Here is a 71,448-nt window from a genome sequence, read left to right on the forward strand (position 1 = left end):
ATGTTAGCTGAAGAAAAAAATGAAAAAAAATGAAAAAATGGTTACAGAATAACTTGAGTAAGATGAAGAAAATACCAACCAAATATAAAGAAATAGACTTTGATGATTTTCATTGACATGGAATACACGTATATATAGAATGTAATGTACATCCAGGAAATATAAAGTAATAAATGTAAATAATTGTAAATAATTACAAATAATGATATGAGATATTGTGGTACTAATTGTGAGGTGTATTGCTTAATGAGTAAAGTGAGTAATACGAGATAATCAATGTGAGAAAGAAATGCTAGTGATGAAACGCCAACTCATCGTGAGTATGAATAGTCAAGAATGTTGTTAGTGAAGATGAGATATATGAGAATTAATTGCCAAAATCACATGAGAAGATAATTGTTTTCACAATGCAATGTACAGTTTCTTTGAAAAAAAAGTCCCAAATAATATAAAAAATAGATTTTCTTTTATTTAAAATAGAAATAATTTATACAAAATTATTATATTTTATAAATCATACTTTCTATTATACGAAAATAAATTTAGAAACTTGACATAGAAATAATATATATACGAATTTGTTTTTATAAAATTCATTATTTATATTGTGTTTTTAATTTAAAACTTGTAGTTCAATTTTATCATTTATAAAAAAATAAAAATCAAATAACTACGTTGATGTTGTGTGACTATTAAAATACTATATGGAAGCTGTAACCAAAAAAAAATACTATATGGAAGCCATTCAGACTTTATCTTGAATCAAGCATAAGAGTGATAATAAATCATAAAAAAAGCGATCAAAACATAAGAGTGATAAATCATTGTTAATGAGTTGATTGTTCAAATGCAACTGTACGTAAGGGTAAAAATTGCACTTTTTCCAAACTCAATTATGATAATCCACATAAAACAAACCCACTTAAGATAATGTGTTGATCAAAATATATAGTAATCACTAATTGTTGAAACAAAAAATAATCAAGTTAATGTAACAAATCTACACTTTCTTCTACAAATAAATAATATTGATCTATTACACATGATATTGATGAATAAAAAAATGTGAAACAAATTGATAAAGAGTACAATTAGATAATAGTAATACGTATCAATTTTAAAAGTCTACATATGTCATTACAAAATTATTCATCAATAATTGTTGTTTTCGATTCCGTGACACATTTCAAAGCATTCTTGAGATCAAAAAGACACATTTAAATCTTCTCTCCAAAGCTTTCTTAAAAAAATAAAGTAGAGAAAATCATTAAAAGATAAAAGAAGAACAAAATAAAGAATAAGAAGTTGGAGAAAAAATCACATAAAACGAAAACAACTAAAGAGAAAAGAGTCGAAAAACTATGAGTTGTAATGTTCACACAAAAATGATATATATAGAGAGAGAAAAAAAGGACATATGAGTAATTTTATCTTTAATATGCAATTATACCCATTAAAGACAAATATATTAATTCCATTTTTATTTTTAAAAACATGTTATTAAATAAGGTATATTTCATTCTAATATATAAGGTATAATTTTATATATATAAAATTATAACCGGCATATGAGGCACTTATATTTTTCTACGTGACCCTATAGGATTAGGAACTTATTTTAAAAACAAAAATTGTTGTGTACGAAATAAATATATAACTGGCTTTAAAAATAATTAAAATTGAAACAATAATAATATAAAAATTTAAAAGAATTAAAATTAATTGACCCTAAGACCGAGAAAATAAAGTCTGATATGAATTTGCTAAACCAAAGTCAAATGGACAATTATGGAAATTATGAAAGTGATCAAATTGCTTAAGTGAATTTATTGTGAAAAGCATAACAACATATTCAATGGTGATACCATTTTGAGTATCATACATTACTAACAAGTGGTCCCTATAATGTCATGTAATATTTATGCAACTTATGCATATTTTACTCCAATGGTGATATCATTTTTTTTATTATCATACATTAATGACAAACGATAATGTTTTGACATATATGGAAGCTATTAAATTGAATTTAGATACAAAAATAAACATAATAATAACATTAAATTGATGATACAGTACCTTATTTAAGATACCGGTATCATCAATTTTGATACCCTCTGTGTCACGTCATGGAACTCCAATGATAAAAAAGTTAAGGTATCGTATCATTAGTATGTGAAACTCTCTTAAATACCCTTGTTGGAGATGCTCTAAGAGAAGAGGAGCATTGTGTGATTGCCAAGTGTACAAATTCCTTTGATCAAAGGTCCCAAATAATATAATACTAGTATAACTTACCCGTGCATTCGCACGGGTTAATGCTCAATGAAAAATATAAGATCATTTTATTGACGCATTAAAAATATGAATTATTAAAATTTTAATTTTTTTTTATTTTTTTTAATTATTTGTAAAATTAATTTTATATTTAATGTAATAATTTATTTAAATATGATAAATGATACAAATTTTGAATATTTAAGAGAGGAATGACTGAATAGAGAGTGATAGTGATACTCGACTCTCCGTTCCCAACTCACATGTTATAACATCATAAAAAAATTAAATAATTAAATTCTATATTATTTCGTAGATGAAGGTCAACATACTTTCTTTTTTTTGTTAATATATTATTGTACATTTTATGTTTTATGTAAATCAAGATGTATTTATTATTTTGATAAATTCAATTTCTTTTAGCACATTTTACACTTATTTTGCTATACGAAAAATATAATGAACAAATATACAGATAAACACGGTGAAATGTTCGAATATACAGAAAAAGATATTCTTTGCTTAATACTTCCATGTAGGTTTTTTTTTATCAATAACCCCCACATAATGCTATTTTATTTGGTACAAATCACCATGTATATTTGAATTTGAGTTATTTCCTTTTTAATTTATTTTTAATTTTTAATAGGTGCATTAAATACGATTTATAAATAATTGAGAAATGATTGAATTTCCAAATTAGCCAAAGGTCAAGTAAAATGTAGGAAATAAATGTTGATTTGGGAAATAATAATTACAATAGATTAAGAGGATAAGATCAAAATCAACCAAAATTATGAACATCTTCTCAAATCAACATTTATTTCCTATATTTTACTTGACCATAAAATTTAACAACTCAGTCCCTGTTAATTTTATACTACCATTTCTCAAAATTTAACATTTTCCAACATTTTACTTGACCATAATAACTGAGTTGTTAATTTTATGGATATGTGTCCCTGTGAAACTCAGTCCGATATAATTCATGGTTTGAATTTAAGGAATAAAATAATTGAAATACTCTAATACCCTGTGTGATTGAATTTTAAGGAACAAATCCATACTTTTCCCTAATTGACGGCAAAATCCTATTTTTTTTCTCGTTGAAATAAATTAGAGAGCTTTTTTTTTATAGAATTAATGAATAAGAGAATTACTCTTGCCTCTACGTGTCCTCAATATATTATTAAAATGTACTCAAAATAGTGAATATTATCTTTAGGTTCAGTTCATATTAGGATTTTCCTCAATATATTATCTTTCGCTTAAAAATAGCGAATACTTATGTAGAACTAATGATCTAGCGAACTTCTTAATAGATAGCATAATAAGGAATATTATGAACCTTTTACATGATTCTGAAACCAACAAATTAAATGACTAACTCACTACAATAACAATTAAAAATAATATGAAGCAAATTACAAATTATAACGAAACTGTTCTTAATATTGATAACTTTGCAACAACTTCAGAAACACACTATCAACAAAATGGCAACGACCCAAAGAGAAAAAAAAATAGAATTTAAAGAAAACTTTTGAAAAACTCAACCGTGATTCAAAATTGGTGTGAGATGTGTGAGAATCAAGAGCACTATTTATAGCTAAAAATATAAGAGATCAAAATAATTACCCCCAAAATAATTACCCCCTTATTTTATGCATGCTGTAAACCTAAAAAAGTAATTGTGGATTAATACTCATCAATTTATACAATTGAATTTGAAATTAGAAACAAAATCACACAAATTGAAAGCCACAAATGAACAATAATGTACCATTCAATCACATATTAATTATTTTCGTTTTTTCTTATGTCCATAGGATTATGCCTTATTAATATTATGATATTATAATATTATAATATTATATTAATTATATTAATTTATTTTATTTTATTTGTTTGAAATGGATACGTTTTATGTTATTTACAACATCATTTAAATATTATTGAAAAATAAACATTATTTTTTTTATTTAAAAGTAAATTTCGAATTTTAATTTTTATGAAAAAAATCAAATGTGAATAAAAAGATTATAAAAATGGATTGGTCAAAAAAATATATAATAAGAATAATTCATAATGATTGTAAAGAGAAATTAAAGAGAATTGGTAATGTTATTAAAAAAAATTAAAATGTATTCAATTGTTTCCTTTTGAATAATTATTTTTGAATTAGCATTAAATTTTGATTGAGAAGGACACCAAAGAAAAGAACATTCCTTATATGAGTACCACACATAATTTTTATTGAAGATCTTCTCAAAAGTTGCCACATAGGAAAAGATGTTCTCACAAATTGCCACATGGATTATGATAAATGCGAGGTGGCACTCTTTTTGGCGCTAAAATTTAATTTCAAAAGTATCTGCCAGAATTAGAAGTCAACTATTTATGGTGTCATTGATTGAATATTTGATTTAATATGGTGCAGGTATTCACAATCGAAAATCATGGGAAATATTAATGAGGTCAACCATGAAGATTGAAGTGAATGGAAATAGAATGTCCATCAATTTAGGGCTTATTTGAAGTTCAATGTGTGATGGCAGAAATCAATCAACAAAAAAACGTGTATCAATCTGCACCTTGACATATGATGGCAGAATTCATCATAGAATGTCCATCAATTTACTATTAAATTAAATTAATATTATTCCACTGACAAATTATTATTACTATCAGAAGAAAAAAAACGTGTATATAAAATTATTATTATTATTATGATTACTATTTTTTTTGCTACAGAAAGTATTATTATGACTATTAATTACCAAAAAAATTATATGTTTATTGTTTCTTTCAGTGCAATAATAGTATACAATTATACAAAATAGAAATATTATTTTTTATTATATACAATTATTTAGAATAAAATTATGACCTTTATAATGTGTCTTTCATCCGAAAAACATGTATTAATTATTATGCAATTGACAACTAATTCAAAATATCATATACAATTTGTACCAAAAAATTCAAAATATCATACGATTAAATATTACTATACATTTAATTATTTTTTTGACAATAATACTATACAATTATTCAGAAAAAGAAATTTATTTTTTACCGTATACAATTATTTAGAATTATTTAGAATAAAAATCCGACATGAATGTTATATATTTATAGGTAATAGAACATTCTAATTCAAATTCTAAGTGCATTAAATGCTAATTTGTCTTGTGGAAGAATTAAATGCTAATTTGTCTTGTGAAAGAATTCATAAGAAAGAACTCTTAAGCATTTGCCACATAGGAAATGTCCAACCATAAGAGTGCCACCTATTACATAGATTAAGGAGAGGTTGCCACTTAGGAGAAAGATCATGAAAGAGAAACTTATAAATATATAAATAATAGATAGATAGATAGATAGATAGATAGATAGATAGATAGATAGATAGATAGATAGATAGATAATAGATAATAGATTCTCTACTCTGCCATTAACAGACTGGAGTATGCATCTATTGAAACCGTGTTACAAAAAGAAATATTAACACAAATAGTAGAATACTAAGACAATCATGGCAAATTTTGTTCTGCAGAGCTTTGGTAAAAACCAGATGGAGCAGAGTTATAGCTATTGATCAGCACCATAAACTTTCTTTCTATTTCAAAATCAAAATTGTAAACCTTAAAACAAAATACTAGTATTCCAAATTTCTATTGTAATACTATTCTACCACTAGCTAAACCAGAAAAATAAATACAACTAATCAGCTCTGAAAGCATTCCGTTAAGGAACAGCAGGAACAGGAACAATTCCCAGTTTTCTGCGAACATCTTCCAAATCTTCATGAAAATGCTGCTCATAATATACACACATGAGATCAGTGCACTGTGTGCCAGCGCGAACAGCCCAGGGGAAGTAGTGCTGATAAAACAATTTTCTCTGTTTTTCGCTGAATCTTGCAGTGCCCCCTACAACAGACAACAGGCACATAGGAAGATACATCTGTTCAAACTCGATTACCTTCAGAGCTGACTCCCCAATCAAGTTAGTAGGAAGGCCAAAAAGAGTATGCCAGAAGTCATGGACTTCACGAGCTCGCATAGCAACATAGGCTAGTTCATCAGTATCCATGAACCGCACAGGAGGTCGATCATCTGGGGAAAAGTTCCTGGATCCCATAAATTTAGCATAGGCAGCACCGAATGTATTTTCTGGCAGGTCCCAAGCATGTCCTACATTTGCAGATACAACGCGAGGGCGCTCCAACAGTACAGCCTATATAATTAAACAAGATTATGAAAGAAAATGCATTGGTATTGGCTGTTTAACAGAGAATGCAAATTTATTTCAGAGATACCAATGAGAATCATGTTTAGCGACAACTATTATTTATAAACCCTTTAATCTGAAGAGGCCTTTAATTAATGCAAAAATTTAAATTTGTCAAAAGTGCATTAACTGCACATTGGTTGGCATAAAATCAAGGTGTGCATACTCTGATACTCTAAAACCTAAGGACCCAAATGGCCTGATAGCAGCAGTTATCAGTAATCCAACAAATTTTGTCTATACTCTGGTACCATCTTAAAATGTTGAAATTAATTCAACCCTATAAAACCAACTTCTAAGACGAGGGATGTCTCCCACTAACAAACTCATATCTTATCTAATGTCGGACTCTTAACACATAGAACAATGCAAACAAACATGTGAATTGAAGAATAAAAAAACATGAAAATAACTAACAAAAAAAGGAAGTAGAAAATGATTACTGACCCTTCCTTCAGGGGAAGATTTCATCCTTTGAAGAACTCTTTCAAACGCAGGTTTTCCAGTTGTTTCACCAAGAGCAGCTATCAAATCAGCTCTCCGTGGATCCAAAAGTGCTCCAACTGCCGAACCCAATGCCACCGCCGCCTGCTGCCATGTCTTCAGCTTGATTATACCTCCGCCCACCATTCCAACTAATTTGACAAATCTGAATATAACATAATCATGTTAATATCATTCATTGATTCCATTCTTATTTTATTAGTAGATTAAGACAAGAAACAATTTAAGGGGAAGGGAGAGTGAGAAATTTTCGAACCAATACGGAGGGCGGGTGGTTGAGACGGAGGACGGGTGGTTGAGACGGAGAGCTTATATTTTTTTTATTTTTGAAGGAAGCTTATAGCTTATAATTATATGTCATAAGCTCTGTTCGGTAAAAAATTTTAGAAAAGAGATTATTAACTTATAGCTTATTTTTCAAAGGCTATTTTAAATAGATTATGAGCTTATAGCTTATCATATTTTCTTTCAATTTTACCTCTATCATATTACTTGAAAAAATTAAATATTAATTAAACATATTTTTTTTATGTCATTTCATTTTTATAAGCTAGTTCAACTGTTAATTTTACCGATCACTACAAATTTAATCAGCTATCTTATTTCTTATAAGCTGAAAGCTAGCTTATAAGTTATCCACTATAAGCTCATCCGCTATAAGCTTGCTTATTATCAGTTATCCGCTATTTTTTACCAAACAGAGCCCAAGTAGCTCGGTGGCAAACCATTATGGTGTGTTTGGTAGGAGAGAAAAAGAGAAGAGAGAAATAAAAACAAGGAAACCAATTTTATTTGTTTTCGTGTTTTTAGTCCAAGTACATGCATTGATTTTCGTGTTTTTATTCCTCTCTTCTCTTTTTCTCTCCTACCAAACAGTGCCTAAGTGGGATGATCCGGTTGGGATCTCCGGGGTTATTTTCTCTTATTTTTAAAAATGTGTTTTTATTAAAATTAAATAAATAAAATTCATAATTTTTATGAATATGTTCATTAATTTCTTCGTATCTTCATTTTCTTACTTAAAAACATGTAGGGTCTGTTTGGTAAAAATAAGATATAAGCTAGCTGATAGCTGAAAAGTTAGCTTATAGCAGAAAAGCTAGCTAATTGAAATTAAAGTGTTTGGTAAAATTAGTTTTTAAAGTGATAAATAAATATATATTTTTTTGTTACAAGAGAGAAAATAATAATAATAATAATAATAATAATAATAATAATAATAATAATAAATATAAAATGACATAATTGATAGTGGGTAGTTTTTTTTAGAGTGTGTAGTTATTAAATTAAAGGGTAAAAGTGGAATAAAGTGTAAGAAACTATAAGTTATAAGATCAAACGCTACTTGAAATAGCATCCGGAAAAAAACTATAAGCTAGATTTCTTAGGTTGACACATCAACATTAGTGTAAAAGATAGAAAAAAATAAAAAGGAAACGAAATATTTATCAATAAAGCACATGTGTTGCTTCGCTTTTGGGGTTCATCACATTCTCTCTCACTTCCAATTCTTTTTCTTTTTGTCTATGGATGTGAAGAAAAATAATACAAGTTTGAGGGAACTGGTATATGTTTCATTTCCTTTTTATTTTTTTACAAGCACATATATATGCTCATTTTCTTCAAATAACCTTACTACTCCTTTTCAAAATTAATTTTTTTTAACATTCCTCCTCTTTTTCTCAATTAATTTTTTTGACTAATTATTACTATTATTTATTTATTTATTTTTAAAGGTAATTATTATTATTATTATTATTATTATTATCACTACTACTATTTAAAATTTACATTTCTTTTATTTTTTATTTTGTACTAATCCTCCGATTTTCGAATAGAGACCCTAATAATTCAAAGTTATGCCGAAATGTTTTATAATTTATTTATCATTTTTTGAATTTACTCTTATCATTTTTTTCTATAAAAAATTCATTGAACTCTTGAAATCTTACAAATTTGTGGAATAACTTTGTTGAAATCCTGTATTAACAATTATTTTTGTAAAAAAGTCTTTTTAAAGCAATTTTTAAGAATATCACAAAGTCCATATTATCTTTCAAAATCTTTAAGAATTTTTTACCAAAATAGTTTCTCAAAATCCTAATTCAATATATTCCCTAAATTAACAACAAAGTAATAATTTATTCGCTAAAAAAAGAGAGTAATATACTAAGGGCACGTTTGGATTAACTTATTTTTTAGAGTATGCAAACAGCTTATGCATAAGAAATTAACTAAATAAAATTCTTAAGGATCATAAATTAATATAATTTTGTTGTAAAAAAAAATTAATATAGTTTTTCTTTTAGTAGATAGACGAAATGACAAAGTCATTATAAACTCGCACACAAATAAGAAAATTGAAATTCAAACCTCAATTATAAAGTCCGACATAATTGATTTAGAGCCTGTTTGTTATAGCTTATTTTAGAAAAAAAAATCACTTTTTTTATAAAAATAATCACTTTTAATTGTTTTGCATCTGTTTGTTATAGATTTTAAAAATAATCAGAAGCTAAAAATAATCAGAAAACAGCTAAAAATGATAAGCTACTAAGGGTGCGTTTGTTACGGATTAAAAAAAATAGTGATTTTGATCTAAAATAATTTAGAGATTAGATTTTAGAAATTTTTAGAAAAGTTGAAATTACTCTGTGTTTGTTTATTATAATAAAAATCATTTTTTTAAATAAAATAATCTTTAGTTTGCTTGGATACAACTTATAAAAGTGATTTTTTAATTACAAACAATTTTCTCCTTTTAACATTTATTTTCTCTCTCCTCTAAAAAAATCTATTATTTTATAAGCTACTCTTAGTAGCTTATCATTTTTAGTTGTTTTCTGATTATTTTTAGCTTCTGATTATTTTAAAAATCTGTAACAAACAGACGCAAAACAATTAAAAGTGATTATTTTTATAAAAAAAGTGATTTTTTTTCTAAAATAAGCTTTAACAAACGGCCTCTAAGAGTAGTTTATAAAATAATAGATTTTTTTTAGAGGAGAGAGAAAAAAAAATCTTAAAATAAAAAAGTTATTTGTAATTAAAAAAATCACTTTTATAAGTTGTATCCAAACAAACTAAAGATTATTTTATTTAAAAAAAGTGATATTTATTATAATAAACAAACACAAAGTAAATTCAACTTTTCTAAAAATTTCTAAAAACTAATCTCTAAATTATTTTACATCAAAATTACTATTTTTTTTTAATATGTAACAAACGGACCCTTAACATTTTTATTGGTATAACTAAAACGTACAGAAATAATATAAAACTTTTTTTTTGACTAAATATAAATACAGAAATAATATAATTGTTGACTCGACTTACCGTTGCTTTGCTGGTGAAATCTTTGGTAAGAGTTTTCTTAATACGCCCATCTAATAGAAATAGCCGTTGCAACCCTAATTCTCCAATTCCTCTATGCTATATATATATATAATCTCTCTCTCGCGCATATTTCTCTCGCGCATATTTCTAACATCATTCTAATCTCTCTCTCTTCTCTCTCTTTCTATCTCTCTCTCTCAAGCTATCTAGTTGCAACTCGCAATAACCGATTCAGTTTGATTTTTATTTTGTCTAATTCATTTCTTTTGCAGGGTTTCGTTTTCTTATATTCTTTATTTCAATTTCTTTCTTGTTTCATTTTCATTTGTTATTTTGTATATTGTTTGTTTCTTTTTCATCTAACAATGGATTCAGGATCTTTGAGTTCTCCCGCCGTCAAAATTGAATCACGCTATCCTCTTCGGAGAAAGACTTCCAGAGAGAATGTAAGAACTTTTTTTCCGTTTTTCAAATCTTTCATAATTAGGGTTTTAATGTGAAATTCTGGCTTTAATTCTAAAATAAAATTAGGGCTTTTCTCAGTAATTGGATAAGTAAATAATCTAATTTAATTGTGCAGATCTTTCACGATTAGGGTTTGTAAATCCAGATTTTAATAAACAAATTGGGGAGTTTTGTCAGTAATTGGATACATAGAAGAAACTGGGAATAATTAGGGTTTTAATGTGAAATTCAGGCTTTAATTCTAAAATAAATTTAGGGCTTTTGTCAGTAATTGGATAAGTAAATAACCTAATCTAATTGTGCAGATCTTTCACGATTAGGGTTTGTAAATCCAGATTTTAATAAACAAATTGGGGGGTTTTGTCAGTAATTGGATACATAAGTATTAAGAAACTGGGAATACTTTTAAAACATTTTTCGTAGATTGTTAATGGAATTTGAAATGATACACATAAACAAGATCTTTACTTTCTGAACTTGTTTATAAAAATCAAGTATTTGATTATTCCTTTATTGTTTGATTGTTTTGTCACCAGTTGGACAGATTCATACCGAATAGATCGGCAATGGACTTCGATTTTGCTCACTACATGCTGACAGAAGGAGCTAAAGGTAAGGAAAACCCAGTTGTGTGCTCCCCTTCCAGAGAGGCTTACAGGAAGCTACTTGCAGAAGCTTTAAACATGAACCGGACCAGGATTCTAGCTTTCAAGAACAAGCCGCCTACGCCAGTTGATTTGATCCCTCATGAGATTACTTTATCAATTCATCAACAAGACAGAACCGCCAAGCCCAGGCGAATTATTCCTCAGGTGCATTACATATTATATCATTATTAGTTATAGTTATTCATTTTAGTTCTTTGATTGCATGAATATACTCCAATTTGATTTGAAATTTTTGAATTTTTTTGAAGTTCAATTAGATCTGAATTGTTTTCATAATTCTTGGTTGTTTGTTTGGTGTGAAACCACAATATAATGCAATTTTGTGCTAATTGATTTGTTTGGTTTTCAGACTTCTGAGAGGACATTGGATGCTCCTGGCCTTGTGGATGATTATTACCTCAATTTATTGGATTGGGGAAGTGCCAATGTTCTTGCAATAGCACTTGGAAACACAGTGTATTTGTGGGATGCATCAAACGGTTCCACTTCAGAACTCGTTACCGTGGATGAAGAAAACGGCCCGATCACATCCGTAAGCTGGGCTCCTGATGGGCGTCATATTGCTGTTGGTTTGAACAACTCTGAAGTTCATCTGTGGGATACGGCTTCAGATAAGCAGGTATTTTTATGCTTGTCTAGTTATCCTTAAAAAAATTCAACAATATGAACTATATTGTTTACTAGTTTACTAATGTCGTTTGTTATTCTTGATATGTTTCTACAGTTGAGAACTTTAAGAGGTGGGCATAGGCAGCGTGTGGGGTCTTTGGCATGGAACAATCGCATACTAACAACTGGAGGGATGGATGGTAGAATCATCAATAATGATGTAAGAATTAGATCACCCATTGTTGAAACATACAGAGGGCATGAGCAAGAAGTTTGTGGGTTGAAATGGTCTGCTTCAGGTCAACAATTAGCCAGTGGTGGGAATGATAATCTACTTTATATCTGGGATAGAGGTACAGCATCTTCTAGTTCCCCAACACAGTGGCTCCACAGGCTTGAGGATCATACATCTGCAGTAAGGTCACTTGCTTGGTGTCCTTTCCAAAGGAATTTGCTAGCTACTGGTGGAGGTAGTGGCGATCAAAGCATCAAGTTTTGGAATACACACACAGGTGCATGCTTGAACTCAGTTGACACTGGGTCTCAGGTATGTTCCCTGTTGTGGAACAAGAATGAGAGGGAGTTGCTCAGCTCTCATGGATTTACACAGAATCAACTAACACTTTGGAAATATCCTTCAATGGTGAAGATGGGAGAGCTCAATGGTCACACTTCAAGAGTTCTTTATATGGCGCAGAGCCCGGATGGTTGCACAGTGGCAACAGCAGCCGCAGACGAAACATTGAGGTTTTGGAATGCTTTTGGCACTCCAGAAGTAGTCACCAAAGCTGCACCAAAAGCGAGAGCAGAGCCATTTTCACATATGAATCGCATTCGATAAGCCGCAATATTTGAAACAGTTTGGAAAACCAAGTTATTTTTTTCTGGTTGAATACATACATCTACTCCACAGTAGCCGCAAAAGCAAATGTTGTTCTTTAATACCAAAGCATACTGGAATATAAGCACCTCTGAGGCAATGTGTAGATATAGAGGATGGAGTTGTTTTTATGAGACTTCAATGTACATTGTATAACATATAATAGTGGAAAACAACACTTCATTTGCCCGTGGTCACACCACTTGTGATGAACCACGTATATCATCGGTCTTCTTGCTTCTTTTTTCTGCTTGCTGAGTCTGAACTATTTGTGATTGACAATTAGATCTTATGGTCATGGTAAAAATTTGGAATAAACTGTCAATTGAAACTTAAGTAAATGAAAATGATTAACAAATTAGCCCTCAAGTAAATAAAAATGATTAACAAATTAGCCCTCAAGTAAATAAAAATGATAGGTTGCTATGAAATCCATTAGATAGTAGTTAATTAAATAAACCCTATGGTCATCACCGCCTATATTATCATCTATCAGCATAATTTTATATGAAGTTTCTTGTTCTGAAATTTTTGAATAGTCAATTTATTAACAATGTTGTTGAACATGTCTCTCTCTCTCGTCTTATAATTAATATTTAATTGCATTTTTTGTCACCCTATGGTCTCTTTATTTTAAAATCAAATTTTTTTGGTCTCTATATTTTTATATTTGTTGCAATTTTCGTCACAACCCATTTTTGTACTCTAAAAATTATAATTTTCTACGTCATAAAAGGTGGTATTGTCTCTAACATTGAATCTAAAGATGTAATATCGCATTTGAGACCAAAATTCATCTTTTTTGCATGACTTTCAAGGCAATAAAAAATTATGACTTATACGATCATAATTGCAATAAATGTGAAAATAAATGTGAAAATAGGGAAACCAAAAAGTTAAGAAGCCTTCATAATTTTATGACAAAAATATCTATTTTTCTTTTGACAAATATCTACTATGCAGTGTGAATTGAACTTAAAGTTGGAAAAAAAAATTGAATTTTGATAGATTAAAATGAAGATATGGATATCAATAATGCGATATGAGCGTCTAGTAGATATTTGGATAAACACACTCTACTTTTGTATAGGCATAAATTATTACATGATATTTTTTCTTTTGGTGAAGTCGGATGAGTTCTAGAATAGGTTAGTATGTTCTTAAAGGATCACAAGCAAATAAAAAAAGATGATGATTAAGTTGATCACTTTACGAAGATGTTGGATACCTCATTCACTAACTAGTTTAATATAATTAAGTTTCTCATTTTATAATCAAGATAAGCTTGCCAATAAGAGAAATGTGCTCAAATCTGTGCTAGATTTGGATCCTGAGGATTTCGGCTTAATTGTTGAGAAGATGCCGCAGGTAGTTAGGCTCAGCAGTGTTGGATAATAAAATAATAGTCTATGTTATTGGACCTGTTAGTTTAGAGTCCATTAAGTTTTATTATATATTCTCTAGTAACCTTTTTGTAATGTTAAGTTAATGCAATGATATTCTATTGAAACTCTAGCCGTCTTTCTCTTTTCTTATTTGTGTATCTCTGATTCTAACATGGTATCGAGAATGTAACAGCTCGTGGCCCCACCAACTTAGGTGGTCCCTGCACTGCCACCTCACGATCTTCTCTACTCCTCTCACTAGTAGAGTTTTTGCCTTTCGTGAGAATCGAACCACGTACCCTGGAGTTCAAGTACGTGTTCAATCCATTCCCACTACCAATTGGGAATGATATTGTATTACATTAGAAAAGTGACTATAGTATTTGAAAGATAGAGTACATAAGGTTCTTAGTATTCTCGAATCATATTTCTTAATTATATTGTACTAATAAATGCTATCTTCCTATCTTCATCATAACAAAAATTGAGTTGTCACTAATGTTTTCAAGTTATATGGTTCTGAGGTGGACCTCCAAATTGTATATAATACTCTTAGTGCAAGTAACACATTTTGGGTTAGTTTAGTGATGTTGGCTTGAGACTGTTGTTTTTCATGTGCCTGACCACCCACAAACACTGTTCATAACTTGATGGGGGTGGAAATAAAAAAAGTAGGGGGGGGGTCACGAGAAACAGAACAAAAAATGGCAGAACTCAGTAGCAAAAACAAAGCACAATAGCAGAGGATTTGGGTAACCACAGTTGGTAAAGTGCCCCTCCATGTGGGATTAAACTGGGATCCCGGTTGGCAGCCTGAATTATTTCCACCCCCATCAAGTTATGAACAGTGTTTGTGGGTGGTCAGGCACATGAAAAACAGTCTCAAGCCAACATCACTAAACTAACCCAAAATGTGTTACCAAAGCATACTGATTGAATTAATAAAGGGAAAACACTTCTTTTGGTGTAGCCTTTTTTTAAAATACCATAAATACCTTCCCTTAGTATTTTTTGTTCACACCATAACTTCTAAAACCAACTTTTTATTTTTTAAACTTTTTTTAACTTCCAAAACCAACTCTTTTTAACTTTCAAACCATCCATTTATTCTATTCATTTTATTTACACATCTTCATTCTTCCTATTTTTCTTCAATATTATTAAAAATGATATGTCTACGTGCCCACTATTCGGAGAGGTTAGGGCGATGTTGGCAAATGATGAAAGACATATATGCACATGAAAGTTAATGCAAAGAATGGTGAAATGTTTATCATATGTATATGTATATATGTATGGCAACGACAATTGTAAATTGTGTAAACTTGATTATTAAAAAAAATTACATGAAGTATAACCACCACACCCACATTCGCTTATTCAAAAAGATAAAGGGGAAGAGGAATTGGTTATTTTGTAATGTTGTCATATCTATGAGAGAAATCTCACAATGATAGAAGAAATGTATGACTTCCAACTCTCATCATGACTAATTGCAAGGACTTTACTATTATTTTTTTCCCCACTCTCTCATTTCTTCTCTCTGTGTCTTCTTCTTTCTTTGGTTACTCCATATTTGTCTCTCATTTCATTTATTTATTTTTTGTTAATTCAATTCCTTTAAATGGCTAACAAAAGAAATATTTACTTCCACAAGGACATAGAAAATGTCATAATTGTAGACAGAAAAGATGTATGACATTATTTCTTTTTCTTTGTGATATTGTTGTTCTAATTCAATAATTTTCTTCATTAGAGTAAATTTCAAATTTAAATCTTCCACCATACTATTTCTAAACTTTCATATTTATATATGTCTATGAGTGGTGTTTATATTTATATCGGGTATACATTGGAATGGTGGGAAGAGAAATTGGAAATTATATTAAAATATAATTAGATATTTCAATTATAATGCAATCATTTCATTCATTTTTTTACTTTTAATTATAAAGAACTCATTATATTGAACTATTCATTTGTTTTTCTCAACGTTGTTATTTTGTTTTTCTTACCATAACTTTTCTTTCTTTTGCAAAAAATAAAAATCAGTAGTGTTCTTTTTATTCAAATTCTTCTCATTGAATTTTGATTTGAATCTTTATGTAAATCGTATTTGGGATGACCTTTTTGTTTTACTTTAAATGTTTTGGTGTGAACAAATTTTTTTCTCCCGAATTTAAAGTTTGAGAGTTGAGTATGTGATATCAAACATTGAAATTTATATTAGATTACTATTGGTTAAGTTTTCATTTTTAATTTTCATGTTGAATTGATTGACATGTGTATATTTTTTTCTTTAGTCAAACCTGACAGAACGTTAATTTCTTTTGATATTATAAAAGGAAAGTTTGAGACTAATGGTGCATGAAAAACAAAGGTAATTAAAGAGAAAAGTAATAATTAACTACCATAAAAGAGATGACTCAGGAGAGACAATTGAAGGATTGGAATGGAGACGACGGGTGGAGGCAACAAATACAAAGATATAGACAAAGAGCGAGAGTGGAGATAAAAAAGTAGTCTTCTATAATGATGTGAAAGATGTACATGTTTTTCTTTGTATTTTTCGATTGGTTTAATGAGTTTCTTATGTTATCTTATTGTTTGTCTTTCTTTTAGTACTACTCAATTTTTAGTTACTTTTCCTATTCAATAAAAAAAAATTTGATTTTTTTTTTGTTGAGTAAATCTAATGTTCAAAAAGTATAATATTTCTTGATTTCATAAAGTTTATCATGCATAGGAGGAATTTTTTTAGGTTGTGTACGTGAAAGTTGATTACTTGATAAAATGTTAGCCCTTTTCCTTATAAATATTTTAACAATCCACTTTGGAATAATTTATAAAATCAATACTATATGTTGTTGTTTTCTTTAAATATAAATTCAATAGGAAATCGTAGTCTCAAATCACTCACAATGAAGATGGTGAAGAAAATAATGGCGTGAACAAACAAATATTATGAGTAGCTGTGAGCATATTTTAAATTAACATGTGCATTTTTTTTATAGGGTCAAACAAGTGCATTTTCTTAGTAGTATATTATTTGTAATTTTTTGTCTTTATGGCGTGTTAAATCATTCCTTTATGTCATGGTTGGATGAAAAATATAAGATTATTCATCTCTTGAATTACCTCATGATTAAAGTTGTATATAAGAATATCAAGTCCTTACATTTTAGTGATGTTTTGTTAACTCTTGATTGAATTTATGTTCAACCTTCATGTTAAGCAGCATTGTCGATGACAAAAAAAAAGGATAAATGTGAACGTTTATTTTTGTATGATGCAATTTTCTATCCAAAGTTTCATTCAAGTATGGATAATGTGAATGTTTGTCTTCACAAATTAATGTATGATCATGGGATCAACAAACATATACGTGGAGCAATGACTTTCTATTGGAGTATTTGGGAAAAAGAATAGAATTTTTGTTTTCTTTTCTCTTTCAATTTATGCTACAATGTTTATATTTTTCAAGTGGTTTAATAGCTTCTTCTTTGGTTTCTATTGCTAACATGTTTGTTTTTTAAGTTTTTTGTATTACTTATGGTGCTGATTTTTTTTTTGTCTTATTTCTATTACAATGTGTGTATTTTTCAAATGATTTTTTTCCAACATAATAGTCAAATATATACACCTTAGCAGAATAAAAAATATGGAGCACACAAACGAGCACGGAACGTGCCCGTTTGGCCACAAGTACTCATTAAAGACAAATATATTAATTCCGTTTTTATTTTTAAAAACATGTTATTAAATAAGGTATATTTCATTCTAATATATAAGAAATAAAGAGACCTTCTTCTTTTTTTAATACAAAATAAAAAATAAAAAAAATAAAAAAGAGACCTTTTTTTTTAAGGTTACTATATATAAAATTATAACCGGCACTTATATTTTTCTACGTGACACTATAGGATTAGGAACTTACTATATTTAACTTTTAATCATTGTAATTTATATATGTGGATTATAATAATTTTAGTTGTTTAAAAAATAAAAACTTTTTTTAAAAAAAAAAAATTGTTGTGTACGAAATAAATATATAACTGGCTTTAAAAATAATTAAAATTGAAACAATAATAATAATATAAAAATTTAAAAGAATTAAAATTAATTGACCCTAAGACTGAGAAAATAAAGTCTGATATGAATTTGCTAAAACCAAAGTCAAATGGACAATTATGGAAATTATGAAAGTGATCAAATTGCTTATTGTGAAAAGCATAAGAGAAGTGATTGCCAAGTGTACAAATTCCTTTGATCAAAAGGTCCCAAATAATATAATATAATAATAGATAGAAAATTCTCTACTCTGCCATTAACAGACTGGAGTATGCATCTATTGATTGAAACCGTGTTACAAAAAGAAATATTAATGGCAAATGTTGTTCTGCAGAGCTTTGGTAAAAACCAGATGGAGCAGAGTTATAGCTATTGATCAGCACCATAAACTTTCTTTCTATTTCAAAATCAAAATTGTAAACCTTAAAACAAAATACTAGTATTCCAAATTTCTATTGTAATACTACTCTACCACTAGCTAAACCAGAAAAATAAATACAACTCATCAGCTCTGAAAGCATTCCGTTAAGGAACAGCAGGAACAGGAACAATTCCCAGTTTTCTGCGAACATCTTCCAAATCTTCATGAAAATGCTGCTCATAATATACACACATGAGATCAGTGCACTGTGTGCCAGCGCGAACAGCCCAGGGGAAGTAGTGCTGATAAAACAATTTTCTCTGTTTTTCGCTGAATCTTGCAGTGCCCCCTACAACAGACAACAGGCACATAGGAAGATACATCTGTTCAAACTCGATTACCTTCAGAGCTGACTCCCCAATCAAGTTAGTAGGAAGGCCAAAAAGAGTATGCCAGAAGTCATGGACTTCACGAGCTCGCATAGCAACATAGGCTAGTTCATCAGTATCCATGAACCGCACAGGAGGTCGATCATCTGGGGAAAAGTTCCTGGATCCCATAAATTTAGCATAGGCAGCACCGAATGTATTTTCTGGCAGGTCCCAAGCATGTCCTACATTTGCAGATACAACGCGAGGGCGCTCCAACAGTACAGCCTATATAATTAAACAAGATTATGAAAGAAAATGCATTGGTATTGGCTGTTTAACAGAGAATGCAAATTTATTTCAGAGATACCAATGAGAATCATGTTTAGCGACAACTATTATTTATAAACCCTTTAATCTGAAGAGGCCTTTAATTAATGCAAAAATTTAAATTTGTCAAAAGTGCATTAACTGCACATTGGTTGGCATAAAATCAAGGTGTGCATCCCTCCGTCCCAAAATATAAGCAAAAGTGAGTCAACAAAAGTGAATATATTTCGTCCAAATTTTGAACAAAATACATCAAGTTTGTTTGACTCACTTTTGCTTATATTTTGGGACGGAGGGAGTACATAGATAAGAAATAGAAGATGTTTATAGTCGGAAGACACTTCTTGAGCTCCATAAAAAGTTAAAACAACAGTCACTCAATATCAATTCAGCATAGTTCTAAAATGATCCTAACAAGAAATAAAAGAAAGAGAAGAATCTAAAATGAGGCTGTGACACAACAACAGCAAGCAATATTCATATCAAACTGCAGTCCTAATCTCGATCAAACAGATATTCATCTATTGAAGAAATTATGCAATGTGATATCCTTGCACGCAGTCTAGAATTCCAAAATTCGAAAAACTAGCTACTTAACATAATATTCCAAAAGAAACCAAAAGTCTATACAAAATTCGTTTAACATGTGACATGTGGGTATTGTCTCCTGAGTTGTCTTTTCCCATTCATAATTACAAAACATTGTTACTTGCGAACAAGAGTTGGTTCACCGGGTCACACTCCTCCCTTCACCAGAACAATAGTGGGTTACTATTTGCAACTCTATACTTTTACATACCCCAAAAACATAAACCATTGTTGATAATAAATCATCAAAGGGCACTCAACATTTAAGATCGGCAAAAACAATAAGCTAGCTTCACAAAAGGATGTCTTAAAACTAATGTTTTCAAATCACGTTTCATCAAAGGGCACTCAACATTTAACATCGGCAAAAACAAGAAGCTAGTTTCACAAAAGGATGTCTTAAAATTAGGACTAAACCCTACAAAATCAGCTTGTAAGACAAGAAATGCCTCCTGTTATAAACACGTTTTCAAATCATATACCATCAAATCTAGAACTCTTAACAAACTGTCTCAAACCTAAGGACCCAAATGGCCTGATAGCGGCAGTTATCAGTAATCCAACAATTTTTGTCTATACTCTGATACCATCTTAAAATGTTGAACTTAATTCAACCCTATAAAACCAACTTCTAAGGCGAGGGATGTCTCCCACTAACAAACTCATATCTTATCTAATGTCGGACTCTTAACACATAGAACAATGCAAACAAACATGTGAATTGAAGAATAAAAAAACATGAAAATAACTAACAAAAAAAGGAAGTAGAAAATGATTACTGACCCTTCCTTCAGGGGAAGATTTCATCCTTTGAAGAACTCTTTCAAACGCAGGTTTTCCAGTTGTTTCACCAAGAGCAGCTATCAAATCAGCTCTCCGTGGATCCAAAAGTGCTCCAACTGCCGAACCCAATGCCACCGCCGCCTGCTGCCATGTCTTCAGCTTGATTATACCTCCGCCCACCATTCCAACTAATTTGACAAATCTGAATATAACATAATCATGTTAATATCATTCATTGAATCCATTTTTATTTTATTAGTAGATTAAGACAAGAAACAATTTAAGGGGAAGGGAGAGTGAGAAATTTTCGAACCAATACGGAGGGCCGGTGGTTGAGACGGAGGGCGGGTGGTTGAGACGGAGAGCTTATATTTTTTTCTTGAAGGAAGCTTATAGCTTATATGTCATAAGCTCTGTACGGTAAAAAATTTTAGAAAAGAGGTTATAGTTTATTTTACTAGCTTATAGCTTATTTTTCAAGGGAGTTCCTATGGTGCATTCCTGTTTTGGAATGTTTTGGTGCAGTCCATTTAATTGACCAATAGAATATCAACTTATACCACATCAGCGCAAGTCCATGGTGAACCCTATGAAACTTTAATTTATTGCACATCAGTCCTTCATTAAGTTAATATTAAGTATATATTGTAATTGTTTTCTTTTAGAAGCAGCGATACATTATACACAGGAGAAACACAAGCAGGTAACAAAAAATCTAAGACAATTACATAAACTAGCACCTTAACACCAAGCAAAATCTTAAATAAATCAAACCTCAACACCCAACTTTGCTATATATCATTTATTTCTATTCAATTTTGCTGTATAATACCAGAAAATCTTAAACCCATAAGATTTCAAACTCAAAATTTCAATCTCAGAATTCATTGTTTCCAGAAAATTTTATCAAACTCATAAGATTTTGAAACAGAGTAATAAAATCGAGTAGTATTAATGGATTTGATTCATCTAAATCGAGTAGTATTATTGGTGAAATATGCGGCGGTAGCAAGATCTCGTTTTGAAGTTTCTAAAAATTTTAAGTTTAGGTATTTTGTTTTAGATCATTTAAATCAAAATTAAAATCATAAATATATTCCAAATCGTTTTTGTGATGTTTCTGGGTAAGTAATCGTTATTATCGACGTTTAAATGACCAGAAACCGTCGGGTTTTATAATAAAAATCGCGGGTATGAAACCGGGTCGCATCTACCCGGCTGAAGGTTGAAGATGAAGGTCGGTTTAATATATTTTTATCAACACTGGTTTTATAAATATCATATAACGCACAAATAATCACAACTTGCTAATGTGTCGTAGTGGTTGAGACTTTATTCTATTGTTATCACGTCATGGGTTCGAATTCCATTTTCTCCAACTTTTTGTGAAAAATACTGAATTTCATATAAACAGCCTTGAAAATACAGAAAAACTAAAAAAATAAAAGCCACATACACAGGATTTTGCACTCCCTAATTATATATTTCGGTTTATCATGCTGTAATTTTTTTTTTTTGGTTGATGTAATAATTTGTATTATATGAATTAAAATTATTTGATTAGTTTTTATAATTTTTAAGTCATTACCTTTAACTTGAACTTGAGTATAACCCGTTAGGGTTAATAGTACTTCATTTGAACTTGAGTATAATCTTTCAGATAAATACTATAGTTAACGGTGCTTCATTTGAATTGGAGTATAATCTTAAGCCTAATTATACTTTATTTTTAGTTTTCAAAAAAATTATACTTTATTTTAAAATTTTCAGTTATTATTATAATTTTTAAGTCATTAACTTCCACCAGAGTAAAACACTTAATTAAAGACTGGGGTTAATAGTGCTTTAGTTGAACCGGAGTACAATCTTCAGTTAAATAATAAGGTTAATAGTGTTTCAGTTGAAACAGAGTATAATCTTAAGTCAAATTATGCTTTATTTTTAAATTTTAACTTATTTTTATAATTTTTATGTTATTAGCTTCACACGGAGTAAAACACGCAATCAAAGACTAGGGTTAATAGTGCTTCAATTGAACCGCAATATAATCTTCGATCAAACATTAGGATTAATAGTGCTTCAAATGTACCAACGTATAATCTTAAATCAAATTATACTTTATTTTTAAATTTTACTTTATTTATGTAAATTTAAAGTCATTAACTTCAACCAGGTATTACTTCTAGTCAAAAACTAGGGTTAATAGTGCTTCAGTAGAACAGAAGTACGATCTTCAGTCAAATTATGCTTTATTTTTAAATTTTAATTTATTTTTATAATTTTTATGTTATTAGCTTCACACGGAGTAAAACACGCAATCAAAGACTAGGGTTAATAGTGCTTCAATTGAACCGCAATATAATCTTCGATCAAACATTAGGATTAATAGTGCTTCAAATGTACCAACGTATAATCTTAAGTCAAATTATACTTTATTTTTAAATTTTACTTTATTTATGTAAATTTAAAGTCATTAACTTCAACCAGGTATTACTTCTAGTCAAAAACTAGGGTTAATAGTGCTTCAGTAGAACAGAAGTACGATCTTCAGTCAAATTATGCTTTATTTTTAAATTTTAATTTATTTTTATAATTTTTATGGTATTAGCTTCACACGGAGTAAAACACGCAATCAAAGACTAAGGTTAATAGTGCTTCAATTGAACCGCATTATAATCTTCAATCAAACATTAGGATTAATAGTGCTTCAAATATACCGACGTATAATCTTAAGTCAAATTATACTTTATTTTTAAATTTTACTTTATTTATGTAATTTTAAAGTCATTAACTTCAACCAGAGTATTAGCTTTACTCAATAACTAGGGTTAATAGTGTTTTTGTTGTATTGATCTTATATTCTTTATATATTTTTTTTTAGTAAAATTACAATATAAAACTTGAAACGTAGTTAAAATTATTAAGAATAAATTAGTAAAGTTGGTAGTAATTGATTTTATTATATTAGATGTAGATGGATAATTAAATTGCATAAACATTTTATAACGCACAAGTAATTACAATTCGTTAATCGGTCGTAGCGGTTGATGGTTATATCTTTACCTATAATGTTGTGGGTTCGAATCCCATTTGCAGCAAGTTTTTGTCGATTATATTTTATAAAAACAGAATTGAAAATGCAAAAAAAAAATTAAAAGCACATTGCCAAGTTTCGAACACAATACTTGTAGGCTGTAGTGTAGCACATAAAGGGTAACTTAACCACTGGGCTATGACAATTTCTTACTATTTGTTACATTGCCTTATTATATATTTCAGTTTATCTGGCTGTAATAATACTTATTATATGGATTAAAATTATTTGCTTATTGTTTATGCAATTTAATTATTCTGAATTATATGTCAGACTTAAGAATATACACCGGTTGAACTCAAACACTATTAACCCTAAGGGTTATATTTCAGTTGAAGTTAATGACTTACAAATTATATAAATAGAGTAAAAGTTTAAATTTAAATAATTAAAATGTAAATTTGATATTTTAAAAAAAATTAAAAGTTAAAAGACTAAGGTTAATAGTGTTTCAGTTAAACGTGAGTATAATCTTAGGTCAAACTATACTTAATTTTTAAGGTTTATAAGTTTTACTTAATTTTTATAATTTAAGTCCTTAACTTTAAGTGGAGTATAACTCCTAGGCTTAATAGTACTTCAGTTGAACCTGATAATAATATTTAGACAAATATTAGGGTTAATAGTGTTTCAATTGAACTGGAGTATAATCTTAAGCTTAATTATACTTTATGTTTAAAAATTTTAAGTTATTAACTTCAACCGGTGTAAAACACTCAATCAAAGACTATGATTAATAGTACTTCAGTTGAAACAGAGTATAGTCTTTAATCAAATACTAGGATTAATAGTGTTTCAACGGAATTGAAGTATAATCTAAAATCAAATTATACTTTATTTTTTAACTTCAGCCAGAGTATTACCCCGAGTCAAAAACTAGGGTTAACACTACTTCAATTGAACCAAAATATAATCTTCAATCAAAGACTGTAGTTAATAGTGTTTCAATCGAATTGGAGTATAATCTAACTCAAATTATACTTTATTTTTAATTTTTTTTATATGATTCATAAGTCATTAACTTCAACCAAGTATTACCCTCAGTCAAAGACTATGGTTAATAGTGCTTCAGTTGAACCTGAATACAATCTTCAGTCAAAGACTATAGTTAATAGGTTTTTCTATTTTGTTCCTATGTTTTATTCTAATTTTTAAGCATATCCTATTTTTTATTGTATTTATCTTATATTTTTTATTTTTTTAATATTTTTTTTGTGAAATTACAATTAAGGATATACAACTTGGAACGTGATTAAAACTAAAAAAAAAAATTAATAAATTTGATAGTAATTAATTTTAATATATTAGAAGTAGATAACTCTCGATCGAAAACCACAATTAATAGTGCTTCAGAATAATTTTATTTAATTAAAATTGTTGCGGCTACTCTTTAATCATTTAAGTTAAATCAAAGTATAATCTCAAGTAAAAAAAAATTGTTGTATTCATCTTATTCTTTCTATAAAAAATTTTATTAACTAAACTTTATATAATTTTTTTTATTATTTCTGTTTTGTTCATATTTTTATGCATAGATTAATATATAATCTTTTTGTTGTATTTATTTTATTCTTTCTACATTTGTGTTGTAGTTTTTTTTTTATTTTTGTAAAATTGTGATGAATGATTAAAAATTTGGAATATATTAAAACTGATATGGACAAATTAATAAATTTGGTAGTAATCAATTTTTTTTTTGTCAGGTGGTAGTAATCAATTTTATTGTATATATCTATATTTTTCTATATTTATTTTTTATTTTTTTAAAAAATAAAATCTTTACGCATATAGATTGTTCTATTTTGTTCTTATTTATAATCTATTTTATTCTCATTTTTAAGCATATCATTTTTTTGTTGTATTGATCTTATATTCTTTCTATATTTTTTTTTTAAAATATTGTTTTAGTAAAATTACAATATAAAACTTTAAACGTGGTTAAAACTACTAAAGATAAATTAGTAAATTTGATAGTAATTGATTTTATTATATTAGATGTAGATAGATAATTAAATTGCATAAATATTAACAACAATTAACTTTAATTCATATAATTCCTTCAAAAAAAACTTTAATTCATATAATTATACATTATTAAAATGATAACACCACATATAAAGAGATATATATATGTTCTAAATTAAAAAAAAGTGATCATAGCTAAGTGTTTGTGTTATTTGCCCAATTTCTAATGGTCATGGTTTCAAAGCCCTTGTTACGATTTTTTTCTTTTTCTGTAATTTGAAGGCTAGTTAAAAAAAATTAATTCAAAAAATATTGCAACAGGGAATCGAACCCTGCAATGGTGTGCAATTGGCAAGGTTGTGAACCACTCGGCCGCATGATATATATTCATATTATTTGCGATATGTGTTATATATACAACTAGTATTGATAGAAATATTTATCATCATCTACAACCTCCAGCCGGGTCACTCTGACCCAGTATCGGACCCGCGAATCCAATATTTAACCCGACGATTTCATGTTCATTTAAACGTCAAAAATAACAATTAATTACCCATAAGCATCACAAAAATCATTTACAATATATTTATGATTTTAATTTTAATTCAAATGGTCTAAAATAAAAAACCTAAAATCATATTTTTCAAAAACTTGAAAACAACTCAGAAGTTACCCAAACATTAACAAAGTTGTTGCATTTGATTTGTTGATGCAGTGATATGTTCGTTCTTATTTTGCAACTTTAAATCCAGATCTGTTATGTTATAATAAACTCAAATCTATTTTGTGTAACTTTCTTTTACGTTTTTTTTACAACCAGTTGGATTATTAGATCTACACCATGAACTTTTCCTTTAATAAATCAGATCCAATCAATTAGGATGAGGATGAAGAAATATTCTTTTGATTTATTTGTAAACCCATATCAATGATTATGATGGTAGAAGACAAGTTTTTTTTTTTTTTTTTTTTTGTAATATGAGTGGAAGAAGTCATTTGAACTTTTTTTGTTGGTGATGAACATGATGAACAGAAGTTCAGAAATTGAAAATCACGATGTTTGCTTAAAAAAAAGAAAAGAACCATGATTTTGTGAAGTTGTTGTTTTTTGATTTAATTCCAGTTGTAATTTTATTTTAATTAAAAATGAATTAAATATTGGGATAATTTTGTAACTTTTAATATGTTAGGGACTTAGTTGAAATATTAATAGATGTAAGGATACATGGTAAGTACCATATATGTTGTTTGTACCATATAATTCAAAGCTAGTCAACACTGTATTCTGATTGGTCAGATTAGGAATGTTTTGATACATTCCAACTAAGGAATGTACCATAGAATTTTCCATTTTTCAAATGCTATTTTAAATAGATTATGAGCTTATAGTTTATCATATTTTCTTCCAATTTTACCTCTATCATATTACTTGAAAAAATTAAATATTAATTAAACATATTTTTTTTATGTCATTTCATTTTTATAAGCTAGTTCAACTGCTAATTTTACCGAACACCACAAATTTAATCAGCTATCTTATTTCTTATAAGCTGAAAGCTAGCTTATAAGTTATCCACTATAAGCTAGCTTATTATCAGTTATCCGCTATTTTTTACCAAACAGAGCCCAAGTAGCTCGGTGGCAAACCATTATGGTGTGTTTGGTAGGAGAGAAAAAGAGAAGAGAGAAATAAAAACAAGGAAACCAATTTTATTTGTTTTCATGTTTTTAGTCCAAGTACATGCATTGATTTTCGTGTTTTTATTCCCCTCTTCTCTTTTTCTCTCCTACCAAACAGTGCCTAAGTGGGATGATCCGGTTGGGATCTCCAGGGTTATTTTCTCTTATTTTTAAAAATGTGTTTTTATTAAAATTAAATAAATAAAATTCATAATTTTTATGAATATGTTCATTAATATCTTCGTATCTTCATTTTCTTACTTAAAAACATGTAGGGTCTGTTTGGTAAAAATAACCTATAAGCTAGCTGATAGTTGAAAAGCTAGCTTATAGCTGATAGCGGAAAAACTATCTAATTGAAATTAAAGTGTTTGGTAAAATTAGCTTTTAAAGTGATTAATAAATATTTTTTTTTTGTTACAAGAGAGAAAATAATAATAATAATAATAATAATAATAATAATAATAATAATAAAAAATATAGAATGACATAATTGATGGTGGGTAATTTTTTTTTAGAGTGGGTAGTTATTAAATTAAAGGGTAAAAATGGAATAAAGTGCAAGAAGCTATAAGCTATAAGCTCAAACACTACTTGAAATAGCATCCGGAAAAAAGCTATAAGCTAGTAAAAAAACCTTGTTACCAAACAGTTCTAATTTTTTGAAACAAACTTATAAGCTCATATAATAAGTTATAAGCTAGCTTATTTGTGTTACCAAATACACCCGTAGTATATGGAATATTTGTCTAAATATCACGCATCATCACAATCTATATAAATATAAAATGACAGAAAACACATAAGCACCATTCGTAAAAAAAAAAACACACATAAGCATCAACTAAAACTTCGAAAAAAGAGAAGATTTCTTAGGTTGACACATCGACATTAGTGTAAAAGATAGAAAAAAATAAAAAGGAAACAAAATATTTATCAATAAAGCACATGTGTTGCTTCGCTTCTGGGGTTCACCACGTTCTCTCTCACTTCCAATTCTTTTTCTTTTTGTCTATGGATGTGAAGAAAAAGAATACAAGTTTGAGAGAACTGGTATATGTTTCATTTCCTTTTTATTTTTTTACAAGCACATATATATGCTCATTTTCTTCAAATAACATTACTACTCCTTTTCAAAATTAATTTTTTTTAACATTCCTCCTCTTTTTCTCAATTAATTTTTTTGACTAATTATTACTATTATTTATTTATTTATTTTTAAAGGTAATTATTATTATTATTATTATTATTATTATCACTACTACTATTTAAAATTTACATTTCTTTTATTTTTTTATTTTGTACTAATCCTCCGATTTTCGAATAGAGACCCTAATAATTCAAAGTTATGCCGAAATGTTTTATAATTTATTTATCATTTTTTGAATTTACTCTTATCATTTTTTTCTATAAAAAATTCATTGAACTCTTGAAATCTTACAAATTTGTGGAATAACTTTGTTGAAATCCTGTATTAACAATTATTTTTGTAAAAAAGTCTTTTTAAAGCAATTTTTAAGAATATCACAAAGTCCATATTATCTTTCAAAATCTTTAAGAATTTTTTACCAAAATAGTTTTTCAAAATCCTAATTCAATATATTCCCTAAATTAACAACAAAGTAATAATTTATTCGCTAAAAAAAGAGAGTAATATACTAAGGGCACATTTGGATTAGCTTATTTTTTAGAGTATGCAAACAACTTATGCATAAGAAATTAACTAAATAAAATTCTTAAGGATCATAAATTAATATAATTTTGTTGTAAAAAAAAAATTAATATAGTTTTTCTTTTAGTAGATAGACGAAATGACAAAGTCATTATAAACTCGCACACAAATATGAAAATTGAAATTCAAACCTCAATTATAAAGTCCGACATAATTGATTTAGACCAGTTTGTTATAGCTTATTTTAGAAAAAAAATTACTTTTTTTATAAAAATAATCACTTTTAATTGTTTTGCATCTGTTTGTTATAGATTTTAAAAATAATCAGAAGCTAAAAATAATCAGAAAACAGTTAAAAATGAGAAGCTACTAAAGGTGCGTTTGTTTCGAATTAAAAAAAAATAGTGATTTTGATCTAAAATAATTTAGAGATTAGATTTTAGAAATTTTTAGAAAAATTGATCTAAAACAATTAAAAGTGATTATTTTTATAAAAAAGGTGATTTTTTTTCTAAAATAAGCTTTAACAAACGGCCTCTAAGAGTAGTTTATAAAATAATAGATTTTTTTTAGAGGAGAGAGAAAAAAAATGTTAAAATAAGAAAGTTATTTGTAATTAAAAAAATCACTTTTATAAGTTGTATCCAAACAAACTAAAGATTATTTTATTTAAAAAAAGTAATTTTTATTATAATAAACAAACACAAAGTAAATTCAACTTTTCTAAAAATTTCTAAAAACTAATCTCTAAATTATTTTACATCAAAATCACTATTTTTTTTTAATATGTAACAAACGGACCCTTAACATTTTTATTGGTATAACTAAAACGTACAGAAATAATATAAAACTTTTTTTTTTGACTAAATATAAATACAGAAATAATATAATTGTTGACTCGACTTACCGTTGCTTTGCTGGTGAAATCTTTGGTAAGAGTTTTCTTAATACGCCCATCTAATAGAAATAGCCGTTGCAACCCTAATTCTCCAATTCCTCTATGCTATATATATATATATATATATAATCTCTCTCTCGCGCATATTTCTCTCGCGCATATTTCTAACATCATTCTAATCTCTCTCTCTCTCTCTCTCTCTCTTCTCTCTCTTTCTCTATCTCTCTCTCTCAAGCTATCTAGTTGCAACTCGCAATAACCGATTCAGTTTGATTTTTATTTTGTCTAATTCATTTCTTTTGCAGGGTTTCGTTTTCTTATATTCTTTATTTCAATTTCTTTCTTGTTTCATTTTCATTTGTTATTTTGTATATTGTTTGTTTCTTTTTCATCTAACAATGGATTCAGGATCTTTGAGTTCTCCCGCCGTCAAAATTGAATCACGCTATCCTCTTCGGAGAAAGACTTCCAGAGAGAATGTAAGAACTTTTTTTCCGTTTTTCAAATCTTTCATAATTAGGGTTTTAATGTGAAATTCTGGCTTTAATTCTAAAATAAAATTAGGGCTTTTCTCAGTAATTGGATAAGTAAATAATCTAATTTAATTGTGCAGATCTTTCACGATTAGGGTTTGTAAATCCAGATTTTAATAAACAAATTGGGGAGTTTTGTCAGTAATTGGATACATAGAAGAAACTGGGAATAATTAGGGTTTTAATGTGAAATTCAGGCTTTAATTCTAAAATAAATTTAGGGCTTTTGTCAGTAATTGGATAAGTAAATAACCTAATCTAATTGTGCAGATCTTTCACGATTAGGGTTTGTAAATCCAGATTTTAATAAACAAATTGGGGGGTTTTGTCAGTAATTGGATACATAAGTATTAAGAAACTGGGAATACTTTTAAAACATTTTTCGTAGATTGTTAATGGAATTTGAAATGATACACATAAACAAGATCTTTACTTTCTGAACTTGTTTATAAAAATCAAGTATTTGATTATTCCTTTATTGTTTGATTGTTTTGTCACCAGTTGGACAGATTCATACCGAATAGATCGGCAATGGACTTCGATTTTGCTCACTACATGCTGACAGAAGGAGCTAAAGGTAAGGAAAACCCAGTTGTGTGCTCCCCTTCCAGAGAGGCTTACAGGAAGCTACTTGCAGAAGCTTTAAACATGAACCGGACCAGGATTCTAGCTTTCAAGAACAAGCCGCCTACGCCAGTTGATTTGATCCCTCATGAGATTACTTTATCAACTCATCAACAAGACAGAACCGCCAAGCCCAGGCGAATTATTCCTCAGGTGCATTACATATTATATCATTATTAGTTATAGTTATTCATTTTAGTTCTTTGATTGCATGAATATACTCCAATTTGATTTGAAATTTTTGAATTTTTTTGAAGTTCAATTAGATCTGAATTGTTTTCATAATTCTTAGTTGTTTGTTTGGTGTGAAACCACAATATAATGCAATTTTGTGCTAATTGATTTGTTGGGTTTTCAGACTTCTGAGAGGACATTGGATGCTCCTGGCCTTGTGGATGATTATTACCTCAATTTATTGGATTGGGGAAGTGCCAATGTTCTTGCAATAGCACTTGGAAACACAGTGTATTTGTGGGATGCATCAAACGGTTCCACTTCAGAACTCGTTACCGTGGATGAAGAAAATGGCCCGATCACATCCGTAAGCTGGGCTCCTGATGGGCGTCATATTGCTGTTGGTTTGAACAACTCTGAAGTTCATCTGTGGGATACGGCTTCAGATAAGCAGGTATTTTTATGCTTGTCTAGTTATCCTTAAAAAAATTCAACAATATGAACTATATTGTTTACTAGTTTACTAATGTCGTTTGTTATTCTTGATATGTTTCTACAGTTGAGAACTTTAAGAGGTGGGCATAGGCAGCGTGTGGGGTCTTTGGCATGGAACAATCGCATACTAACAACTGGAGGGATGGATGGTAGAATCATCAATAATGATGTAAGAATTAGATCACCCATTGTTGAAACATACAGAGGGCATGAGCAAGAAGTTTGTGGGTTGAAATGGTCTGCTTCAGGTCAACAATTAGCCAGTGGTGGGAATGATAATCTACTTTATATCTGGGATAGAGGTACAGCATCTTCTAGTTCCCCAACACAGTGGCTCCACAGGCTTGAGGATCATACATCTGCAGTAAGGTCACTTGCTTGGTGTCCTTTCCAAAGGAATTTGCTAGCTACTGGTGGAGGTAGTGGCGATCAAAGCATCAAGTTTTGGAATACACACACAGGTGCATGCTTGAACTCAGTTGACACTGGGTCTCAGGTATGTTCCCTGTTGTGGAACAAGAATGAGAGGGAGTTGCTCAGCTCTCATGGATTTACACAGAATCAACTAACACTTTGGAAATATCCTTCAATGGTGAAGATGGGAGAGCTCAATGGTCACACTTCAAGAGTTCTTTATATGGCGCAGAGCCCGGATGGTTGCACAGTGGCAACAGCAGCCGCAGACGAAACATTGAGGTTTTGGAATGCTTTTGGCACTCCAGAAGTAGTCACCAAAGCTGCACCAAAAGCGAGAGCAGAGCCATTTTCACATATGAATCGCATTCGATAAGCAGCAATATTTGAAACAGTTTGGAAAACCAAGTTATTTTTTTCTGGTTGAATACATACATCTACTCCACAGTAGCCGCAAAAGCAAATGTTGTTCTTTAATACCAAAGCATACTGGAATATAAGTACCTCTGAGGCAATGTGTAGATATAGAGGATGGAGTTGTTTTTATGAGACTTCAATGTACATTGTATAACATATAATAGTGGAAAACAACACTTCATTTGCCCGTGGTCACACCACTTGTGATGAACCACGTATATCATCGGTCTTCTTGCTTCTTTTTTTCTGCTTGCTGAGTCTGAACTATTTGTGATTGACAATTAGATCTTATGGTCATGGTAAAAATTTGGAATAAACTGTCAATTGAAACTTAAGTAAATGAAAATGATTAACAAATTAGCCCTCAAGTAAATAAAAATGATAGGTTGCTATGAAATCCATTAGATAGTAGTTAATTAAATAAACCCTATGGTCATCACCGCCTATATTATCATCTATCAGCATAATTTTATATGCAGTTTCTTGTTCTGAAATTTTTGAATAGTCAATTTATTAACAATGTTGTTGAACATGTCTCTCTCTCTCGTCTTATAATTAATATTTAATTGCATTTTTTGTCACCCTATGGTCTCTTTATTTTAAAATCAAATTTTTTTGGTCTCTATATTTTTATATTTGTTGCAATTTTCGTCACAACCCATTTTTGTACTCTAAAAATTATGATTTTCTACGTCATAAAAGGTGGTATTGTCTCTAACATTGAATCTAAAGATGTAATATCGTATTTGAGACCAAAATTCATCTTTTTTGCATGACTTTCAAGGCAATAAAAAATTATGACTTATACAATCATAATTGCAATAAATGTGAAAATAGGGGAACCAAAAAGTTAAGAAGCCTTCATAATTTTATGACAAAAATATCTATTTTTCTTTTGACAAATATCTACTATGCAGTGTGAATTGAACTTAAAGTTGGAAAAAAAAATTGAATTTTGATAGATTAAAATGAAGATATGGATATCAATAATGCGATATGAGCGCCTAGTAGATATTTGGATAAACACACTCTACTTTTGTATAGGCATAAATTATTACATGATGTTTTTTCTTTTGGTGAAGTCGGGTGAGTTCTAGAATAGGTTAGTATGTTCTTAAAGGATCACAAGCAAATAAAAAAAGATGATGATTAAGTGTATGTTTGGTTTTAATTCTGGAGCATCCAGAATTGATTCTGGACGTGTAGAATTGATTCTGACTTGTTTGGTTTCTCAAAAGTAGAATTGATTCTGCCTCCAGAATTGATTCTACTTGAAGCTAGAAATCGTAGCTTCTGATTCTAGAATTGATTTTTACACTCAAATTTTTTGTTCAACTCACTTTTTCATGAATATATCCAAACATAAACCACTTCAGCTTAAAATCAATTTTGGCCAGAATCAATTTTACAGAATCAATTCTGCCAAAATCAATTCTCTCCGCTGCAGAACCAAACACACGCTAAGTTGATCACTTTAAGAAGATGTTGGATACCTCATTCACTAACTAGCTTAATATAATTAATTAAGTTTCTCATTTTATAAACAAGATAAGCTTGCCAATAAGAGAAATGTGCTCAATTCTGTGCTTGATTTGGATCCTGAGGATTTCGGCTTAGTGCCTGTTTGGTTTGGCAGTGAAAACACCAAACGTGCGTTTTCTATGTGGCAAACGTGAGTTTGTCTTGTTTGGTTCCCAATTTCGTTTTCACCGTAGCCGTGCGTCCTTCCCCACAACGTGCGTCTGAGTGAAGCTGGAATTCCTAACTTCTCAATTTTGAGAGAATCGATTTTGTTACAACATCATGCACACTTCACACAATCTTTGATTTTTTTTTTTGTACTGTTGGGTTATGTTTATTTTTTACGCAACTATTATTGTTATGTTTTGAGCTAAATAATTGGGTTTTTTTTTTTTAATTTTATTTTTATGTTCAACTGTTTTTTTTTCTTTCTTTTTTTACTATTGGGTTGGAGGTTTATTTATTTATTTTTGACTAAAATGGTTTATTGTTTTTTTTTACGAAAAAAATGGTTTATTGTTTATATATATTATTATTGTCATATTATATATGTTAGGTCTTTTTAGTAATTTTCACATTCAAAAAGCAATTTTGATCTAAATTACCCAAACAACATATCTCATAAAAATTGCTTTTACAATCATAGTATCCAAACATAAATCAATTCACATTCAACTCATTTTTAACCAAAATCAATTATACCAAACTCAATTCTGTCAAAATCAATTCTAGTCACCGCTGAACCAAACACATACTAGTCTATGTTATATGTTAGGTCGATGCCGCAGGTAGTTAGCCTCAGCAGTGTTGGATAATAAAATATTAGTCTATGTTATTGGACCTGTTAGTTTAGAGTCCATTAGATTTTATTATATATTCTCTAGTAACCTTTTTGTAATGTTAAGATAATGCAATGATATTCTATTGAAACTCTAGCTGTCTTTCTCTTTTCTTATTTGTGTATCTCTGATTCTAACATGGTATCGAGAGTGTAATAGCCTGTGGCCCCACCAACTTAGGTGGTCCCTGCACTGCCACCTCACGATCTTCTCTACCCCTCTCACTAGTAGAGTTTTTGCCTTCCGTGAGAATCGAACCATGTACCCTGGAGTTCAAGTACGTGTTCAATCCATTCTCACTACCAATTGAGAATGATATTGTATTACATTAGAAAAGTCACTATAGTATTTGAAAGATAGAGTACATAAGGTTCTTAGTATTCTCGAATCATATTTCTTAATTATATTGTACTAATAAATGCTATCTTCCTATCTTCATCATAACAAAAATTGAGCTGTCACTAATGTTTTCAAGTTATATGGTTCTGAGGTGGACCTCCAAATTGTAGTATATAATACTCTTAGTGCAAGTAACACATTTTGGGTTAGTTTAGTGATATTGGCTTGAGACTGTTTTTCACACGGTCTCATATTCAATTCTTCCCGGTGTCAATTTCGGCGGACTAGTTCATACAAAGTAAAAAAACTCTGACTTTAAATAGGGCCCACAAAATGGACGGTGAGATTTGTCCTCTCGAATTAGTCGGTCATTGGGCCAGATACCAAATTTTAAAAAATAAATAAATCTTAGTGCATCTTTTCATTTATATTATTGTTGACCAAATCACGGTGGATTATTGCATATATGGATTAATTGGAGGGATATGACTCTAAGAACAGTTCTTTAGAGCAATTCTTACCCCTTAATTCTTTTTTAATCTAACAGTCTTGGTTATTCATGAATTTATATCAAATGAGCAATATTTCCGCATCTTTCGTTTGAACAATGTTTCCCTTCATTAAGAGTTGTGAAACAAAGTTTATAACAAAAAAGTTTATACTCTATGTTTATGGACAAGTGCCATGAAACTGTTAGAAATAAGGAGGGGTAAGGTAAGTTAAGTTAAAAGTACCTATGGAAAATGTGGTTAGAAATCCATAACAATTTTTCACAATGAGAGGGACACTACAACAACAGAGAAATGGACGTTGTTGAACATGGTCATATGAGTGATATGACTGCCATATTAGCAAAAACTGACAATGTTTGTTGCTAATTAAATATGTAACATTTATTTAAAACATTTGTTGCCAAGTGTTGGGTCCATTGACACTATCATGTTTATCTTTCACTTTATCCACCGAATCATAGATAGACATACCTTCATAGATTAATTGAACAAGATGTGAGATTCAGTGTTCGTGCACTTTGGGGGAAAAGGGGCTAATGAGAAATTTAGGGTTTTGGAGACATTCAAATGTCTAGACGGGAAATAGTTTGAACTTAGAAGGGTTCGTGAAAGAAGATTAGAGGGTTCTGAGAAATGGTGACGACGATGAGAAATGGTGACGGTGAAAAGTTTGTGAGAAACGGTTACGACGATGAGAAACGGTAATTGTGAAGGGTTTGTGAGAAATGATGACGATTAGAGAATAAGAAGATCATAGAAACGATGACACGGTGACGAGGTTACAGTGAGAAACGATGACGACGAGGTTACAGTGAGAAACGGTGATGACGATGAGAAACGGTGACGGTGAAGGGTTTGTGAGAAACAGTGACGATTAGAGAATGGGAAGCTTGAAGGCTTGTGGAGTGAAAAGAAGGAATGAAATTCTTTTGGGGAAACGGTCATTTTAGTCCCTCAATGTGCAACTCGCTGTCATTCTGGTCCCCGACCGAAAAAAAAAATACAAAATAGTCTCTAACTCTACAATCTTTTAGTCACTTTAGTCCTTGACGTTAAAAATGATTGTTAACTTTACAAAAAAATCTAATGTGGCATTTTTTGGGGACACGTGGCACGTTGACTAGGCATTAGTTGGACAAGTGGTATGATGATATGGCGAAGGACGAAAATGACAATACGAGGGACCAAAATGACAATATTTTTTTTTCTTTTTTTCTTTTCATTTCTTCATCTTCTTCCTCCCACTCCTTGTTCATACATTCATCAATAAAATCGAGAATTTTAAACCCAAATTTTTAAAAATATCATCAATAAAAAATTTGCAAAATTTTAACCAAATTTTCAAACAAAATGGCTAAAACCTTAAAATTTTCAAAATAAGTTGAGTAATGGTCGACCATTATACCTCCACTTTGTAGACAAAATGCTTGTTCTAACAACACCCCATTGAAAAAAGTTAACAATATCAATGTGTAAATTTGTTTTCGTTTTTAGAGTGACTACAAGGCAAATGAAAATATTTTTGACACAATTTGGTTGTTCCAATTTTTCTAGAAGTTATGGTAAAGAGCAATCGATTGATGGTTGGGATTTAGGGGAAGATGAAAGTGCATAAACAATTGGGTGTAGCTGAGAGCGGTGAAGTGAATTCATTTGAGAAAAGAGGAAAAATCAAAGAGAAGAATGAAAGTTGGAAAAGAGGAACAATGTTATGATGATCTATTGTTATGTGTTTTGGGTTGGGTGAGATTTAGATGACGGTTGATGAGAGAAAAGACAAAATCGCTTTAAAATTTTTGAGATTTGGGAATTTTGTTAGAAGATATTGTAATTTTTTTATTGATGATTTTTTTAATAAAGTTGGATTTAAAATTCAATGTCTTATTGATGAATGTATGAAGATGAAAAGGTGAAGAAGATGAAGAAGGATGAAAGGAAGAAGAAAAAAATATTGTCATTTTCGTCTCTCGTATTGTCGTTTTGGTCCCTCTCCATATCATCATGCCACATGTCCAACTAATGTCTAGTCAACGTGTCATGTGTCCCCAAAAAAATGCCACATCAGCTTTTTTTTGTAAGGTTAACTGTCATTTTAAACGTCAGGAACTAAAGTGACTAACGGATTGTAGAGACGAGACTATTTTGTATTTTTTTCCTTCAGTCAGGGACAAGAATGACAACTAGTTGTACATTCAGGGACTAAAATGACTACAAAATATAAAAGGGAAACTACTTACTTTGTTTCCCCTTCATCGTATTCGTTATAATGTTAATTCATGACTGGTCACCACTTAATGAAGTGGTCCATATTAGAATTTACCCATAAATTAACAATAGAGTAATAATTTATTCGATAAAAAAGGAGAGTAATATATAGGGTCTACTTGGATTAGCAGCTTATGCAAACAGCGGTTTGTAAAACTCAAAATCTGCGTTTCTGCCACGCACGCAAGCACTCTCTTTCATCTTGTTGCTTTTCTTTCCCCCTTTCAAAAAAAAAAAAAAAAAACAGCAAAATATAAAAAGGGGTTGCAAGTTGAAACTACCTTGCTTTGTTTCCCTTCCATCTTGTTGGCGATTCTGTCTTTCGTACGAAGACGATGATGAATTAATGGGTTTGCCATAACCCATTCCAAAACCACTAGTTTCAACGAAACAATAAAAATGTAATTTTTATTTTATTTATTTTTACCGAACATTATCACTAACATGTTTCAATTCAATAATTTTCTTGTTAATATTCATAGAGTTGAATTTGAATTTGAATTTGAATTTGCAGGGGAGCTCTAAAATTGGAACTTCATCATACTTCACAAAGAGTAGGTGACAATGACATTGATGCTGACCTTGATCCTGAACCTGATTGGAGTTTCGATGCTCTTGTCTCCGAGCTCAATGCTTTGGAGAACAAACTCGGCGTTAATTCTTCCACTCAACCATTGCATTTTCATAAAACAACATCAAGGTGCTACTTCAATCATATGAGGAATTGCATTTTTTTGGTTGCTTAACAAAGAGATGTAATTTATCTAATTTAGTAAATTTGAATTATTTTAGTCGCGGGATTAGTGATAGAATTGAACATTACATTAGCTGCAGTTAAAGAGAATCCAAAACTTTATAATTTGATGATAAGTGTATTTTTTGTTGTGTTTTTGAACACCAAGTGTTTGTGCAAATGGCCATGTTATGTTAGCATTATTTTCCATGTTTGTATTATTTTATTTTACAGTATTTTCCGTATGTTAATGTACCCCATTGCCTCATTCAATTGAATAATGTTGGAATTGTGGTTTCTGTTGAAAGATACCAATGTGCAGTTTCTGTTTGTGTAGTTGCATTCAGTGGCTATCAAGTTTTTTTTTTTATTATGACTTTTTCAAAACAATAAGTTTATGAATTATGAGCATGTCATTGCTGTCAAATTGAACCCTGTTGACTTTTTTAGGCTTAACTTATCTGGTGGGAAAGAAATTGAGAAAGGTAGAAGTTTTGTATTTTGTGCCCCTGAGTATGAGACGGAGAGCGAGGATGACGATGACGATGACAAAGCGTTAGTGTCAGCCAGCACCGGCAAACGCTTCAATTATGATGAACTTTATCTGAGGTGCCTATTTCGTGAACCATAGCTTTATTCTCATATTTCAAGTCATGATAAAGTCAACTTTCGAAGCTTACCTCTCTTTTTAATTTAACAATGTTATCGTCCTGTTTCTGGTGGAATTTTTTGATTTGATAGTAATGTTTTGTCACTTCCTTTTATGTTTCAGCGACAGTGATGATGATTCCGATGTTGACCCTGCTTTTGAAGTGCAACCTTACCTAATGAATAAAGTTGGGGAGGTAGAAGGTGCCTTAATTGAATTGACACAGGAACACCAGCTGAGGGTTAAGGTGAGTGGTCTTATTATTGATACCAATGCACTTGTTACCATTCTTGATTGACATGTAACTTGTAGTAAATTACATCATGATTTGTTTTGTGTTGTATAACATGTTTGTTTCTGATCTTCTTGATTCACAGGATGAAATTAGGAGTAAGATCTCAGTATTAGAGACATCTCTACTGAATGAAAGTCAGAACTCCATTTCTTCCCTTCTTCGAGTTGAGAAATTCAAAGAAACAAGGCAGGAGTTGGATAAAAAGTTTGACACTCAATATCAGCGCCAAATGTAAGACTGCATTGTCTCGTCCTCCCTCTTTATCTTTTCTTTTAAAGACAACATGATTTCTCCACTCTACAACATATTTATCTTGTCAGACTTAAAATAATGGGTTATTTTGTGTAACGGTGCTTTTGTTGTTGCACCACTAGTAGAGATCCATTAAACATTTTTTACCATTTATTTGAGTGAGGTGGGGCCATTATATGTGTCACAATTCTCTTCAATAAATATTGGTGAAAGGATACATGACTGATTCGTTTATACTTGATAGGAGGAAGACTGGAAGACAATTCTTTATGATGCACATTAATTTAAAGTTGGGGAATCAGATTTTATTGTATTAATTATTAGGAATAGAGATTGGGTTTTCCATTGTAATCCCTTTAGCCAGAATTCTGTTGTGACCGTTAGGAGCTGGTTGTTCCAACTACCTATAAATATATATTCTACATTTTAATCCTCTCTAACTAACAATTGAATACTTCAAGATTCTGAATCATCAGAACCAGAAACTCTCAACTTTCTCTCGTTTTCTCTTTCCTTCTATGATTCTGCAACTATATTATAAATTCATTTGCATGAATATTGGGCTTGATTGTGTGTGATTTGGTGTTGATAACTAATATCTGACATATGCAGCATATTTTCTACCAGACTTGCTCTTATACCACCCAAAACATTATTTCTCTTGTTCTTTCATTCTTTTGTTAGATAACTGGTGTGTTTGAACGAGTTAAAAATGTTGAAAACGAAGAAACTGATGATTGGCATCTCCCAATTTTTGTAGTGCAGAAGCACTTGATAGTCACTTGACAGCTGTTCAACGGGACCGTGAACTCAGATCACAAATAGAAGAAAGGAAAATAAGAAATGATGCAGCGCATGAAGAAGCCAAGAAAAAGGTTGCTATGCAAGAGGAAAAGCAACAGAAAGAAAAGGCTAAAGCTGAAGCAGAGGTACCATACCCGTATATTTTATTTTGACTGTTCACAAATACAAAGTGAAGTGTTGGGTTACTTCTTTTTTGTTTGAGTAATGTTTGGAGAGTCCTAAACTGACACACGTACGTTTATTGTTGCATTGGTTTGATCTATTCACTTTACCGGCTACTGACCTTGTTAGTAATTCCCATGTCCACCACTATATGGGTCTTGTTAATGTTAGTTGAAGCATACATTTTTGCTACCAATCTTCTTTTTAGAGGCTTAAGCCCAACTGGCCATTCATTCACGATATCTAAATTTTGTGGGTGCAGGCCAAACTTAAAGCTGAGGAAGTAAAACAAGCTGCATTGGAAGCTGAAAGAAAAGCAACAACGGAAGCCAAATCAAAGGCAGCAATGGAAGCTGAAAAAAGAGCAGCAGCAGAAGCTGAAAGAAGAGCAGAAAAGGACGCCAAAGAAAGTACCAAATCAAGCCCATTAAATACTGAAACCAAGGAATCCGGTATGGGTTTTCTATTTTCACTTTTCATCACATTTTGAATATCTCTTTCCATCGTCAAATTTTCCCTTTACCCGTTTCTCCATATCCAATATGCCAAAATGCTTTGCCATATTCTTTTACTACCATTTAGTTGGAAATCGGCTGTTTCTCTCTATTTTTGTATACTGGTAAAACTTTTTATCCTCTTTCTTGTCTCGTCAAATATTTATTTGATGAAACTATTTTCATAAGCAAAAACTTTGGTGTCATTAATACTTATAAATCTCCTATATTAACTTCAGTCACTGTGTTGCTAAGTACAAAAGTTCCCTTCATACACTTTTTATTCTTTTTAAATATATTCTTTTTAAAAAGGCATTGAACCACACTTTGTAAAGCTTGAAGGCTTTGGTTTCATTGCTGTTACTTGATATATTCATGTGGTTGAACTCATGTGCATCCAGAGAGCAAAATAAGTATTAATATATAGTCTTTTGAAATAATTTATATTTCATAATAGAATGTATAAATTTCAAGAATACAGAAATATATTTTCTGGCTATTTTAATTGTTTATCTCATTTTTTTGCATATCTTAAAATGTTATATTGAAAAGTTTTGAAATTTTCATAGCAACTTATGCTACATTAATGATAATGAAGACTAATATTCTGAGCTAGGGATGTCAACAAGGCGGGGAATGAGCAGGGAGTACTTTACCACACAATTCCCTACCATTTAAAATGATCCCCATCCCCGTTCGCCGCTTCGAAAGTATTTTTCCTCTATCCCCATCCCTGCGGAACCCCACAGTTCCCGCGGGGATCCATCAACGTTAAAAAAATTATCAAATTTCTACTATTTTCAATCAAACTAGTTGTAAAAAACAGTTTAATGATAAAACAAATAAAAAATTAAGACATTATTGTGAGTCTTATGAGTTGTGACAATAATAAGCATCATATAAAAATAAATTTATGCACATTGTGTGAAAATATAAATAAATATAACATATAAAGTACTTAAATATATACATATAAAGGTTATTTTAATAAATTATTCGGGGACGGAGTCTCTGCGGAGCGTGGGATAAAATCCCATTCACAAACTCCCAAACTTTCTTGGGGGAACTTTTTCCTCCATCCCCATCCCCGCGGGGAAAAATTATCCGTCTTCGGGTCTGCAAACAGGGAAATCCCCACAGGGATCCCCATTTACGGATCAAATTGACATCTCTCTGAGTTCAAAAAGTTGACAAATCTAGTATAATAAATGTTCCTTTTGTTTCAAACATTATTATAAAGTCAGTCTTGCTCTATGCATATGTTACATATACATAGTGATATATTGAGTCTATACTTTAAAAACAAAATGTCTATATTATGAATTAGAGTAAAAGGATTAAAGACTAAAGCTAAATTTATACACTGTCTCATATTGAGCTGTTCACCTTCACGAGTTCTCCACCTTTTAACATTATCTATATGTAGATATGTAGATATTATATTTATATGTGATCTAATTCTTCCACATAAGATTTTTTTGTAAATCATGAAGTTGTTCACCTTTTTTAATCAAACATTTAGGTGCTAAGATTAAAAAAACTAAATATGAATTTACCAATAATTTCCATTCCGCTCCCACTGCTGAATCCTTCTCCGTCCGTGTGCATGTCTAGAACTATATATCATTTTATTTTATTTTTTTATCGTTTTATGATATAAGATATGACAAACCTACGCAATCCTTAGGTTATGTATATCGAGCTGCGGCAAATGCTTTAAATATAGAGCAGGGTAGGCTACAGAAACTGAAAGAGCTGTGTGAGGGAAACCAAATTATGAGATCAAGTTCAAAACAGGTATTGTTGAAAACAGATATTGAACACCTTTGTCTTAAAGCTCTTAATTTAGTATCTTGCATGCAATAAGAAACACCATTTATTTGTTGGTTACTTGGTTTTGCTTGTCATATTTGTTATCTTATTTTAAAATTTAAAATTATGTTCTTTATAATGCATATTTATTTTACAAGAAGTTTGCTTGTACTTCACCGCACTTTAAAGTACGTTGGGACTTGTTTATGTGTCAACATCTGTTCAGGATTATACCCGCTATGAGAGTCATATTTCCCGGAATATAAAGACAATAAGGGGAATAAGTCACAATGTAAGGTGAGGTAAATATTTAAATTTCACAAATGCATAATGCTGTTGTCAATATATCTTTCTTACTTGTACATTTTAATAAGGGAAAACATTTATGTCCAAAAGGATATCTCAATCCTTACATGCCTATTTACTCTTTTGGGCATTCTGCAGATCAAAAGCAAGTGAACTTATTAATCTTTTGAATGATCGTCAATGCCCTCAATCAATCAGTGCTGAGATATTTGTTAAAAAGGTGATTTAGTATTTTTGCAGATTCCATTGGCATATAATATCTTTCTGCTTTATTTGAAAAGAACAAAGAGCATAACAGGGACAATAAACTAATCTTAAACCTGGGCTTATTTATTGTAAATGTTATTTTTGAATCAGTGAACTGTATATGGGAGGTAGCAAATAAATGAACAACTATAAGTTTTTCCATTCACGTGTCTTCACCTATTAACTTCAATTCTTTAGGATGGTTTGTGACAGGGTGGGTGCCTCTTATGACCACAAAGTCTAGAGTTTGATCCTTAACGCCCCATTCTTCTAATAAAAAGGTTGAATTTTAGCAAGAATAGTTAGGAGTTAGGACCATGCATTGTCCACTTTCAAAACCGAAAGGACTCTTTGCTTGAGGGGACGTTAGAAATATTTTATAAAATTCGTTTATGTATCTTCACCTAATAGTTTAAATTTGTGGAATATTCGATTAATGACATTACACAACACTTAAAATATCAAAACTATAAATTATGATTAATCTATATAAACTTTTTCTATATATGTGTGTATTACTATTTGATGCGTTTTCTATATGATACCATTTTCGGTATTGGTTAAATATGAGAATGATTATGAAATGTCTTACAATTAAATGATTATTTGTAAAGTAAGAAATTTTGACATCAGAAAAAGTTGATATCAAATTAAAATAACAGTGGCTGAAATCCATGTATTGGTTTCAAATGTTCCAAATGATGAACAAAAACTAAGAAGAAATGGTAGAATCTATGGCTTTTAATAAATGTAGGTGTGATTACTGACAACAAACTTTACAGGTTGTTTCATCCTGTTCAAGCCCTGGTAGTGCTCCCTTTGCAATTGCCTATGTCATTGTTCTCATTACATCTAAGGTACACCATGTTTAATATCTAGCCTCTCGGCTTAATTTGGACTTGTGAGGATGGTATATAGTTAAGCCTTCAATGAAGTATAGAATGAATATAAATGTTTGATTCTCTATAATTATTTATTTGCTTTTGGCTTCAATTGTTTTTCATTTGCAAGACAGGTCCCATATGTAATGGATCTTTTGCTGGCTGAGCTTCATAGGGCCTGCCTTTATACCGTCCCAAAGCACATGGTCTACAAAACGGTAATTATATAGAATTTGAAAATATTACTGAGCAATACATTTTCTTGTGTAGCTTCCTAGCCTCATGTTAGCAATTATTTTTTTTGAGGAACCAGTGAATTTGAAGCAGGGAAAAGTTATTTTGCTACAATAATTTTCTTTGTCATATTTTGCCTAAATAAAAGGATTGAGCCCATTTTACTCTGTCAAAGAAGCAACATGGTTGTGCTTCAACTGGCACAATTTAAAAATTATCTGAAACTATTTATTCTGATATTATGGCCTATGCATATTGTTCTACAAATATGATTTCCACAAATGTGGGGAGTACTGATGCTGTTGAATCTGGATTCTTTCTTCTACCCCCTCAGTCTATCTTTCAATCAAAAGAGGCATACTTCAGAAGTATCGGTTATCGAGAAGACGGTGAAAAGTTGGAGGGTACAGAAGATTATTTAAAGCGGCTAGAATCGTATATGAAGTTGTACGGTGCACTGGTTCAGGTCTGTCACTTGAACAATATTTGCAATTTTGTCCATTACATTTTCTCATCTCCCTGATTGAGCAGCTAACCATGCTTGTTTTGACAGACTGAAATTCCCAACATTCAAAATTTGCATGGTTTGCAAGAAGGTTGGGCGTGGCTTGCAAGGTTCTTGAATTATATGCCAGCCAATCTTTATACAGCTGTTTCACTCGATACATTCTTGCAAGTAAGTAATGCAAAATGTTTGGTGTTTTGACATATGGATCTTTTAAGGTTAACTAATTCTACTTTGTCTGCAGATGGCTGGATTTGCTCTATTTCAAAGATATAAATCTCAGTTCTTAAAGATGTTGAACGCTATCTCAGACAACTTTTTAGTTGGTCTGAAATCACAAAATGTACCAGAATCGACAAGGATTGTTGCGAATATAAAGGCTTATATAGAAGATAAAAAGTTCTGTCAAGTGCCAGAAGGAAGGAAGCTGCAGTCAGATACGATGTCAAGAGTACTAATGTAATGGAAAGAATGAGAGTACCATTAATTATTTTCCCATTTATGTATGAGTAGTATAAACTAATGTAATGGAAAGAATGAGGGTACCATTAATTAGGAAATTTCTATTCTCATCTTTGTTAATCGATGAAGGTTGATGCATATTAGTTAGGGTTTGTTTGTTTCTAAGGTAACATAAACATTCCTGGGAAGCGTGGTTAGGAATATAATAACATCATTCTTGTGTTGTTACACGTTTGTAAAAATTGTTCTCATATATTCCTTGTAGTTCACTATTATAAATGATGAATATTTACTTTTAAAATTAATTGATCTATATTATAAATTGTAACCTAAGACAACTGACCCTAAGAAAACCGATATCCGGCATCTAGCATAGACTCCACAATGCACTACAATTGTAACCTAAGAAGACAAGTGACCTAAGAAGACTGGCATCTATCGGGTGTAAATTAATTTTATACAGTTGTCAAAAAAAATATATATATTTATACTAATGTCGGGTAGAAATTTTCTATTTCTCCATGTCACGCCATTAAATTGGGTTGATATGGCGGAATACACGGGTTATTAAATGACTGTGTAAACTAATTATCCATGTCATACCATATTCTATTTTTTCTAAAATTAAATACTATGATTTTGAATATAAGCAAAAAAATAACTTTTTAGGTTCATTGAATAAAACATGTATTTGAATCATTTTATGGTTCATATACACTCTTTATTCGATGAACATAAAAAGTCATTTTTTTACTTATATTTGAAATTGGAGGGAGTAATCAATCGTTAGTTGGTTCGTACTGTTACTTTTTCTTTCAAATTCAAATTTCTTCGTTTTCATTCAATACTTATTAGTTATTTCACACGTTTTCTATATCACACACAATATTCGGAAGGCTGAGGTTGTTTGTAGTATTGAAGATGAGGTAAAGAGTCAGGAAGGATTGCAATTTGAGGATGATGATGCTATAGCGGAGAGAAGAAGGCTACTTAAGGCGAAGTTGCTTCAGAGAGAGCAACAGGAAGTACTTCCTCGGGACGAGGAAGAGGAAAGAGGAGGAGGAATATGAGTATGAGACTGATTTTGATGAGGAGTACACTGGACTGACTGGAGTTGGAGTGGCTATATGGAGAAGCCGGTGTTTGTTTTTAAATTTGAGAGAAATACTATATAGTGTTGAGCGTGAGGAGCCTCTCGAGGAACAAAGGAAAAGGATATTGGAGGAAAGGAGAAGGATTGAAACAAAGCAAATTGTTTTTGAAGAGATACGGAAAGATCAGAAAAATACTGAATTTAAAGCTAATAATGCTGATATGGACATTGGTGATCAAATCAACTAGGCAGAAGAATATGAAGCTTGGAAAGTTAGAGAGATGAGTCTAGGGACGATCGGGGTGATGCACAGTTGAAGATAAAAGAAGAAGTTAAGAGGGTGAGGAACATGACAGAGGAAGAAAGGAGAGAGTGGGAAAGGGAGAATCCAAAACATTCTCAATTGTCAAAGAAGAAATGGAGATTTATGCAAAAATATTATCACAAGGGTGCTTTCTTCCAGTCTAGTACAGATGATCGGGCTGCCAACGATGAAACTGACAATATTTTGGGGCGCGATTTCTCTGCCCCAACTGGGAAAGATAAAATGGACAAGACAATATTGCCTAAGGTTATGCAAGTCAAGCTAAATGGTCTCATTCGGTCGAGGAAGACACTACGTATGTTCGCTTTCCCATTTGTTGATTTTACTGTTTTGCGGTTTTATCCTGCCAAAAACATATATTGTTTCTCTCTTTGCATGTTTTTTTTTAAAGTTCATAGGTTTTGATATTGGTAGATTTTGAGGCCATTATTCTGTTCTGTTTCTTGTCTTGATTGTTAGGTTCTGTGGATTTCACTTTACTCTGATAATAATAACTTTACTTAAATTGTTGCACTTGTAGAACTTGTCATGCCAAGGATGATTTGAGTGTGGTTCTAAGCATTTTCATCCTTATTTTTTTATTAGTTTAATTACAAAAAGTAGCTTGCGCCTGCCTCGCACAAATTTGAGTGCATTGATTTAGTTACAATTGAATTTGAAATAAAATGATTTATATTTAAATGTTTTTACCTTGAAAGTAAATTTGATGTAAAAGTGAATGCAAAATTTTGAGTAAAACGCAGGAAGCTACTTTTTTTACACTTATATTTCAAACACACTCGTATTTCACAATCCCTGTAACCCACTGACCATTTGTTTTAATTTTTTTTTTTAAATAATTTTTATACTGTAATCTTTTTTTGCAAAAAAAAAATTTAAAATTAAATATATTTTTGGTCATCATAAAATTACCAACTTTGCATCGAAAAATAAATAAAATTATCAAATTTTTTATTTGGCCCCTATATTTTTATACTGTATTCTTGTTAAAATTCATAGGGTTAAATTTTTTTTTTTGTTTTTATAAAATTATAAAATTTTGTTTTTGTCCTTAGAAAATTATTATGCACTAGTTTAAATCTCTAATGTTAAATAGTATTTTTAATTGATTGTTTTGCATGTTTAGAACAATATAAAAAGATTCTTAAAAAAAAAAAACTCAAAATTGATTTTACAGTCAAGATTTTCTTTACTTTTATTTTTATCTTTTCAAATTTTAAAATTCATATTTAATTCTTCACATTTAATTTTTTTTACTTAAATTATATATATATATATATATATATATATATATATATATATATATATATATATATATATACTATTCTATACTAGAGATAAAGAGAATACATGAGTTTTGGTGTGGACTTTTCATAATAACAATAGCCTTAATTATTTTTTTAGTATTTTTTTTTACATAAGTTAGACACTGCCTGGATGAGCTGGTATATACTCCTTTCGTTTCTAATCACTTGTCGTTTTAGAAAAAAAATTGTTTCAAATTACTTGTCATTTTATTTTGAAAATTTGAAGTTATATTTTGTCTATTATACCCTCATGTAAATTTCATTGTAGAAGGTGAATCCATTGCATTATTAGAAGCATTGAAGACATTGAGACAAAGAGGCATATCTCATGTTATTTTTGAGATGGATTCCAAAAACGTGGTGGATGCAATTCATCATTTACATGTTGGTAGTTCCGAGTTTAGTTCTGTTATATGTAGTATTAATAATATATTATCATGTAATCCAAACTTCATGGTTAAGTTTATTAAGCGGCAAGCGAACAATGTTGCTCACACTCTTGCTAGGGCGGCTTTGTCTTGGTCTTATTGTTGTACCTTTGAGTCAATACATCTTTGTATTACTCTCATTTTGAATAATGAAATGATATAAGTTATTGGTTGTAAAAAAAAAAGTATGTTATGAGGGATCCATGGTTGAGGGGTCGGATTCAAGCACCACAAAGGCCCGAGGTGTATAGTTTGCAGGTGAAGGATTTGATCGTGGAAGGGGAGAGGAGATGGAATGTGGAAAAAATTGATGAGATTTTTCCGCTCACCATAGCTCATGAGATTGTATCGATACCGTTATTACCGTTAGTGCAAGCGGATAGGTTAATATGGAATGATGATAAGAATGGGTTGTACTCGGTGAAGGGAGGGTATAATATGGTCATGAAGGAGTTGTTACCTAATTCTAGTAATCAGGAGAACGAGCAGTGGTCCGACCTATGGAAAGTGAATGCGCCGTCGAAAACTCGTCATTTGATTTGGCGACTGTGCAGGGGCTGTATTCCGATGCGGCGGAGATTAATTCAACGCCATGTGGATTGTGTGATGAATTGTCCTTTTTGTGATGAGGATATTTTTTTGAAGAAGCTAAATTATCCCACCCAAATTGGCACCAGAGAGAATCGAACCTCAGACCTCAAGAGGAGCACACTTCTAGGTCTCAAGCCAATACCAATTCACCAACCCAAGTGGGTTTTTGTGATGAGGATATTGAAGACGAAGCTCATGTTTTTCTGAACTGTGTAGCTGTTTGTGCTAGCTGGACCACGGCGTGGCTGGAACATATTATTCCAAGTAGACAACAATAACTTGTTAACGCTGCAGATTTTATATTCGATGTTTGCAGGCATGTTGAGCAGAACGAAGTTGGGCGTGTTGTTGTTCTTGTGTGGTGTATTTGGCAAAACCGCAACAATTGGATTTGGAATGATCATAAGCACGATGCTCTTCAGTTGGGACAGCAAGCTTATGTTATGTGGCAAGAGTGGTTTACTGGGCAAAATAACAGAATGTACAGTAATGTTAGTCACCAAACGCAAGAAGGCGAGTCATGGATAAAGCCATCACAAGGGTGGATCAAATGTAACATTGTTGCGGGTTTCCATAGTACGCAAGGAATTACTTCTTGGGCGTGTTGTGCTCGTGATTATGAAGGGAGATTCATCCAAGCTCAAACAGGTTGGAAGCAAGCTGATATGACAATGACAGAAGGAAGGAGAAGGAATGGCTTTGATGTGGCAATTAATAATGGTTGGGAGTGTGTTGTATTTGAAACTGACTCTCAATTACTAGTACATGCCATTCATTCATGCTAATATTGTAGGAATTGCTTGATGTGAACTCTCTTCCTCTATCTGTCCTGAAGCATTTGAATCGGTTTCCCGATTCTTTCTCAACCATTGCTTTGAATCTTTTGAATGCATCAAATGCACTAGACTTTTCTTTCAATGGATAGGTCCAGGTCTTTCTAGTGAAATCATCAGTGAATGTTATAAAGTATCTAGAACCACCATTTGATGTTGGATTTATAGGCCCACATTTTCTGAATGTACCAATTCTAGTTTTGCAGTGGCTCACCATGATGTATTCTTAGGGATAATGTCTCTATGTTGTTTGCTTGTAACACAATCAGAGCACAACTCTTGATTATCCTTCATCTTAGGCAGTCCCTTTACCATATCTCTTTTGAATAGGGCATCTAAACCTTTGAAACTGAGATGGCCATATCTACAGTGCCATAGATATCCATCATTTTTGTTGATAGTTTGAAAGAAAGTTGGTAGCATCACAGGTGCTAAAAGAATATACATCATATTGGCTGTCATTTTAGTTGATACAATCAAGCCCTTTTCTTCATGAAATATCTTGCATATGTTTTTACTAAACACAGTTGTAAGATTTTTCTGTTGCAGTTGCCCTATGCTTAATAGATTGTTCTTCAATTCTGGGAGATAGAATACATCAGTGATTATACTAATTTTGCCTGCTAGATACAGTTTAACATTGCCCTTTCCCATTACTTGCATTGTAGAATTATCACCCAATTTTACGGTCTCTCTAAATGTATCATCAAATTCAAACAGCCAATCCTTTGTACCAATCATGTGGTTACTACATCCAGAATCAAGAAACCATACATGATCTGATGTATTGTTGCAAGACTGTTGTTGTACCATCATCAAGATCTCTTCATACTCATTGAATTCAGCAGCAAAATTCGCATTTTTCCCAAAGTGGGACATTCACTTTGATAATGATCAAGCTTGCGACATCTATAGCATTCTACATACTCTTTTGAAGTATTAGAATTTGTTCTACCCCTGCCACGACCCCTTGATGAGCCACGACCTCTGCCTCTATTTGAATTGCTATTTCCTCTTCCAAAATTGGAAACTTTAAGGGCTTGTTCTTCTTCTCTTGCTTTATGATTCTTCATCCTCCCTTCATGAACAAGCAAGCTACTTTGCAGTTCATCAATGGACATTGCAGTCACATCACGAGACTCCTCGATTGAACATACCACATAGTCAAATTTGGAGGTCATGGACCTAAGAATCTTTTCAACAACCGTACTTGCAGTCATTGTTTCACCCTATGTTGTCATCTTGTTGGACAGGGCTAGGGTTCTTGAGAAAAAGTCATTCACAGATTCATCTTCTTTCATACAAAGAATCTCAAATTCGCGCCTTAGACTCTGCAATTGAGCCCTTTTCACTTTATTTGAGCCTTGATACTTTCTTCTCATAGATTCCCATATGTCTCTTGAGGTGTTGCGCTCAAGAATCGTCTCAATAATCGAACGATCAATGGATTGATAAAGGTAATTCTTTACCTTCAAATCCTTCAATTTGCTTTCAGCTGCGGCTTGTGTTTGTTCTGGTGTAGCATTTGCAGGTGCTACAACGACTCCAGTTTCAATTAGACTCCAATATTCTTTGGGTCGAATCAAATTCTCCATTAAATTTGGCCCAATGATCATAAAACCCATCAAATTTGGGAATTGATGGTTGCATGAAGGAGGAAGATTCTGCCATTGTTGCAGATGAAGAAGCTTGAAATGCAAGAAATGGTTACACCGTTTGTAACAGAAAGGAAAAGCGTTGTAACTAAAGTAACTAACTCTATCTCAGGCCCAGTTAAGGCTCTGATACTAATTGTTAGGAGTGAAAGTGTTTCATTGATTTGCAAAAGTGATTACAAGGTCCTTTATATAGGACAGTTTTCAAGCTAAGCTAGTTTGGCACACAGGCCTTGCCTCTGAGCCAGCACACGTGTGCGCCCAAGAGCATACTTATTCTAGCTAGGCCTAACAAACCCAACCTCAAAAACTTACAGAAGAATCTCTTTATTTTACATTTCACAAGTTAAGCACAAAACATAAAAAAAATAAAAAAATAAAAAAAATCATACATTTCAACAACAAAGAAGTTTGTTATGACTTAAAGTATTAATGTTATTTTTCTTATAAAAAAAAGTATTAATATTGGACAATGATGTTATGGTTTTTATATGCGTATAACGTTGTTTGGAATATGACAGATTTGAATTTGAAGATTTTATTCGTTGTGCAGAAAAAATTGTTCCATAATTCATTTGCAAGTAAACAAGCAAGATGATTTGATGAAGAAGAAAACTCAAAAGGAAATTAAAGGAAAGAAGACTGTGCATATAATTAGAACTTTAGTTCTAGCCTCCAATGCTTTTTGCTTTTATTATTTTTTTTGTTGGTATAAGATTTTTAATTTTATACGATTGTTCCCAATTCTATGCTTAGGAACATGAATAGTGAGCACACCATTATCCATATAAGCCTTAACATGATCAACCTTAGAATTTTCAGGCAAAGTAAGACGATGAACAAAATGACCACTAGAGACTTCAACACGGTTCCACCCACCTCTCTCTTCTTCCTTCTCAACACTCTTCTCACAAATGATAAATTTGCACATAAAATTCATAAATAATTCATTTTATGTTAAAAAATTCTAAATTTTTATGGGAGATGTTCCTATAATATTATAAACAAGAAAACAAAAAATTATTCAAAAATGTAAAAGTACACAAGAGTTTGATTAAAACTAGGGACCAAAAGTTGTGAAAGAAAATATTTAAAGGACCAAAAGTTGTTGAAAAATTTTATAGGGAGGGGGGCACTCGTTAGCAAGACCCAAAACAAAATCCGAGATATTTATAAAAATAAAAACTTATTTAACCCTTAAAGAAATGGGTCTAAGTTTCAACTTTTAAATATTTGAGAATAAGAATTTTGTAATTTATCCAAGGTCATTAAGTAATTTTTTGGGCATCAAGACATCCAATCCCTTACAAAATTTGAAATTTCACATTTTATTGAAGCAGAAGATTGAAGGTATTTGAATAATCAAGAATAAAAAATATCGAAAACCCATCATAGTTCCCAATAGGTATTGATTATAAACCAATAAGCAGAAGATTGAAAGTTTTTGGAACAGAACATGTTTCTTCAATTAAAGTTCATAATGTAAAATCACTTCTAAAGCCACCATCCAACTTTTCCATTATGAATATTCCATTATGAATAAAGAATTCATAATGCATTTTCCTCAAGGGCCATTGAGTCATTCATCCCTTACAAAACTTATGTAACATTAGGGACAAGGGACATTAAGTTCTTAATGCAAAATCACTTCTAATTGCAGTTGCAAAATTGAATTTAGGGACTAAGGGTCATCAAAGCAGAATGTATATTCATTCATGCATTACTATGAATAAAAATTCATAATTTTTTTTAATAGAAAAGCGCACACCGATAGGGACAATTGCTTTGAGTAGCAATTAAGGCAACAATAAGATTTCACATTCAATGACTAGGGTCATTAAGTAATTTATCAAGCATTTTTTGGGCATCAAGACATCCAATCCCTTACAAAATTTTAAATTTCACATTTTGTTGAAGCAGAAGATTGAAGGTATTTGAATAATCAATAATGGAAAATTCGAAAACCCATCGTTGTTCCAATAGGTATTAATTATAAATCAATAAGCAGAAGATTGAAAATATTTGGGACAGAACACATTTCCTCAATTAAAGTTCATAATGTAAAATCACTTCTAAAGCCACCATCCAACTTTTGCATTATGAACAAAGATTTCATAATGCATTTTCCTCAAGGGTCATTGAGGCATCCATCCCTTACAAAACTTATCTATCATTAGGGACAAGGATCATTAAGTTCATAATACAAAATCATGTTTCCTTAATTAAAGTTTCGTACGTGTTTTCAAGCAGAAGATTGAATGTTCTTGAATTATCCCATAATTACCGTAGCAAATATGTTTGAATAATCATCGGTAGCCACAATCGTTCCCAACATGTATCGATTATAAACCATATATGTCCATTATCCTGTCAAACAAAAAACTGTCTTTTTACACGATTAAGGTTTTTTTTTTACTCAAGCAGAAGATCCAATCATTCTTAATGAATTGTTAGTAGATTCTATGCAAGCAACACCCTCTGTCAAAAGCCCTAGTTGTATGATGCGTTAGTTCAATAATGTAAGGTCTAACAAACATAGATAAAAAATGTAAGAATTTTAGAGATATTCAGGTCCTAGATAGGCTAGATTGATTTCATTACCATCCTATGTCATTTACGCCAGGGTAACAAACTATACGCATAATCCAAAATAGATCACAAGCTCTATCTCATTCAAACTCATGGTGATCCACCTAATGCTAAAGCAATTCTGCGCATTATTTTCTTTGCATGATATGCTCTAACCAAATTAACAATATAAGAGAAACAACTTTGGCCTACCACCAACAACATTCTTGCTTCTTTCGCTTCCAACACTGAACTCACATTTCTTCTAATTCCAATTATCCAAATCTGCATCACCACTAATACCAAACCTGTTTTTCTTTTGTTCTCCAATTCCTAATACCAAACCTGTGTTTTCTTTTGTTCTCCAATTCTTATGTCTTTTTTTCCCTTAATAATAATACACAGTACTTGACCAAAAAAATAAAAAATAATACGAAGTAAATGGGCCAAATTATTCATCAAGTCATTGTTATGATTATATAACATAGTAACCAATGATCAGGAACATGTTAAAAAATATATATATGAACTTTTATTCATAATGCATGCATGGATATCTATTACCTTGCGTCATAGTCAACTTTAAGACTCCCCCCCGTAACAATCTGAGATATGCGTAAGCTCCTGCTGATCCTGGAAAAAGAAGAACTGGAGGTCTAAGATTATTTCCATACTGGAGAAAGAACCGACGATCCTGCTCTTCATACCACCAGCTCTGTTCAGCTTTAGCAAACACAATTCCACTGTACCATATCCAGTTCATAACGTCATCAAAATTATAAACAATTTTTAACCAATCAATAAGTAGCTTATATAATGTTATAAACAAATCCAATTCATTAAGTCATGAAATCATAAGAAACCACACAATGTTGATAAATCTCACGCTAAAAATTATCTCCTTCTCACCTATTATTGCATCATGGAGTATCTATCTTTTTTGCTTTCTACCTCATCCCTGCAACATATCATAAACATAAATTAATAGTCCACTTCCGGCCACATTTTCATATCACAAACATAAATTAATAGCCCACTTTTCACCTATTTTTACATCATAGCTCTCTTTTTCACCGTCTACCTCAGCCCTGTAACATCACATGTATAAATTTTAGAATTCAACCTAATCGAAAGAAACCACCCAATGCCCCCACCAAAATCAATCACAAACCACATTCCTCCAGCACTGCTAACATTATATGTACTAGGCAACAATTTTGAGTACGTGGGCTCATGTTTACCACACCACGCTTTATAGATAATGAAAAAAAATTCATCTCAATGACTGTTTCACGATAAGGGTTTTAAAAAGACAATAACTACCATCGATTAGGGTCATAATGCATTTAACTCTGAGGTCATTGTCTCATTGAGGCAATCCGTTCCTTACAAAACTTATGAAACATTAGGGAATAGGGTCATTAAGAACATAATGGAAAATCACTTCTAATTGCAGTTGCAAAATAGAATTTAGGGACTAAATGTCATCAAATCAAAATAGATATACATGCATGCATTATGAATAAAAGTTCATATATATATTTTTTTGACAGAAAAGAGGACATCGATAGAGACAATTGCTCTAGTGGCAATTAAGGCAACAACTAGCTTTCACATTCAGTGACTAGGGACATTAAGTTCATCGCATCAAGACATTTAATCTCTTACAAAAATTGAAAGTTCTAGAATACACAAGAATGAAAAAATCGACAACCCATCATCGTTCCCAATAGGTATTGATTATAAACCAAACAAGGCAAATATGTTGGAATGAAATTTCCAATAAGCAAAAGATTGAAAGTTCTTGGGACAGAACACATTTCCTCAATTAAATGCATCATCCAACATTTTGGAGCCACCAAGACAATCCCTTACAAAAATCATGGAACAAAGTATATTTATCATTTTATCCATCTTATTGTCGAATTTTCAGTTAGTGAGCTCATCATGTATACCACGCCACTAGTGACACTTGGACAATTAGGGCCATAATAAGATAATCAACACAATCCACATTTTGAGTAAAATTTCATATTAAAATTGCTTTGCTTTGAAAGCCACGATCCAATTTTTCCATTATGAATAAAGAATTCATAATGCATTTTCCTCAAAGGTCATTAAGGCATCCATCCCTTACAAAACTTATGTAACATTAGGGATAAGGGTCATTAAGTTCATAATGTAAAATCACTTCAAAAGCCACCATCCAACTTTTTCATTATGAATAAAGAATTCATAATGCATATTCCTCAAGGGTCGGTCATTGAGCCATCCATCCCTTACAAAACTTATCTAACATTAGGGACATGGGTCATTAAGTTCATAATGAAAAATCACTTCTAAAGCCACCATCCAACTTTCCCATTATGAATAAACAATTCATAATGCATTTTTCTCAAAAGTCATTGAGGCATCAATCCCTTACAAAACCTATCTAACATTAGGGACAAGGGTTATGAAGTTCATAATGTAAAATCACTTCTAAAGTCACCATTCAACTTTTCCATTATGAATAAAGAATTCATAATGCATTTTCCTCAAGGGTCATTGAGGCATCCTTCCCTTACAAAACTTAGGTAACATTAAGGACAAGGGTCATTAAGTTCATAATGCAAAATCATTTCTAACTGCAAAATCACTTCTAACTGCAGTTGCAAAATAGAATTTAGGGACTAAGGGTCATCAAAGCAGAATATATATCTATTCATGCATTACTATGAATAAAAATTCATAATTTTTTTAATTGAAATGCGGACACCGATAGGGACAATTGCTTCGAGTAGCAATTAAGGCAGCAACAAGATTTCACATCAAGGACTAGGGTCATTAATTAATTTATGCAGCATTTTTGGGGCACCAAGACATCCAATCTCTTACAAAATTTGAAATTTCACATTTTATAGAAGCGGATGATTGAAGGTATTTGAATAATCAATAATGAAAAATTCGAAAACCATCATTGTTCCCAATAGGTATTGATTATAAACCAATAAGCAGCAGATTGAAATTTTTTGGGACAGAACACATTTCCTCAATTAAAGTTCATAATGTAAAATCACTTCAAAAGCCACCATCCAACTTCTCCATTATGAATAAAGAATTCATAATGCATTTTCCTCGAGGGTCATTGAGGCATCCATCCCTTAGAAAATTTATGTAATATTAGGGACAAGGGTCATTAAGTTCATAATGCAAAATCACTTCTAACTACAGTTGCAAAATTGAAATTAGGGACTAAGGATCATCAAAGCAGAATATATATCTATTCATGCATTACTATGAATAAAAATTCATAATTTTTTTAAATAGAAAAGCGGACACCGATAGGGACAATTGCTTCGAGTAGCAATAAAGGCAGCAACAAGATTTCACATTCAAGGACTAGGGTCATTAAGTAATTTATCCAGCATTTTTGGTGCATCAAGACATCCAATCCCTTACAAAATTTGAAATTTCACATTTTATTGAAGCAGGAGATTGAAGGTATTTGAATAATCAATAATGAAAAATTTGAAAACCCATCATTGTTCCAAATAGGTATTGATTAAAAACCAATAAGCAGAAGATTGAAAATTTTTGGGACAGAATACATTTCCTCAATTAAAGTTCATAATGTAAAATTACTTCTAAAAAGCCACCATCCAACTTTTCATTATGAATAAAGAATTCAGAATGCATTTTCCTCGAGGGTCATTGAGGGATCCATCCCTTACAAAATTCGTTTATGTAACATTAGGGACAAGGGTCATTAAGTTCATAATATTGCAGTTGCAAAATTGAATTTAGGGACTAAGGGTCATCAAAGCAGAATATATATCTATTCATGCATTACTATGAATAAAAATTCACAATTTTTTTAATAGAAAAGCGGACACCGATAGAGACAATTGCTTTGAGTAGCAATTAAGGCAGCAACAAGATTTCACATTCAGGGACTAGGGTCATTTAGTAATTTATCCAGCATTTTTGGGGCATCAGAAAATCCAATCTCTTACAAAATTTGAAATTTCACATTTTATTGAAGCAGAAGATTGAAGGTATTTGAATAATCAATAATGGAAAATTCGAAAACCCATCGTTGTTCCAATAGGTATTAATTATAAATCAATAAGCAGAAGATTGAAAATATTTGGGACAGAACACATTTCCTCAATTAAAGTTCATAATGTAAAATCACTTCTAAAAAGCCACCATCCATCTTTTCCATTATGAATAAAGAATTCATAATGCATTTTCCTTGAGGGTCATTGAGGCATCCATCCCTTACAAAATTTAAGTAACATTTGGGACAAGGGTCATTAAGTTCATAATGCAAAATCGCTTCTAACTGCAGTTGCAAAATTGAATTTAAGGACTAAGGGTCATCAAAACAGAATATATTCAAGCATTACTATGAATAAAAATTCATAATTTTTTTAATAGAAAAGCGGACACCGATAGGGACAATTGCTTTGAGTAGCAATTAAGGCAGCAACAAGATTTTACATTCAGGGAGTAGGGTCATTAAGTAATTTATCCAGCATTTTTGGGGAATCAGTCATTTAATCTCTTACAAAATTTGAAATTTCACATTTTATTGAAGCAGAAGATTTAAGGTATTTGAATAATCAATAATGAAACATTCGAAAACTCATCATTGTTCCAAATAGGTATTGATTATAAACCAATAAGCAGAAGATTGAAATTTTTTGGGATAGAACACATTTCCTCAATTAAAGTTCATAATGTAAAATCACTTCCAAAAAGGGACCATCCAACTTTTTCATTATGAATATGGTATTGATTATAAACCAATAAGTAGAAGATTGAAATTTTTTGGGATAGAACACATTTCCTCAATTAAAGTTCATAATGTAAAATCACTTCCAAAAAGGGACCATCCAACTTTTTCATTATGAATAAAGAATTCATAATGCATTTTCCTCAAGGGTCATTGAGACATTCATTCCTTACAAAACTTATGTAACATTAGGCACAAGGGTCATTAAGTTCAAAATGCAAAATCACTTCTAATTGTAGTTGCAAAATTGAATTTATGGACTAAGAATCATCAAAGCAGAATATATATCAATTCATGCATTACTAAGAATAAAAATTCATAATTTTTTTTATGGAAAAGCGGACACCGATTGGGACAATTGCTTTGAGTAGCAATTATAGCAACAAAGAGATTTCATATTTAGGGACTAGGGTCATTAAGTAATTTATTCAATATTTTTTTGGCATCAAGACATCCAATCTCTTACAAAATTTTAAATGGGCCACCAAATTATTCATTAAGTCATTGTTATGTGTATATAACATAGTAACCAAAGATCAAGAACATGTTATTTACAGATGCTAGAAGCATATTTTTGCTCTGCATAAGTATATACGAAGTTGATCAATGAAAATACAGGTGCAACAATTAATATAGTATAACACTAACAATTGACATAATAAAAAAGTTGTTCAATATATTACATCACTAACAATTGAAATTTGAAATTACCTTGCATCATAGTCAACTTTGAGACTTTTTCCCCCGTAAGAATCTGAGATATGCGTAAGCTCCTGCTGATCCTGGAAAAATAAGAATTGGAGGTCTAAGATTATTTCCATGCTGGAAAAAGAAGTGATGATCCTGCTCTTCATAGCCCCTTCTCACCTATTATTGCATCATGGAGTATCTATCTTTTTTGCTTTCTACCTCATCCCTGCAACATATCACAAACATAAATTAATAGTCCACTTCCAGCCACATTTTCATATCACAAACATAAATTAATAGTCCACTTTTCACCTATTTTTACATCATAGCTCTCTTTTTCGCCTTCAACCTCAGCCTGGAACATCACATGTATAAATTTTAGAATTCATCCTAATCGAACGAAACCACACAATGCTCCACCAAAATCAATCACAAACCAAATTCCTCCAGCACTACAAACATTATATGTACTAGGCAACAATTTTTTATCTATCACAACAAAATTGTTTATAAAAACAACTAACAATCATATACAAAGAAGTCAAATATTGCAATAGTAATCATTTAGGTCACTAAAAACATGCATAAATCAAACTTGATGAGGATGAAGAAAAACCCTAAGCAAAGTGAAAATCGACTTAAAATCAAATATGAAATGTCAAATCCTAAACATACATAACATCAAATTAGAAAAAACAAAACCCTAAACAGAGTTAAAATCTCCTTGAAATCAAAACCCTAAAATCACTTGATGATATAGAAAATCACTTGAATCAGAAAATATATGTTCAGAACCATATAATAGACATGAAATTAACAAGAATTGATACCGCAATCAATTGATTCAGAAATCAGCTTGAAAATTTCTCATTGAAGAATCGCGGGATACGGAAGATGCACACAAACGATCATTGAAGAATCGGCGGAGATTGTGAGTTCGAAGTGTGATTTTGGAAGAATCGATGAGAATGCGAGAGATTTTGGAAGAATCGGAAGTGTAATTTTTGGTGAGATGAAAATGGGAGAAAAATAGATTCTTGTTTCTTGAAAAAGAAAAAGAAAGAATGAATTTTTATTCTTATTTCACAAATGCACAGATTCAAACACACTCATATTTCACAATCCCTGTAATGTAACCCACCGACCGTTTGTTTTAATTTCTTTTTTTAAAATAATTTTTATATTGTAATCTTTTTAAAAAAAAATTTTAAAATTAAATATATTTTTGGTCCATAAAATTATCAACTTTGCATTAAAAAATAAATAAAATTACCAACCTTCAACAAAAAAAAAATGGTTCATTAGATTTTACTACCAACCTTCAACAAAAAAAAATCTTAAAATTAAATATATTTTTGGTCCATAAAATTACCAACTTTGCATTGAAAAATAAATAAAATTACCAACCTTCAACAAAAAAAAAAATGGTTCATTAGATTTTACTACCAACCTTCAACAAAAAGAAATCTTAAAATTAAATATATTTTTGGTCCATAAAATTACCAACTTTGCATTGAAAAAAAAAATTACCAACCTTCAACAAAAAAAAGAAAAATTACCAACAAGTGTTTTTATATACTACAAGCTACGGTACATGTTACTATATATTGTATACAATCATGTAAGTTACAATTGCTTAACAGAGTAACCGACTAGACTTCCTATTCAACTAGCCAACAGAAAACAGTTAAGTTCCATTAGCTTCTAGAAAATGTCTTGGTGTAATACTACCTCCTGTCCTATATACGAGAAAATTTACTTTTTAGATTCATTAGATTTTTAATGAATCTAGATCCATAATATGGTTTACATACATTATATTTTTAATGAATCTAAAAATTAAATTTTATCTTGTATATAGGATCGGATGGAGTATATCATATAGAATAAGACAACTTACTTGTTCTTTATTTAATTGTGTCTAATGTACACAAGTGTTTATCTAGACATTAATCACATTCTTCATATAAGACGTGTCGAGATTTTCTCGATCAAATGAACAGTTTTATTTAAAGAGAAATATAAACTCATGAAATAATATCAATAACTTAACCATCTCTAATACATGTATAGAGAACTCATTTCCAAATCACACATGAGAAATTTGAGCATTCCTAACACGATTGTTCCCAATTCTATGCTTAGGAACATGAATAGTGAGCACACCACACCATTATCCATATAAGCCTTAACATGATCAACCTTAGAATTTTCAGGCAAAGTAAGACTATGAACAAAATGACCACTAGAGAGTAGAGACTTCAACACGGTGCCACCCACCTCTCTCTTCTTCCTTCTCAACACTCTTCTCACAAATGATAAATTTGCACATAAAAATCATAAATAATTTATTTCCATTTGTTTATGAAATCCAACTTTCACAAAAGCTTTCTGTTTGTTTCTGATACCATGCAACCATGGCATATTATAACTATGATAACATTAATTATTCATTGTGGCCTAACTCAATTGCATAATTATTAGATCCATATATATTTCTATCTGAAGCGCCATCACCACCAGGATATCAAGTTGGTGTTAATTTTGAGGCCACCTTTATTGGAATAAACATCAATTTGTAACATGTGTGATCCTTTCTCTATAAGCTCTGGATAAAATTGTTTACCCCATGCACTAGCACTAGAGTTTGTTTGTTGTAACATATAGTCTTTCAAGCAAGTATTTTATTTTTAGAAAAACTAAAATCCCGACCTTGTAATCGGTCTCAGCCTAGTGGTCACTGATGTGATGACTACGTTAATGCAGGATTTTGGCGACTTTTCTGTTGCGAAATGAATTCATTTTTTGTGCAAATTGAAATGATTTGATGATCAACTGAATCATCTGAGGACATCCTTTCAAAGTACAAAAACTGGTCATCAAGAGATATATCAGAGAATCAGTTATAAGACCAAGCATTTCTGGAAGAATCCAGTTTTGCACTTTCGATCAGTTAAGGCTTGTAGTGTACATGATATCTGGTCGCGTAGCAGTAAGACATGGTTGGTTCCTAATCAAACTTCTATAACGGGATGCATCAGCATCTGATGATCCATCATCCATCTGTAGATTGATAGGGTATTATGCCCTTATAGACTACATTGGAAGAGGCTCTTTGTATTAGTTGGTCAATGCATCTAAGGTGAGTTACGAAATCCCGGCATGTCTTGTTATTAAATCAATTTTGGCATATAAAATAGTCATAACTGTGAGTTCATATTGAACTGAAAGTTTAGGCAACCTTTCTGAAGCACTTGGCCTTCATGATTTAAACTCCTAAAAACTATTCTATACTTCTCGTTACAATAGACATGAATAGATATTCTAGTTGCTTATTTTTCTTGAAACTCCTTTCCATTTCTTGAACAAATTGTGGACCATCATATTGTTTTGAAAAATTTACCTATTTAGGCTGCTATAATCTGTACTCAGAACAAACAAAGCTTAATGTTGGTTTATTTAGTAGTTGCTAGGGATACAAAGGAGTCTATTGCTATAATGTTTTTTTTGTAGTGCATTATGGAGTCTATGCTAAATAGATGAAAGATATCATCATATTAGCAACTATTTAAGATGCTGTAGTTGTTTCTCTGCTATGTTAAATTTGGTGTGTTTTGGAGGTTGTAGTTTTGTTTCTCTGCAGTGTTATTGAAGGCTGTAGTTGCAGGCCAGTTGAGGGTTTTTATGCTCAGTGCTGTTGGTTTCGATTAGTGTTTTGCTGCGTCTGGTTCAGCTGTGTTCTGCTGGTGTAACTGATCATTTTCGGGCTGGTGTTTTTATGCTGCTGCCCGCGTTTTTGAAGCCTGCTGTCGTGCTTTGTGCCACTGGTTTTTTTCTCCTGCAACTCGTAGAGTTTTAGTTTATAGCATGTTTTTGGTTTTGCTATTGGGGCTAGTGTTCGAGAATCGTGTTCAGACACGTTTGCTTAGGGATCAATTATTTTGGATCATTCTTGGAATGATGTTTCATATGTTATGTTTCATATGTTAAATTTCAAAATCTTGTCTTGAGTATTACTTTTTTTGATATTTTTATTTTGTTAACAAGATCCACAAACTGAAATTAAATAAAAGAAATTAGTTAACTAAATAAAAACACCCAATTAAAATATTTCACTATGTAATTTATAAAACAACACATAAAAAACTATCAAATACAGTCTGGTACAAGAAGATAGGGCCACATATAACATGAGCCTCCATCACTCTCATTCTTATTCTTAATAGCATTAAAAGGAACTTTCATATATAGTGAGAAGTTTCCATAATCTTGCATCTGCAATGTCATCTTCAAGCCTTGATGCTGTATAAATACAACAACAAAAACAAGTCAGTAAATCAGCAGTGAAAGAAAAAATATTTATGAAAAAAATACTAAAAAAATTGTAAAATTTTACTAGAAAACAAAACTATAAGACACATACGTAGCACAGTTGGTGGAGGTACTGATCTTGTATGGAATACTAACACCACATTTGCCGGGAAGAGCACCGGCGTTGTTAGTATTCAAACCAGAAATAGCACCAGCAGCATTTTTCAAGCAGTTGCAGGCAGCCTGACGATCAGGTGTGGTAACGGCGGCGGAGTTGAGTCTCTTGACTCCAGCACAACAGGCTGGAGAAGGACTAGGACCACCTTTAAGGTAAGGAATGCATTGAGCAAGAGCACTATTTACAGTTCCACATGAGATTCCAGCTTCTGCCATAGGTGCAATTACTATGCAAACCAACAAAACAACACATGCTACCTTCATGTTTGCCATTGTTTTCTTAATAGAAAATGTGTTTTTTTGTTTTGAATTTTTGGTTTGGAATGTTTGTTTGTTTGATGAGTGTAATGAGTTAGGGTGTGGGGGTTTATATAGCAAATAAGAGAAGGTGGGAAAATGAGTATAGTGATTGTTTTTGGCAAATGTCAAAGATTGGGTGGAAGTTATAAGTTGTATTAAATGAAGTCTGCTGCATACTCTTTAATTATTTGCAACTTGTCTCACTGTCATTCGATTTTAATTTAATGCTTTTGGTACGCTGTTAGATTCATGTTAGTAATGGTTTTTGTATAATTTCATCATCATTAATGAATATGGTACACGTTATGAACTCTTTGCCAAATTCGATGAAGTTCGGGTATTCTCATACTCGCCAGGGATAAAAAGTACAATTCCATATCTGATCAAATTCAGCTATCTTTGTTCAGCTACATCTCTGTATAAACTCATGTACCGAAATAGGGTAAAACCCAAATCTAGTCAATTTGAATTTTGTCCGTCAAAGTTAGGACAAATTCGATTGGATGCCCACAAGTACGGGTTTGTTGTCAAACTTACTAGTGGCCCCCTAAGATTAAGTTGTACACGAGAAAGATATTCGACTTCAAATCGGCCACCCACTAATTATATTTATGGGCAAGTTTGTTTTTTCAATCATATTTATCGGCATGGATACTCCTACTATAGTGAAGTGCTCGTACTGGGTATGTGTATATGGTACGTATATGATACTAGTACGTATCAATCCATACTTATTTTTATTTGGTTGATTCACGGTAGTGGACACGGTAAAAATGTGGACTGTAGAAAAATAACAAAGTATTTTTGATTTTTTTATTGCATTTCAATTCTCTCTTGATTTCGATGAAAATTATGCATGTTGGACAAAGCAAATATATATTGAAAGCATGATTAGAGAAGTGTGGTTAAAGCACATGGTCAATACTCAATACACAAATAGTTTGTTACTGTATTTTACTATTTTTTATAAATAATTGAATTTTTTTTCTCAACATATATGTTTACACAACAATAAGGTAGTAATTCAATAACAAAAATATTTCTTTGATATTTATATTAACGTAATATTTCATTCTTAATTATAAGCAAAAGTCAATTTTTCATATTCATCGAATAATTTATGTATTTGGTTTATATTATAGACCTGATACATTAGTTATTCAATGGACGACATGTTATTGGTACTGAGGTTTTGGTTTATTGGCTGTGCGCCCCTGGTGGTGTGAGAGTCCCTTTGGGATTTTGTGATTGTTTTTTATAGTCTGTCTGTTGTTGATTGTTTTGCTATTTTTTGGGTTTATTTTGTATGGCTTTTAATTGCCTCCTGTGTGCTGTTTGTCTGCTATATTATGCAGATTTTGTAACTTTCTCATCTTGAGTATCTCTTGTGCTTATGGATGAGTCATTAAATATATTAGCTGATTCAAAAAAGAAAAAGAATTATGTTACTGCATATACACCATTCCAGAGCACATAGTTTACAAAAACGCATCTCGACTGAACTTGAAAATATTACTGATATATTCGCAATTTCCATGGCTTGCGAGAAGGTTAGATATGGCGTGCAAAGTTCTTGAATTCTATGCCAGCCAATCAATATACAGCTGTTTCACTCAATGCATTCTTACAAGTAAGTGATGCAAAATATTGTGTTTCGATATATTGATCTTCTAAGAATAACTGATTCTGCTTTGTCTGCAGATGGGTGGCTCTGCTCTATTTAAAAGATATAAATCTCAGTTCATAAAAATGTTGAACGTCATCTCAGTCAACTTTTTAGTTAATCTAAAATCACATAATGTACCAGAATCGAAGATTATTGCTGCGGATATACATGCTTATATAGAAGATTAAATGTTCCTTCCGGCACCAGAAGGAACGAACCTGTGTTTAAATACGTTTTCACCTGCCAGCATGGGATGATTTCCTATTTATGGATGAGTATGAGTAATATAAACTAATGTGATGTAAAGAATGAGGGTACCACCAAGTAGAAATTTTTTATTTCCTTCTTTGTTATTCGTTGAAGGCTGTTGCATTTTATTTGGGCAGAATAAAGTTTGAGAGCCGAGTTTGATTTCGTTCTTTCAAATATTTTCACAAACCTGAGCAAAGGCATATTTAAAATATACCGAAAGTGTGGAATGGTTAACTAACAAAATTAGGTACTAGTAGTATACTGTATATGATAAACGGATGTGAACAAGCTCCGCAAACAAAACAAAAAAGGTGTTCATTGAAAAAATCCAGACAATTCTTAGCGAGACAGTTTACTGAATAACATGATGCCTTCAATGCACACAAAAGGAAAGAGCGAGAGCGAGCACATATATACAAAAGGGTAACACTCATTCTTTTATTCTTTATAAACAAAAACTCTTCCTTACTCTGATGTTCTAACCTTATCAAACCTTGATGAGTAACCTTAATCTGCCAATGAATGAAAATTTCATTGAAAGCAGCACATATAGCTAGTAAAGCTTTATCCTAGTACTGATTCTGCTCCGACAAATGGGACAAAATTCGAGGTCTTCTCCACATCCACAACAAGTCTGCCATGTGAGAAATACAAGGGAGAAGGGAAATAACTTAATATATATTGACCCCTTAATATAGATAACTCAATATAGCAGCATGTAGTTAAATTTTTACCTGATGCCCACAACCAAAAGCCATATCCTTCGCATCGGTAAGACAAATCGGGCAAACCTGCGGTCAACAATGATTATGAATGGTTGTGATGACATTAAAGTTGGAATTTGGAAAGGAAAACTATGTTTTAGTTAAATATGAAAGATGCTTCTCGCATTGGAAAGCATCGTCTCAATACCTTATTATCATGTAAAGAGCTTGTAGATGGTTGTGTGCGATTGTGAACACCGCTATCATATCCATAGTCAGTACTCCTAGGCACATTCTGCTGAAAACTGTTTGACCGAAAAGATTTTCCACTGATGCTGGAAGAAGTCCTATTATAAATTGGAGCAGGTAGAGGAACCCTATCTGGTGAATGTCCCCTCCGTGAACTAGTACAATGAAGACACGAGATTTTCAAATTCAGTTATAAGTTATTACACCAGTTAAACCTTCCTAGCAAATTTTAAGTGCCATATTTTAGTATTTTATTACCCCAATAGGCCAAGCTCTATGGTTGCCTTATATTGAGATGGTATCTCCATCAAAGCTCCAAGAGCAAACTCTGTCTCTTTCCGAGTTGGATTTACATTCTTCGACATTATCTTAGTAAAATTCACAAACTACATCCAGCCACAAACAAAATTATCACATCTCAACATAATAGGAAGAATATCATTTATATATGGCAGGTAAAAAAGGGTTAAGTGAATTGCACCAAACCTGGAAATTGTCAAATGCCCGAGAAGGGATGTTATCGTCAAATTCCTTCATCATCTCCCACGGTCCATCTCCAACTCCTACCAAAACTATTGACAGTGGATACTCACTGCAATTTAAAAAGAGTATAAGATTCTGAGAGTCTTCAGTACCGACATTCTAAGATGTAGAGGTTGAAACTGCTTATTATATAAAATAAAGGCCGAAACAGGGCCAAGCTTAATTCCGTTGTGACAGGGTGCCATCCTGAAGGGAAGAATGCAGAAGCTGAATGGTTTCTACATGAAAGAAAACTAAAAAACTCACCTGGCTTTTACGATCGCATTTATTGTCTTCTGTTCCTGCGGACTTAAGTGACCATGTTCTGTATCGATGCTTCTGGTCACCTGCGAAAAACAAGTCGAGCATCAGTTTTTGAAGCACTATCACTGAGCAGAAACAATGAATATCTACAGCAGTCTAATTTCATTCATGAAAACGTTACAGAAATGTAAGCATTTAGTTTTCTATTGCAGCTAATAAGATATTGTGTGTAATATTATGAGCTATGAATGATATATATTGTTAGCATTTTCAAGGCAAACCAAACGAGACTATGCTTGCACGGTACAACTAAAACATTGCAGTTTGTTCATATATATATATATGAAAGTTAAGATGATTTATAAAGAAACAAAGACCTTAAAAGTGCACCTATGAACAATGTGAAATATGAATTCAAGAATTACCTGTCCATCTGCAATTATGAGAAGGACATGATATTGGCCAGCACTTTGTTCAACAATAGTTATGGCCATTTCAATAATAGGGGCAAACGAAGTCGGTCCTGTTTTTATGAATGCCACGCGTTATAACGAGTCTGATTAAAATAATAATCTAAGATAACAGGTGAATGAACAAAGGCAAAACCTGCAAGTTTGAGGTGAGGAACAATTTCTCGGTATCTTTCCAAAACTTCCTCAAAACCATTGCATAATTGTTCTTCTGAATAGAAGCTAAATACATCTTGATCATGTGTAGATGCTGAAAAATAACAGACAGAAATAAAACAATCATGTTTGCGCAAAGTGTAAAAAGAAACTACGTTGGAAAAAATATTTAGCTTCACATCCGTCGTTACCATCTCCAAATCCAAAACATGGAATTAAGTTATCTTCATCAAAAGTAGATAGAGTTTTCCCAATAATAGAGATTGCTTGTTCATAAGGGTTTTGACTACTTCCAATGTGATGTAAACTTTTTCGGTTGAATGAACTCTTCCCTGATAAAAAGAAGTATATATTTAGCCTTAAAATTTACACACACAAAAAATATTCAAGCATGAAAATGCGAGTAAGAGATTACACCTGTCCACTCATTGCTCTTCGTGAAATCAATGCCGACAATGAGATTAGAAGATTCCAGCCCAGCATTTGCAAGAGCAGCAGTAACCTGTATTCAATTCACTTCATTATTTAACAATAATATCATGTATTTTCTCTCTAGAGTTGCAAAACAATAAATTTTGGTTGAAATGCTCAATGAATTATTTTCTCCTCATGATAACTTATAGAAACAAACAGCTTATACAAAATTAGTACAAGTTTATACTCATTTTCTTTTTGTTGATTATAAAAGCAGCTGATACATAAGTTCTTATATGATAAGAACTTATGAATAAGTGCTTAATTATGTTATTTATCCAAACACCCCCTAAATCTTATATTATAAATTTTATTGCAAATGATTACAAGCTTAAATACTTCACTCCTCGCTGTTTAAGTGGCAGAAAAGTGAACTTTGATTTCAGAAATAAAACTCAAAACATTTCCCTTTTACCCAATTATATTGAAATTATTAAATTGGTCCCCTTTTAACCAAAATATTGGGCACAAATGGTTAATGAGCTCCCCCTAGGACGAATCGTTCAGAAGAACCCGAGTTTGAGTCATGGTGGAAAAAATTCTTGGCCAGACTTTACTTACCCCGCGGCCCAACTCAGGATTACCGGGGGCCCTTCCCCTGGGAACCAGAAGGTTAAGAATCAATAAAAAAATTGGTCCCCTTTCCTTTTCATCTCAGTTTCTTTTTTTCCTTTTTTTTCCCCTTTTGCCTCTTATACCTAAACATCATACATGTTGCATTCACATTACCAAAGAGTATAATTGTTCAAGTCAATGATAAAAATTAAAAACAGTATCCAATAAGACTACTGATAATGATAATGACAAACAAAATCAAAGATCAAATCAAACAGTTCCTCTTACATACATATAACAAATTAAAAACAAATAAATAAAAACTACTACATGCAATGATAGAATTAAAATCTAATTAACATTACCTCATCCAGTGAATGATAATTATCAGCTATCCTTGAATACCTCTTATCTAACTTCTTTTTAGGCTGTGAATTCTCATAAAATGGAGCTGATGCAGCTTGATGGTGAGGTGTCTGATGATAAGGACTCTGTTGAGGATATGGTGATTGTGGTGGATATCCATATTCATCATAATTATTATTATTCCATGAAGATGAAGAACCTGAAGACCCTGAAGACCTAAATGAAGAAACATGCTGCTTCTTCTTCCTAGAAGACCCTTTTGAACTACTCCCTCCCATAACAATCTCTTTCACAATAAAACAAACTATACACAAAAAAATTGCAACCAAAGTTGTCCAAGTTTCTAGCTGCAATTCATAAACATATACATGAATCAATGTTTATATAACTTAGGCTGAGAAATCAAAGTAAAATAACCATAAAAAGGAAAGTTCTAGGTCATTAGACAAAGAAAGAGAGTGAGTGAGACTTATTCATATACCTGATGATACATTTCTACAATAAGAAATTC

General features: G+C 31.2%; 7 protein-coding genes, 1 long non-coding RNA gene and 1 pseudogene across 11 annotated transcripts in view; 4 read left to right on the forward strand and 5 right to left on the reverse strand.

The window, feature by feature from the left end:
• Positions 1-5,865: 5,865 nt before the first annotated feature.
• LOC123908635 (ubiquinone biosynthesis protein COQ4 homolog, mitochondrial-like) lies at positions 5,866-7,298 on the reverse strand. Its single transcript, XM_045959329.1, has 2 exons — positions 7,021-7,298; positions 5,866-6,519 (listed from the first exon to the last, which is right to left on the reverse strand). The coding sequence occupies exons 1-2, from the start codon at positions 7,201-7,203 to the stop codon at positions 6,028-6,030; spliced, it is 675 nt and encodes a 224-aa protein (XP_045815285.1). The 5' UTR covers positions 7,204-7,298; the 3' UTR covers positions 5,866-6,027.
• A 3,207-nt stretch (positions 7,299-10,505) lies between these two features.
• LOC123908348 (cell division cycle 20.1, cofactor of APC complex-like) lies at positions 10,506-13,376 on the forward strand. The gene is made up of 4 exons (XM_045958978.1): positions 10,506-10,859; positions 11,415-11,690; positions 11,896-12,165; positions 12,271-13,376. The coding sequence occupies exons 1-4, from the start codon at positions 10,779-10,781 to the stop codon at positions 12,994-12,996; spliced, it is 1,353 nt and encodes a 450-aa protein (XP_045814934.1). The 5' UTR covers positions 10,506-10,778; the 3' UTR covers positions 12,997-13,376.
• Positions 13,377-18,854: 5,478 nt separating this feature from the next.
• Positions 18,855-21,313, reverse strand: LOC123908571 (ubiquinone biosynthesis protein COQ4 homolog, mitochondrial-like). Of its 2 annotated transcripts, XM_045959243.1 has the most exons (3): positions 21,235-21,313; positions 20,922-21,123; positions 18,855-19,508 (listed from the first exon to the last, which is right to left on the reverse strand). In XM_045959243.1, exons 2-3 carry the CDS (start codon positions 21,102-21,104, stop codon positions 19,017-19,019), a joined length of 675 nt encoding a protein of 224 aa, XP_045815199.1. In that variant the 5' UTR covers positions 21,105-21,123; positions 21,235-21,313; the 3' UTR covers positions 18,855-19,016. The 2 variants fall into 2 exon arrangements, with proteins under 2 accessions (XP_045815199.1, XP_045815198.1); XM_045959242.1 differs by lacking the exon at positions 21,235-21,313 and having other exon boundaries at positions 20,922-21,218.
• A 9,071-nt stretch (positions 21,314-30,384) lies between these two features.
• On the forward strand, positions 30,385-33,230 carry LOC123911325 (cell division cycle 20.2, cofactor of APC complex-like). Its single transcript, XM_045962728.1, has 4 exons — positions 30,385-30,712; positions 31,268-31,543; positions 31,749-32,018; positions 32,124-33,230. Exons 1-4 carry the CDS (start codon positions 30,632-30,634, stop codon positions 32,847-32,849), a joined length of 1,353 nt encoding a protein of 450 aa, XP_045818684.1. The 5' UTR covers positions 30,385-30,631; the 3' UTR covers positions 32,850-33,230.
• A 5,270-nt stretch (positions 33,231-38,500) lies between these two features.
• Positions 38,501-46,429, forward strand: LOC123909523 (mRNA export factor GLE1-like). The gene is made up of 15 exons (XM_045960363.1): positions 38,501-38,767; positions 38,881-39,066; positions 39,550-39,708; positions 39,872-39,995; positions 40,126-40,274; positions 41,056-41,224; positions 41,524-41,713; positions 43,443-43,552; positions 43,794-43,864; positions 44,012-44,093; positions 44,902-44,976; positions 45,135-45,218; positions 45,569-45,700; positions 45,788-45,910; positions 45,984-46,429. Coding segments are annotated over exons 1-15 (1,875 nt in total). The 5' UTR covers positions 38,501-38,765; the 3' UTR covers positions 46,203-46,429.
• Positions 46,430-46,748: 319 nt separating this feature from the next.
• Positions 46,749-49,517, forward strand: LOC123904927 (annotated as a pseudogene).
• A 4,593-nt stretch (positions 49,518-54,110) lies between these two features.
• Positions 54,111-61,535, reverse strand: LOC123908840. Of its 3 annotated transcripts, XR_006809741.1 has the most exons (8): positions 61,302-61,530; positions 60,784-60,826; positions 60,649-60,697; positions 60,493-60,563; positions 56,046-56,089; positions 55,911-55,959; positions 55,566-55,744; positions 54,342-54,800 (listed from the first exon to the last, which is right to left on the reverse strand). It is a non-coding gene; the product is annotated as an uncharacterized LOC123908840 (long non-coding RNA). The 3 variants fall into 3 exon arrangements; XR_006809742.1 differs by having other exon boundaries at positions 54,111-55,744; positions 61,302-61,535; XR_006809740.1 differs by lacking the exon at positions 56,046-56,089 and having other exon boundaries at positions 54,342-55,744; positions 61,302-61,535.
• Positions 61,536-64,573: 3,038 nt separating this feature from the next.
• On the reverse strand, positions 64,574-65,318 carry LOC123907397 (non-specific lipid-transfer protein-like). The gene is made up of 2 exons (XM_045957656.1): positions 64,895-65,318; positions 64,574-64,773 (listed from the first exon to the last, which is right to left on the reverse strand). Exons 1-2 carry the CDS (start codon positions 65,230-65,232, stop codon positions 64,761-64,763), a joined length of 351 nt encoding a protein of 116 aa, XP_045813612.1. The 5' UTR covers positions 65,233-65,318; the 3' UTR covers positions 64,574-64,760.
• A 2,151-nt stretch (positions 65,319-67,469) lies between these two features.
• The window catches only part of LOC123907395 (E3 ubiquitin-protein ligase RGLG5-like), a 4,152-nt gene continuing 173 nt past the window's right edge, over positions 67,470-71,448 (reverse strand). The window contains exons 1-12 of the mRNA XM_045957652.1: positions 71,419-71,448; positions 70,937-71,284; positions 69,960-70,044; positions 69,734-69,874; positions 69,523-69,636; positions 69,342-69,439; positions 68,920-68,999; positions 68,617-68,722; positions 68,389-68,516; positions 68,090-68,285; positions 67,912-67,968; positions 67,470-67,811 (exon numbers count right to left, since the gene is read on the reverse strand). The exon at positions 71,419-71,448 is cut by the window's right edge and continues 173 nt beyond it. Coding sequence (XP_045813608.1) covers positions 67,731-67,811; positions 67,912-67,968; positions 68,090-68,285; positions 68,389-68,516; positions 68,617-68,722; positions 68,920-68,999; positions 69,342-69,439; positions 69,523-69,636; positions 69,734-69,874; positions 69,960-70,044; positions 70,937-71,284; positions 71,419-71,430 — 1,446 coding nt within the window. The 5' untranslated portion in view covers positions 71,431-71,448 and the 3' untranslated portion in view covers positions 67,470-67,730. The remainder of the gene's footprint in view (positions 67,812-67,911; positions 67,969-68,089; positions 68,286-68,388; positions 68,517-68,616; positions 68,723-68,919; positions 69,000-69,341; positions 69,440-69,522; positions 69,637-69,733; positions 69,875-69,959; positions 70,045-70,936; positions 71,285-71,418) is intronic.

Source organism: Trifolium pratense, linkage group LG2, assembly GCF_020283565.1.
Source record: "Trifolium pratense cultivar HEN17-A07 linkage group LG2, ARS_RC_1.1, whole genome shotgun sequence".
NCBI classification, from domain to species: Eukaryota; Viridiplantae; Streptophyta; class Magnoliopsida; order Fabales; family Fabaceae; genus Trifolium; species Trifolium pratense.

Excerpts from the sequence above, each read along its gene's own strand:
- LOC123908635 (XM_045959329.1), bottom strand. The coding sequence starts at position 7,203 with ATGGTGGGCGGAGGTATAATCAAGCTGAAGACATGGCAGCAGGCGGCG. Across the intron at positions 6,520-7,020 it reads AATCTTCCCCTGAAGGAAGG|GCTGTACTGTTGGAGCGCCC; the intron begins GTCAGTAATCAT and ends TTAATTATATAG.
- LOC123908348 (XM_045958978.1), top strand. The coding sequence starts at position 10,779 with ATGGATTCAGGATCTTTGAGTTCTCCCGCCGTCAAAATTGAATCACGC. Across the intron at positions 11,691-11,895 it reads CCAGGCGAATTATTCCTCAG|ACTTCTGAGAGGACATTGGA; the intron begins GTGCATTACATA and ends TTTGGTTTTCAG. Across the intron at positions 12,166-12,270 it reads ATACGGCTTCAGATAAGCAG|TTGAGAACTTTAAGAGGTGG; the intron begins GTATTTTTATGC and ends ATGTTTCTACAG.
- LOC123908571 (XM_045959243.1), bottom strand. The coding sequence starts at position 21,104 with ATGGTGGGCGGAGGTATAATCAAGCTGAAGACATGGCAGCAGGCGGCG. Across the intron at positions 19,509-20,921 it reads AATCTTCCCCTGAAGGAAGG|GCTGTACTGTTGGAGCGCCC; the intron begins GTCAGTAATCAT and ends TTAATTATATAG.
- LOC123911325 (XM_045962728.1), top strand. The coding sequence starts at position 30,632 with ATGGATTCAGGATCTTTGAGTTCTCCCGCCGTCAAAATTGAATCACGC. Across the intron at positions 30,713-31,267 it reads GAAAGACTTCCAGAGAGAAT|TTGGACAGATTCATACCGAA; the intron begins GTAAGAACTTTT and ends TTTTGTCACCAG. Across the intron at positions 31,544-31,748 it reads CCAGGCGAATTATTCCTCAG|ACTTCTGAGAGGACATTGGA; the intron begins GTGCATTACATA and ends TTGGGTTTTCAG.
- LOC123909523 (XM_045960363.1), top strand. Across the intron at positions 44,977-45,134 it reads TTGTTCTCATTACATCTAAG|GTCCCATATGTAATGGATCT; the intron begins GTACACCATGTT and ends TTTGCAAGACAG. Across the intron at positions 45,219-45,568 it reads AGCACATGGTCTACAAAACG|TCTATCTTTCAATCAAAAGA; the intron begins GTAATTATATAG and ends CTACCCCCTCAG.
- LOC123907397 (XM_045957656.1), bottom strand. The coding sequence starts at position 65,232 with ATGGCAAACATGAAGGTAGCATGTGTTGTTTTGTTGGTTTGCATAGTA.